General features: G+C 38.6%; 1 protein-coding gene and 2 long non-coding RNA genes across 3 annotated transcripts in view; 2 read left to right on the top strand and 1 right to left on the bottom strand.

The window, feature by feature from the left end:
- Positions 1 to 28,305: 28,305 nt before the first annotated feature.
- On the bottom strand, positions 28,306 to 31,300 carry LOC108270273 (cytochrome P450 1B1). The gene has a single exon (XM_047157571.2). The coding sequence runs from the start codon at positions 30,967 to 30,969 to the stop codon at positions 29,389 to 29,391; it is 1,581 nt and encodes a 526-aa protein (XP_047013527.1). The 5' UTR covers positions 30,970 to 31,300; the 3' UTR covers positions 28,306 to 29,388.
- Positions 31,301 to 35,495: 4,195 nt separating this feature from the next.
- On the top strand, positions 35,496 to 36,570 carry LOC108269667 (uncharacterized). Its single transcript, XR_001813510.3, has 2 exons — positions 35,496 to 36,236; positions 36,324 to 36,570. It is a non-coding gene; the product is annotated as an uncharacterized LOC108269667 (long non-coding RNA).
- A 34,766-nt stretch (positions 36,571 to 71,336) lies between these two features.
- The window catches only part of LOC128633616 (uncharacterized), a 1,809-nt gene continuing 1,056 nt past the window's right edge, over positions 71,337 to 72,089 (top strand). The window contains exon 1 of the long non-coding RNA XR_008397059.1: positions 71,337 to 72,089. This exon is cut by the window's right edge and continues 104 nt beyond it. This is a non-coding gene — a long non-coding RNA (uncharacterized LOC128633616).

Raw genomic sequence — 72,089 nt, 5'->3', positions numbered from 1 at the left:
TAGTCATAGTCATAGTCATAGTTCATGTCATGTTTAGGTTCGTTTGTTAAGTTCACGCTGGTTTCTCCGCTACCAGTCCCTCGCTGTTTGTGTTTCATGTTTGGTATATCGACCCTGTTTTCCGTGACCACGATCTTGATTCCTGCCTCACCCCTTTATGTCTGTTTGCCGATCGCCTAACCTGCCTGTCTCTCTCCTAAATAAAACCTGTTCATACTGCATTTGCATCCTACCTTATCTCCATTATGTCACGAAACGTGACAGTTTGGTCTCACCATGGTTAAACTGTTGCTGTGATTCCTGAAAGAAATAAATTTTAATACCATTTTAGGCAATATACATGTTCATTTTCTTATATAGGGGAAAGCACACATTTATATTCTACTATTCTAACTATTAAATTTCCTGTGGAGAACAGACCTTACTAAGTTGGAAGACATAATATTATGGATCATAAAAAGTAGCTGATGTATCATTATTTTTGCTGTTGATGTTAGGTCAGTCTCAGGAGAAGGAGTAAGATGAGAATGTGTAAAATATGAGTCAGAGTTTGTCAGCTTGAGTGTTTTCACAGCTGCCTTCTGGGAAACCGATCCACACAATTCCACAAGATTGCATAAACTCCACTGAGTGATTTAGGAATAAAAATATTAATAAATAAAGTATAATAATAATAAAAAAATCTTATCTGTATTGGTTAGCTTCTGCAGCTAAGAAACTGAAAAAAGCTACAAAATGTACAGATGTTCGTTAGTTTAGATAATGATAACTGTGGTTGCTGCACTTATCACATTTAAAATAAATATCAAGATCCCTCATAAAGTATAATATGAATATATACACACACACACACGCACACGCACACACACACATATATGTATATATATATGCATACAATGTACATACCCCTTGTAGAATATGCAAAATGTTAATTAAAAAAAAGGATGATAGAAATTGCCTTTTGTTTTTTATTTAGCACCGCACTGAATAAGCTATTTCACATGATAAATTTTGTGTTTATATATATATATATATATATATATGTGTGTGTGTGTGTGTGTGTGTGTGTGTGTGTGTGTGTGTGTATATATATATATATATATATATATATATATATATATATATATAGTCCACAAAATATGAATTTAATATCAATATAAATGTTTATATATGTATAAATAAATGTTTATATATAGTTCACAAAACACAATAATAACAGAATTTTCACAAATGAACCAGTTCAAAATATGTTTACATATGCTTGAATCTTAATACTGTCACGAAACTGGGGTTAGGATGGATGCAAATGCAAATAAAAGCTTTATTGAAGGGAGGCAAGCAGACAAATCCAAAACGTGAAACACAGGTGTGGAAAAATAGGAAAGGGTCAGGCGATTGGCAAGTGGGCATAAACGAGACAGTTCTTCTGGAGAGTTTGACTATCACACTTACTTCTTATATTTTCAGTAAAATCCAGCAGCCTTCATTATGTTTTTTGTCTGAAAAGTGGTCTCTTATGTAATATGCTGCTGTCTTTACTGACATACAAACATTTTTGTGCTAGAAAACTAATGTTTGGGAAAACATTTCTATTTTGCGTTCTTTTATAATTTTCAATGCACATTATACTACTGACAACAACTTGAGTGAAAAGTAGAATCTTTGAAATATTTACATGAATTTCTGAATTTTTTTGTACTTTTTGCTTTAATGACACTCGGCACTTGAGCTGGCATGGACCCGACTAGGCAACCTTATGATCCATTTTAGGTCAAATCCATTGGCGTGTCATCTGAAAACATATTCAACAGAAGAGATTATGCAAGGGGACCTTTTGTAGCAGTTAACATGGTCAGTATATATAGGTGATTTTTTCAGTATGGGTGATCAAAGAGTAAAGAGCAGTGCACCAAAGACTGATGACCCAGCACTAGACAGCTACAAGTTCTACTATTCTCACCCCTTTCTAGACTCTGTACATTCATTTCCAACAATGACATGCAGTATGTTTATTGAACTGTATTGCTCTCTGTTTTACTGCACATAAATCTTCCTGTTAGCTTGGCATGCTACTTATGATTTCTTGAGTCTTTTCTGTACTAGGCAGTCACTTGAAGGAAATATAAAAAAGGTTCAACAAAGCTGACTGTTGCTTTTGGCAGCCTGCAGATCCTCTGTGATGCAGAGCAGCAGTGGAGTGTTACAGGAGACCAGAGCTATTTATTTTTACTGGCAATGTGGCTTAAAGCTACATTGGAGGTGGCGTGCTGTTCAGGACTATATATCTTACCCCCTAGCAGCCTGTAAGTGAGGAGAAGAAGGAGTTAGAGGGAAGAGATGGAAGAAGAGAGGGGGATTGAGAAGGGAAAAGGGACCTTCACTACTGAGGAGTCAGCCAAAGTGCAAAGCTGCTTTAATGGCTTCCCCTCTGCTGCATGTTTTTAGCTCAGAGAACTGCAGTAGACACTCTGTCTCCTGCCCTTGCAACGCTAAATTCGTGTGATGGTGTGTAAAATGTAAAAGGCAAACATGCATGCATTTGTGCATATTGTGCATATGCCTTTGCCCTAGTGCCCCATTGTGACCTGTGGTGTCATTAGCCAGACTGGGCCACCAGTAGTTATTTGCCACCACTGATGCTGGAATACAGCATTAATTAGTTTATTCTAATATAAACAAATTAGGACTGTATGGTGGTGCAGTGCGTAGCATTAATCCAGGGTCTGATTTGAGCCTCATCTTACGTAACCATCTATGCTGAGTTTTGCTTGTTCTCCCCATGATCATGTGTGTTTCTCCTAGGTGGTCCGTTTTCCTCCCACTGTCCAAATACATGCAGAAAAGCAAATAGGATTAATATATATATATACACACATGTATGTGTGTGTGTGTGTGTGTGTGTGTGTGTGTGGAATTTTTGTTAAATATTTCAAAATATACTTTAAATACATTTTAGGTCCATTACATTTCAGAAATGCCACAAGCCTCCTGATTATTTTTATTCATTTATTTATTTTTTAATGTAACCTACAGTGCCCTCTTCTAATATCGGCACCCTTGGTAAATATGAGCAAAGAAGGCTTGGAAAGATTGTCTTCATTGTTTAACCTTTTGATCTTTTGTTCAAGAAATCCACAAAAATACTCTGCTATCATGGAATTCACAAATTCAAACACAGCACAGGTTTATAAAAAAAAAGCTTTGGTAAATATAGGTGTGCAACAATTATTGGCAGCCTTTTTAGTCAATACTTTGTGCTACCTCCCTTTGTCAAGATTTGTGAACAGCTCTGATTCTTCTCCTATAATGCCTGATGAGTTTGGAGAATACATGGCAAGGGATCTGAGACCGTTCCTCCATACAGAATCTCTCCAGATCCTTCAGATATCGAGGTCCACGCTGGTAGACTCTCCTCTTAAATTCACCAAACAGGTTTTCTATGGGTTTCAAGTCATGGGACTGGGATGGCCATGGTAGGACCATGATTTTGCAGTCAGTATAAACCATTTTTGTGTTGATTTTAATATATGCTTTGGATCATTGTCCTGCTGGAATATCCAACCCATTTTAAGCTTTCTGGCAGGGGCAGTCAGGTTTTCAGCCCCAAAACATCATATTTAACTGTGGGCATGAGGTACTTTTCCTCTCTGTGTGCACCAAAAACACAGCAGGTGTTTACTGCCAAAAAGCTCTATTCCATAGAACCCGATCCCATTTGAAGTTCCAGTAGTGTCTGGCAAACTGAAGACGCTTGAGTTGTTTTTGGATGAAAGTGGAGGCTTTTTTCTTGAAACTCTTCCAAACAATTTGAGATGTAGATGAATTCGGATTGTAGTTTTGGAGACTTTCTGACCCCAAGACGCAACTAACTTCTGGAATTCTCCAGCTGTGATCCTTGGAGATTTTTGGGGCACTCAAACCATCCTCTTCACAGTGTGTTGAGACAATATAGACACATGTCCTCATCCAGTTTGATTCATAACATTTCCAGTTGACTGGAACTTCTTAATTATTGCCCTGATGGTGGAAATGGGCATTTTCAGTGCTTTTGCTATTTTGTTATTGCCACTTCCCATTTTATGAAGCTCAACAATCTTTTGCCACACATCACATCACATCCTTGGTCTTACCCATTGTTTTTTGATAAACCTGTTTGTGTTTGCAGTTGATTGATATCCATGAGAGCAGAGTATTTTTGTGATTTTTTTTAAACAAAAGGTCAAAAGGTTAAACAATAAAGACAATTTTTCACAGACCTCTTTACTCATAGTTACCAAAGGTGCCAATATTAGTGGAGGGCACTGTATATAGTCATTTGTATTCATTCTCTCACTAACATAGCTTAGCTTGCTCATTCTGGATTGCACTCAAATGATAATTCAGAGTGATAATCAAGTTAAGTTAAGTCATGTTAGCAATATAAGATTTTAACATTTTACTGTTCATCCATGGCTGCAAAAAATTATATTTCAAGTTTGACATTGATGGGTGAAATAAAATGTGCATATCAATGGGTAATGTGGAATGTTAATGATAGTGTACAAAAATTTCACTGTTAATGTTAAAACCAAGTAAATAACATTCAGTATGTAAAATCTAATACTGATCTGAAAATGTATTACATTTGACAATTAGTTCTACTTATATATTATTATACATTATATGCATTATAATTATAATTATATATGAATATATACATATGTTGATGGTCTACGAGGATCAATCAGAATATGCTAGGGGTCCACAGCTGAAAAAAGGTTCAGAACCACTGGGCTAGGTGTGAATGTGTACAGTATGTGCACAATGCCCTGAGATGGACTCTGGCGATTGTATTCAGGCTTCAAAATTCATAAAAGTTGTGTTCATTTGTGAAGATTATCTTAATGAATGAAACATGTAAGAATCATAAACTTTTGTTGGTCACAGAGGTTATTTTCTGCAATAATCCGAAAGCCAAAGTCCTATTGGCTTTTTGTCAAGGGAACCAGGTTGATGCTAACTTCTGGGGTGCCTTACAAAAATACCTCATCCCTACAGGATTGACGACTTCCACATTAGTGCTGGACACTTAAGAAGGGGGCACACACCCCTCTCTCTCTTAATGCGGAGATAAAGTCCATCGCTACAGCGGGCAATTATTACATTTATGATGGCAAAGATGCAAACATGCATGTAACACCAGTCCCATTCACAAAGTGCAAGATTTTCTCTGGATAAAATTATGTTGTGCGAAAACAGATTTTGGTTATGTCAAGATCACGAGAAAATTAAGTCGAGATCACGAGAAAACAACTTGTTGTTATGTCGAGATCACAAGAAAATTAAGTCGTGATCATGAGAAAACAACAAAGAAATAAATATATACATGACCGCTTAGGGCATCCGTAGTGTGATGATGGATCAGTAATGATCACTGGAGTTGTTTTGTAGCTGTTCCAAGAACCCTTGTGAAGTTTTATAGCATCAGAGATTCTGTTAAGTACCAGGATATTTTAACACAAAAAAGGTTGCCTCAGCCAGACAACATCAAAGGGCTATTGTAGGACAAAGTACTTGGCTGACCCTTTACTGTATGTCAAGGTAGGTCTTCGTTAAACACCAGTTATTATTGTATATGGAGCAGGCAGTTATTGGACTCAGTTTAAATGTGCAGGAAATTCACAGCAACAATGCTGCAACACTGAGTCAACAAATTGAATCACTCCCAAGTGCATGAGCACTATCTAAAACTTGTAGCATCCGCTGAGTGACCTCATGTAGCAACTGCTACCAGATGCTACTGAAAAGAAAAGAAAAGACTTATGAACCTGAATGTGAAGCTGGAGCAGCAATATGCACCTTTGGTTTGAAATCAGAAGAATACATTTATAATTACAGTATGAAGACGGGCACCAGATTCATAATATTTATTGTGAGATAGAGAAACAGAGTGGAGATGAGGCCCCAAAGATCTGAAAAACTGAAGAACTCACAGACAGATAACAAATTAAAGGGAAACAATGTGTGTTATTAGGGGGAGGCATTTTTCTGGCAAAGTTTGGGTTCACTTGTGCCCTTATGATGAAATATTTTTATCGTGATGTACGTGTTTTTTTCCAGGATGGCAATGTCACACATCCATAGGACAGGAAGGGCCACTGAATGATTTGATGAATAATAAAATGATTAAAATAATATACTGTGGCCTTCATAGTCACCAGATCTCAACCCAGCTGAACACCTATTAGAGATTTTATGGCATTCTTTACCATCATCATTAAAACAATTTAGGGGATATCTTTTGGAAGAATTGTATTCATCCCTCTAGGATAATTTCACAGACTTGTAGAATCTATGCCAAGGTGCATTGAACCTGTTCTGGTGGCTCATAATACTAAAACATTTTAGGAAAACAAGTTATGTTGGTTTTTGCGTAAATTTTTCACCTGCCTGTGTTTTAAAATAAATGATCTTATGGACGCTTCAGTTTTGGCAGACGGAGGTTTGATTGACCTATTATTATTACATTATAACCTATTGGGTTTCTGTCTGTTGCCAGATTCTTTACTTCACTAAATCTAAAATATATTTTCATTTGGAAAACTAAACATCTGTGTTCATGTACACATTCATTAGAGTAATGAAAGGAGTCTCATTAATTCCACATCACATTCCATAATTGTAGTGGGGTAATTTGTATTTTTCATTTCTCAGACTCTGACAATAAAAGTAATAGTCCTGCTTGTGGCACCATTATAGCTGGCAAGACCTTTTTCTGCTTTTGTTACTTGTCAGAACAGCCTGGTGGCTTTTTCCCCAGGCAGATGTACTATCCCAAATGGATGGATGAATTTTGCATCAGTGCCTGTGGTTTTGGCCCTTGGAATTAATTTGTAGAGTGTGACTTAGTAATCCAGGAAACACTCCCAAACACAGGAACCCATAGTACAAATAAGGCCTTTGGTGGAAGCTGTTCTACAATGGAATGCACCTCAATGACTAGATCCAGTGACATTGCACAATTCCAAAATTCTAACTTTTCTTCAGTGACAGAGACAGAGGGAAGTCTAGGTGGCCATTACAACTTGTTCTAGGAAATCTGTGCTGCTGCTATCTGAGCATCCCCTTTCTCCAGGTCCTAAAAGGATAACAATGCTCATACCAGTAGCATGAATCTGCCAATAATCTCCAAACACCTTTCAAGTTAGTCCTAATGTGTTTTGTTTCCTAATGACATTGTGGCATATGTTATTCAGGTGATTCTCACCACCCAGTTAGGAGGGATAAAATAGTACATTAGTAACATTTGGAAGTACTGTTTGGTTCTGTAAACCCTGGAAAACCAAAAGGGTTCCTTCTAATTCAGAACCAACGCTAATAAGAACTTGGTGAGATGGTTCCATGAAAGATGACTGTGTGATATGATGTATGAGGTAATTATTGCATATATGGTGTCATACTTCATTCATACTTTGTTGGAAAGACTTGGCAAGAAGATATTTGGGTGATTCTCACCAGCTCTGTCAGTTATCAGTTATATTGTAGTACCACAGTAAAATATCTAGTGTCTGGCAGCATGGGTTTTTGTGGCTATGAAAAGCTTATACAGCTTATAGCTAACAACCACTTACAGGTATTTATTTCTCAAAACATGCACATTTATCAGCTAATGCAATAATACTCTTAAACTTATGTCTAGAAATAGATTTAATGTTCTTATATTTATTTTGTAATAATAAGAAATATTACATAAATTAGTCTATTCAAGATGTTTTTACTTGATAGTTGTTCTTCAGTGTAGTTAAGATTGGACAGTAGTTTTGCTCTCACAGTCTCAGCAAGAAATGGAGATGCAGCTGCACTTTTATGTTTAGTTAGATGGTTCTTAGGGTCTGAATGAGATCTGCGATGTGCACTCCAAGAAAATTGGAACCTCTGTCTCTATAATAATGCTGTTGATGTGCAGTGGGGACTCTAAGTTCTTTTGAGCTTAAAAATCATCTTCTTTATACCCTCATAAAGCAACAAATGTTGTTTCTACACCAATTCACAATCTGACAATCTGCTCAGCCTTCTATCTGTATTATGACTCATCGTTGCTGCTAATTAAGACCAAACCTGTAACGTCATCAGCAAACTTTATCTGATTTGAGTTGTTTGGAGCATAGTCATAAGCAGTGGTGGCAACATGTGAGCGGTATTTCTGGTACATGTATTTGGAACAAAATTGCATATTATCATTTGTTTTTGATAAGTGTGGAAGAAATCATTATGTAATCTGCGTTATGCGGTTTGTGTTTTTGTTTAGTTGTCAGTAAGGAAACGAGGAGGTAACAGATTTGCTGACTGGTTAGATGCAAATATAATGTGTGGTTATGAGTGAGCAGAGTGAAGAGCAGCGGACTGACCACCCAGCTCTGGAGGTCTCCAGTGCTCAGTTTGATGTTGCTAACACTAACTAAGTGTATGATCCATTTGCAGAGGGATGTGTTCTGAATACTGTTCTGAATACTGTTCTGAATACTGTTCTGGGCGGCTGTGGCTCAGGTGGTAGAGCGGGTTGTCCACTAATCGTAGGGTTGGCAGTTCAATTCCCGACCCACATGACTCCACATGCCGAAGTGTCCTTGGGCAAGACACTGAACCCCAAGTTGCTCCCAATGGCGAGTTAGCGCCTTGCATGGCAGTTCTGCTACCATTGGTGTGTGAGTGTGTGTGTGTGTGTGTGAGTGGGTGAATATGACACAGTGTAAAGCGCTTTGGATAAAAGAGCTATATAAGTGCAGACCACACTGTTCATATCACAATCAATAAAGATACAAATTATACAAGGAATTTAATAAGCATCAGAGATGTATTAATATATTATAATATTCACAACTGAACTGCTTGTATGAGCTACTAGAACAGAAGGTGGAATTTCTCAGAATATGAGTGAGCAAAAAATAGTGCAGTAGAAGAGATCTTAGATGGTTCTGACTGCCATAGAAGTCCAATTCTTTCTTGCAGTAGAAGAGTATTTATTATGCAAATATGTGTTCAACTGTATGTACTCTTACATTTTGTCTCATCTCATAGGTTTCTGATGTTTTTGGTTTATCGTTGGTATCTAACCTGCTAGATAACAGCTATAGTGGTGACTCCAGAGGGTGGTATGATCAGCTGAGCACACCATCCAAACTGAGGTCACTGGCCTGCAATCTATCTACATTAAGCTGTGCTGAACCAAGGCCAGAAAGATAGCGAAGGATAACAGCCATCCTAACAATGGACTCTTCTCTCTGTGTAGTCTCCTTGAAGGCCAACACAGTGAGGCAGGCCATTCAGGCCCTCAACCAGAACAACATCTAGGATTATTTATACATTCACATATAAATGCATACCTTGGATTTTTTTGCACAACACCCACACAGCCAACATTTCTGCCAATACACATGGAATATCCTGTATTTAAAAATATTTATATCACATTGTTAGCTTTTACACTGCAACTACGTCGATTTTGCAACGCATTGTACTGCACATACAACTGCACATATCTGCACTTTGTACTACATACAGTTCATACATTTTTGCTGTCTATATTCTATATTGAATATGTATTCTGTATATTTCATATTTTTCGTTTTCTATTTCTATGCAAGTAAATTCTGTTTTTAAGTAAATTCTGTTTTATGTCACCGGACAGTCGTGAAAAGCATTTCACTGCAAGTCATACTGTGTATGGTTATGTGACCAATAAAATTTGATTTGATCCGTAGAGATCTGTTTCTTTTTAGGTAGATTGGTTGATAAATACGTATAGACTCTTTTAACTATAAAATTATTGCAGCAGTCATGTCTTTTATAGTCTGTCTGTTTGTGAGCTATCTAACATTATCTTATATATAAATAACAAGGTCTATTTTATTAACAAGGTCTTATTTAGTTTGATTGTCCCTGTCTTTACATGAATCTAATGACAAGATCAAAAGAAAAATGGGAAAGCATAGTAACAAAGTTACAAAAAAATGTCATGTAAAATGTCAATTTACTTATTAAGACAAGAGTGGGATGTTGTATAGTGTGTATATAGTGAGTACGTTGTAGTCTGGTTGTTACACATATTTTTTTTACACGTAATTTCTATATATTTTTGCGGATGTACAAGTCATTATTAACAGCTGTTGCTCCAGTCAGTATTAACAGCTGCTCTGTGTCAGGCCTGTCACACACATAGTGTGTGTTTGAGAACACACCTTCTGCCTGACTCTCGCCTGTGTCTGGTGCCCTTACTTCTTGTCACTCTTCCTACTTAAGTTCAATTCAGTTTGATTTGTATAGCACTTTTAACAATGGACATTGTCCCAAAGTAGCTTTATAGAAATATATATATATTCAGGATATAGATTTTATATAGGCGATATGGATATAGATGATATGAGGAAGAAACCTTGAGAGGAACCAGATTCAAAAGGAACCCGTCCTCATCTGGGTGACACTGGATAGTATGATTATAAATTAATGCCTTCTATAAATGTGCTAATACTACATTGTGAAATAGTGCAGTTGTGTAACTAGGAAAATTCATTACAGTTTTTGCATGAAGTCTGTTTTGTTGAACTTTTCCACTGTTCACTGATGGAGATTTGAGTGCAAAACTGTTTTCCTAAAGCTAACATAGCAATTTTAGTCCTAGCCATCATAGAATAACTGTTCATGAATTGAGGTCCATCTTTATGGTTTTTAAGTGGAACCATCCTTACATGCACCCATTTTTGTCAATCCGAATGAATTCAATCCGATTGCAGATCTGTTTATATGTACCGTAAACATTGCAATCCAATTCAAATATTCGTATATATGTGCATTACATGAATTCGAACAAAGCTTCTGCGCAAGCACACAGCATATAGAATCTGACAACATGCCAACAATACAATAGCAGAGAAAGAAAGCCATGGACATGACACCAAATGACCTAATATGATTGTTTTGCTTTGTTGACATAAATAAACATATGTCAGCGCCATTTTTTTTACCCAAATCTTACTCACTTTAATTTGTTCTACTGACCGACTGAATCCTCCAAACTGCATTTCCTCAACCAAACTTATGGTCTTTTAGTCTGTTCAACAAATATTTTGTCTCCTCCATCGACCAGTTCTTTACACCGGACAGCATATTTAAGATGTAAGATGTGAACATACGCACCACTGCACAAAAGGTATTTTTGAATCTGATTGAGAAAATAGTAGGATTCAAGTGTTTACATGGTAATTTTTCCCCTCTCGATTGGATTAGAAAAGGAATAAACCACCCCTTCCGATCCGATTTCATTTGGATCGAGCTCAATCGCATTGATAACGGTGTTTACATGAAGGTTTTTCAGCCCGATTGATGGCTCAATCGGATTACTATCAGATTATTATGTTGCATGTAAACCTAACCAATGTTCTTTAGGCTGCACTGTGTGGGGCCATCCACAGCAGCAGCATGTGACATCCAATTGATGAGAACTCCAACCACAAGTAGGGTATCAGTATGGATTAGGCAAGTCCGGAGAGCAGAAGGGGACAGGTTCACTGGTATTTCAGGAGTATCATGTGTAGCTCGACAGGAAGAGAGAGGGAGAGAGAGAGAGAGAGGTAGAGATTATTAGGCATGCTTACTTTCCTGTACTGGTTAAGGACATTGTACTTTGCATGACTGCAAGCAGGGACTCTGGCAAGACTAGCTATGACAGCATAACTAAAAGGGAGAGTCAGAAGGTAACACAAACAAGTTCTAGTAAGGACTCTTGCAGCTGCATTCTGGACTAACTGGAGCTTGTTTATGTACCTACTGGAACATCCAGACAGGAAGGCATTACAATAATCCAACCTAGAGTTCACGAAAGGATGAACTAATTTTTCTGCATTGTGTAGTGACCTTATATTTCTTATCTTAGCAATATTTCTGAGATGAAAGATAGCTATCCTAGTAATATTATTTACATGAGTGGAAAAATGAAAGACTGGGGTCAATAATCACACCAAGGGCTTTTACTGCTGCACATGATGAAACAGAAAGGCCATCCAGAGTTACTATGTAATCAGAAAGCTTCCTTCTACAGTGGGGGAAAAAAGTATTTGATCCCGTGCTGATTTTGTACGTTTGCCCACTGACAAAGAAATGATCAGTCTATAATTTTAATGGTAGGTTTATTTGAACAGTGAGAGACAGAATAACAACAAGAAAATCCAGAAAAACGCATGTCAAAAATGTTATCAATTGATTTGCATTTTAATGAGGGAAATAAGTATTTGACCCCATCTCAATCAGAAAGATTTCTGGCTCCCAGGTGTCTTTTATACAGGTAACGAGCTGAGATTAGGAGCACACTCTTAAAGGGAGTGCTCCTAATCTCAGCTTGTTACCTGTATAAAAGACACCTGTCCACAGAAGCAATCAATCAATCAGATTCCAAACTCTCCACCATGGCCAAGACCAAAGAGCTCTCCAAGGATGTCAGGGACAAGATTGTAGACCTACACAAGTCTGGAATGGGCTACAAGACCATTGCCAAGCAGCTTGGTGCTGATTTTGTACGTTTGCCCACTGACAAAGAAATGATCAGTCTATAATTTTAATGGTAGGTTTATTTGAACAGTGAGAGACAGAATAACAACAAGAAAATCCAGAAAAACGCATGTCAAAAATGTTATAAATTGATTTGCATTTTAATGAGGGAAATAAGTATTTGACCCCTCTGCAAAACATGACTTAGTACTTGGTGGAAAAACCCTTGTTGGCAATCACAGACGTTTCTTGTAGTTGGCCACCAGGTTTGCACACATCTCAGGAGGGATTTTGTCCCACTCCTCTTTGCAGATCTTCTCCAAGTCATTAAGGTTTCGAGGCTGACGTTTGGCAACTCGAACCTTCAGCTCCCTCCACAGATTTCCTATGGGATTAAGGTCTGGAGACTAGCTAGGCCACTCCAGGACCTTAATGTGCTTCTTCTTGAGCCAATCCTTTGTTGCCTTGGCCGTGTGTTTTGGGTCATTGTCATGCTGGAATACCCATCCACGATCCATTTTCAATGCCCTGGCTGAGGGAAGGAGGTTCTCACCCAAGATTTGACGGTACATGGCCCCGTCCATCGTCCCTTTGATGCGGTGAAGTTGTCCTGTCCCCTTAGCAGAAAAACACCCCCAAAGCATAATGTTTCCACCTCCATGTTTGACGGTGGGGATGGTGTTCTTGGGGTCATAGGCAGCATTCCTCCTCCTCCAAACACGGCGAGTTGAGTTGATGCCAAAGAGCTCCATTTTGGTCTCATCTGACCTCAACACTTTCACCCAGTTGTCCTTTGAATCATTCAGATGTTCATTGGCAAACTTCAGATGGGCATGTATATGTGTTTCTTGAGCAGGGGGACCTTGTGGGTGCTGCAGGATTTCAGTCCTTCACGGCGTAGTGTGTTACCAATTGTTTTCTTTGTGACTATGGTCCCAGCTGCCTTGAGATCATTGACAAGATCCTCCCGTGTAGTTCTGGGCTGATTCCTCACTGTTCTCATGATCATTGCAACTCCACGAGGTGAGATCTTGCATGGAGCCCCAGGCTGAGGGAGATTGACAGTTCTTTTGTGTTTCTTTCATTTGCGAATAATCGCACCAACTGTTGTCCCCTTCTCACCAAGCTGCTTGGCAATGGTCTTGTAGCCCATTCCAGACTTGTGTAGGTCTACAATCTTGTCCCTGACATCCTTGGAGAGCTCTTTGGTCTTGGCCATGGTGGAGAGTTTGGAATCTGATTGATTGATTGCTTCTGTGGACAGGTGTCTTTTATACAGGTAACAAGCTGAGATTAGGAGCACTCCCTTTAAGAGTGTGCTCCTAATCTCAGCTCGTTACCTGTATAAAAGACACCTGGGAGCCAGAAATCTTTCTGATTGAGATGGGGTCAAATACTTATTTCCCTCATTAAAATGCAAATCAATTGATAACATTTTTGACATGCGTTTTTCTGGATTTTCTTGTTGTTATTCTGTCTCTCACTGTTCAAATAAACCTACCATTAAAATTATAGACTGATCATTTCTTTGTCAGTGGGCAAACGTACAAAATCAGCAGGGGATCAAATACTTCTTTCCCTCACTGTAGCTGCATGTGGTCCTACTACAAGTACTTCTGTTTTGTCCGAATTAAGTAAAAGGAAGTTAATAAGCATCCAATGTCTAATCTCCTTTACACATTCCTCAACTTTATTAAGCTGGTGTCGGTCATCTGGCTTTGGTGAAACATACAACTGTGTGTCATCAACATAACAGTGGTAATTCTATGTTTACAAATAATTTGACCCAGAGATCGCATATATATAAAAAAACAACACCCAAACTTTACCTCAGTATGCATAGAGAAGTCACCATTTACATCCATGAACTGACAGCCATCGGTGAAAAAAGACCTGAGCCAGGAGAAGGATTAAGTAATGCCTCTACGTGGACTACTTAAGGTTGGTTTAAACTTATGCATTGAAGCATATTCGTATTTTTGCATCGTGAGGCAGAGAAAGGGTTAAAATCCCAACTGGTTTAGACAGCGTGTGTCTGGTCATGTACCTGGAAACATTATGATGAAACATTGTAACTTCTGTGCATTTGTGGTCCAAATAGATCTCAAGTGCAGTGTAAACAACAAATATTGTCCTTAATTGCATCTAGCATTTTCTGTCTTCCATAGGCTGGGGACGAGCATGATAGCTTGCTATAGAAACTGATGAAACACCTTTTAATATTAGTTTATTTCTAGCCTAATCATGCTGTTAGTTTCGTTGTGTGTTGTCTGTAATATAATGTCTCAACAAAGATAAAACTTTTGCATGGCCAATTTAGTCAGCCTGCAGGATTGCACACTTTATTTTCCTTTTTCTTTGTCCTCTTAATGAAGCCACAGTGTAGGTCCATCATCATTATGTGACTGTGATTTTAAACATGAGGTAAATTGAAAGGCTTTAAAAGTTGTCTTGACATAGATGAGTGAATTTTGGTGTGAATTTCTCTTTAGAATGAAGGACAGTGCAGTGAACATCAATGAATGAATAAAGCCAAAAACAAAGAAGACTTCCATACAAACAGTACATTAGTGCTGTGCAGTGTAAATATGGAGCCTTGCTTTTTGGCTTAAAAATTGTATTCATTCATTCATTCATCTTCAGTAACTGAATTATCCTGGTCAGGCTCACAGAGGACCCAGATCCTATCCTTGGAGCAAGACAGGAGAATCCATCCTAGATGGGACACCAGTCCATCACACACACACACACACACACACACACACACACACACACACACACACACACACACACACACACACACACACACACACACACACACACACACACACATTAATTTATTCATTTGGAAAAAATTGGATCCATGTAAACACAGGGAGAACAAGAATCTGAGGTGAGGCTCAAACCAGGGACCCTGGAGCTGTGAGTCAGCAACACTACCCGCTGTGCCACCCTGCTACAAGAGATGGAAACTTGAGTCTGCAAGTTGGACTCAAGTCGCACTTAAGTTGCAAAAAAAAATGACCTGCAACTTGACTTGGACTCGTGAACAAATGACTCAAGACTTGACTTGTACTTGAAGACAGAGACTTGTGAAAAACGCAAGTAATTTTGGTTTGGCATTGTCAATTACGTTCTCTCTTTACTACCCCACAGGACAGCATCAAACACCACAGTCTTGAATTTCATGTAAAATGTGAAATGTATTTCTTAATGTAATAAATATCATAAGCCCTGCTGATAGGGATTTATTTTAAATTTATTTTAGGAATTCAAATGAAAAAAAAAAAACCCTAAAAAACAAGAACAGAGCTGTGCTCAGAAATGAGTTCGTTGTCATTCATAGACAGATTAAAAGCAGTAATGAAGCATGAAGCTTGTTGTTATGACATGTAACTCTACTCTGTAGTCTCTCTCAGCTTATATAACTGCAGGGGACAGGCATCAAATAATTGAAATGTCAATTCAAACTAGAGGACACAATATAGTGTGATACAATAAAACAGGTTAATTTGTATTTTCATACACTTCTAATATAATAAAAATTCAACATATACCTTTATATCCCTTTTTTCTTTGAAACCATTTTTTGACAGGAAACTATTTGAGGTGCTGATGTAATAGTTGCATTTTTTGTTACATTTATGTTGCCATTGGTTTGTGAAGGTTAAAATATTAATTTAACAGCTCAGTGTTAAGTTTACAATTGCAATTTCAAATTAATTTTCAATTTAATTACTTTCTAGACTCAGCTGGACTCGACTCAGATTCAGACATTAAAGACTTGGACTTGAGTCAATTGACTCAAGACTCGATTGATTAAGGACTTGACTTGACTTGAACTCGACAAAGGTGGACTCGGACGCAACACTACAACAAATTATAATTTAACACTGACTGGTGGCAGATTGTGTATTCAATATCAACAATGCTAAAAGTGCATGACTGCAGCAAGACACTACTGGAGTTCTTTCCTACTTTTTTCAGTATATTGATGGATTGCTGATCTATGTTTTAAGTGCATAATGCCACCTAGTGAATAGATGTCACTATCTAATGCCATACGCTTACATTTTAATGTTGCAGTCATGGTGCCTTGTGAGTGGTTATTTGCAAGTTGTAATAATATAATTTTCCATGTAGGCAAATTTGACATGCAAAGTGGAAAAAAAAACATGGATGCCTCCACTCTCTGTCAGAGCAAGTAAAGCTCATAAAAAGCTAGTTTAACCATAATTTAACTGTACTTACAGTTACCGGCCTGAGTAGTTACTACCACTGATGCTTTCATATATATAATCTTAAAGTACATGTGTACTGTTGCATGTGTTATTCATTTTATATATAAATTTATAGCAAATGTGTAACACCAACACTACCTGCTGTGACACTGCAAATATAAATTAAGACTTCATAAAGCCAAATGCACCAATTGTGCTCTGAATTACATCTCAGTGCACATTTGTGGTCCTCATGTGAGTGATGGATGAATCTCTGCTTATTGGTGAAAATCTTGGTCAGGGTCAAGAAAGAATTTTCACACCTAGAGTGGGTTTACTATTCTCCACAACTGATGGCATAGTCACAAACATTTTGCAAAAGTTTGTCAGTATATTTGCGATTTCCTGATGCCTACGTTTCAATATGAATAAACTGGAGAGCTTGTTCTCTTTTAACAAGCTCTGCAACTGTCAGATACAATATTTATTTTTACTGTTTCCAAAAAACACTAACCAGGACTGCCCAGTGTCGCTGGACTCTGTTACAGTGTACTGAGCTAGCATGTTTTTCCAGCCCTTCAAGCATGCTTCCAGTATTGAAAAAGTTAGTGGAATTGAAGCAGAAGGCAGCACTGGCAATCACTGAATATTCCAATTTGTTTTCACTTTAAATGAGTTGCAAAAAATGACTGGATACTTTTCCAGAACGATGATTGGGTTTTTCAAATCCAAGGTCACCAAGGGCTCCTCTTTCCTCTGAAGGATGCTGTTGTTACATTGAATGTTAGTTGTGCTAGCAGGTGTGGGTGCACTGATTGCTGTCTAGTAGCACCCATCTAATTCCCTGATAAAAAATGTATCACAGGGGGCACTTAATGCGGTGTCTTCCCAGTCTAACCCAACAGGCCATGCTTTAACAGTGCACGGTCTTTATGTATTAAACTATCTGGCTCAATTCTGGAAGCTATCAAATTTGTGTGTCTTAGAAGAGCACTGATTTGTCTTCATAAATTAATGATCAGTTTGTTCCTTAAACCGCTAAAAGTTATTGCCCATTAATAGTGCTTATACATTAAGGTAATGCATGTTATGTACATATAGTGGTGCTTCAAAGTTTGTGAGCCCTTTAGAATTTTCTATAAACTGTATCTGCATAAATATGACCTAAAACATCATCAGATTTTCACACAAGTCATAAAAGTAGACAAAAAGAAACCAATTAAACAAATGAGACAAAAATTGAGGAAAATGATCCAATATTACATACTTGAGTGGCAAAAGTATGTAAACCTCTAGGATTAGCAGTTAATTTGAAGGTGTAAGAGTCAGGTGTTCTCCATCATTGGGATGACAATCAGATATGAGTGAGCACACCTGTTTTATTTAAAGAACAGGGATATATCAAAGTCTGATCTTCATAACATGTTTGTAGATGTATATCATGGCATAAAAGGAGATTTCTGAGGACATCAGAATAACAGTTGTTGATGTTCATCAGGGTGGAAAAGGTTACAACACCATCTCTAAAGAATTTTGATTCCACCATTCCACAGTCAGACAGATTGTGTACAAATGGAGGAAATTCAAGACCACTGTTACCCTCCCCAGGAGTGCTCGACCAACAAAGATCATTCCAAGAGCAAGACCACGAGGTGTAAAAATACACAAGGTCACAAAGAAACCCAGGGTGACTAAGCAATTAAAGACCTCTCTCACATTGGCCAATGTTAATGTTCATGAGTCCACTTTCAGGAGAACACTGATCAACAATGGTGTCCATGGCAGAGTTGCAAGGAGAAAGCCAGTGCTCTCCAAAAAGAACATTGCTGCCCTTCTACAATATGCTAATTATCACATGGACAAGCCATAAGGCGATTGGAAAAGTTTTGAGACCAAAACAGAAATTTTTGGTATAAAACAGAAGCTTTATGTTTGGAGAAAGGAAAACACTGTATTCCAGCATAAGAACCTAATCCCATCTGTGAAAAATGGTGTTGGTAGTACCATGGTTTGAGCCTGTTTTGCTGCATCTGGGCCAGGGCAGGCCATGATTAATGGAACAATGAGTTCTGAAGTATGCCAGCAAATTCTAAAGGAAAATGTCATTTGATATCTGTCCAGGAACTGATACTCAAGAGAAAGTGGTTCATGCAGCAAGACAACAACCCTAAACACACAAATCGTTCAACCAGCAATGGTTAAAGGAGAATAAAGTTAATGTTTTGGAATGGCCAAGTCAAAGTTCTGACCTTCAGTAGGATCTGAAGCAAGCAGTTTATGTGAGGAAACCCACCAATATACCAGAGTTGAAGCTGCTCTGTACTGAGTAATGGGCTAAAATTCCTCCAAGGACTGATCGAAAGTTACCGGAAATGTTTAGTTCCAGTTATTGCTGCACAAGGGTGTCGCACCAGATACTTTAAGCAAAGGCTCACATACTTTAGCCACTCACAGATATGTATATTGGATAATTTTCCTCAATAAATAAATGACCAAGTACCATATTTCTGTCTCATTTGTTTAGATGGGTTCTCTTTATCTACAGTACTTTTAGGACTTGTGTGAAAATCTGATGATGTTTTAGGTCATATTTTTGCAGAAATATAGAACATTCTAAAGGGTTCACAAACTTTCAAGCACCACTGTATGTAGATGTAGGTCTACAACAAGAGTTAGGGGTAACATGTGGTCATGTTTTTCAGTTCCTGTGTCGACTACATTTGTCTTTCATTTATTTATGGTCATTTTGAAAAATGTCACAGCATTGTTCTCTGCACAGTGTACAGAACTTTTTAACATAAGCAATCATAATGAAAACATTTCTGTACAATGTGGTGACTGAGACTGTAATGACTTTTGGAAGAATATGGTTAGCCTTCTGCAATGTTTATAATCATGACATAATTCCTCAAGGATTTCTAAGAAAGAGAAAAAAACATAATTGCGGTTAAATGAGGAATCCTCATAAAACTATTTTGAGAATAAATATATTTAAATTAGGACTCAAGGAAGTTGCATGTTCAGACTAAACTGTTCACAGTCAAGTTAATTTTGAAATAGTTACTATTTGAAACAGCTGATAGACCTGATTAATAGTTTTTAAATGTATGTTTAATTGACATATCATAATACTCATTTTTATGCACATTATCTAATTACTCATTATTTGAATAAGGTCCTAGAGGCTGCATATCAAACTATCAAACTAGACCCAGCATTAAAGTCAGTCCAATACTTTAAAATGCACATTTTACTGTTTGTTTGTTTAGCAATTAATTTAGTCAGATTTTACTATATAATGTACATCTGCTCATAATATTACCATATCAATAACAACCAATCAAAACATTTTAGGCACTTTTGTTTGTGTTTACTGGAGTGTGTTTACTTTACTCTTTATTTATCCCTAGCTTAGCCAACATGCCTTCAATGTTCTTGAAACTTGCTTTGGCTTGTAAACAGAAACCCCTTTGTGCACCATTGGCAAGCCCCTTGTTCCTAATAGCTGCCATTGTGACCTTCAAATTACAGCTGTAAACAACAGATTCTTGTTAAGTTAACAACGGTTCCAAATGTAAAGTGAAAATGAGGTGTGTGATTAGTAATAGGTTAATTTAGAGATTAATTTGTATGCCCACCCATGGCTACAGTCCAGAGCAGATGTCAGAAGGAAATGTTTAGAAGCCCAGTGGCCAGTTTCCTCCATATTTTGTGTTTCAGGACAGAAGAATGTCTTCAATTAATTTTTACCATTTGGTTTCAGTTTTCTCCCGGTGAGGACCAAATAGACAACTCTATCAGTTTGCTTTTGTTTATTCACAGCTTGGAGACATTTTTTGTTCTATAGTCCACAGTGAACATTAAAGGATAAATGTGATGGGTACTGGATTTGGGTAATAGTGCTGAAATCAGACCCAGGTTGAAGAAGCCAGGTGCAGACACTAAGAGTTACATTAGTGGTTTGCGTGTGAGGAATGAGATGGGGGGGGAGAAGGAGATCTTTCTCGGTGGATGGTTATTGTCAGAAATAAATGTTTTTGAGGGTGAGAGATCTATTACAATTTTAGACCTTAATTTTAGTCACTCTTTTTTTTGCATAACTTAATGCATGATATTTTGTGTGCTTTCCTTACTAATACTATGCATTTAGCCACTGGAAAAAAATGTTATAAATATGTTGCATTTAAAAATAAGTGTGGTGGAACTTTTTTTTTTTTTTTTTTTTTTTAACATTTTTGGTCAGAGTGAAAACTGAGTTGGTCTGGGGCTTAGATGGAAGGGGCATACAGGAGACCATCTTTTAGATGAAGGCCTGTATATGAACTTTGTAGATGTGTGCACTTGGGAATGTACTTGGGAAGTGACTTTCAGTATGAACTGTATCATCTCCTCCCTTAGGGCTCTGTACTGTCCAGTAAGGAAGAAGGAGTGAAGGAATAACAACATGTTGCCTGTTCTGAATTAGCTGGTGTGAAAACAAGCCTCTCTTTTAGAGTCTCCCTTCTGTATGTGAGCTGTTTGTGTGTGTTTGTGTGTGTTTGTGTGTGTGTGTGTGTGTGTGTGTGTGTGTGTGTGTGTGTGTGTGTGTGTGTGTTTGTTTAGAGAGGGGGTTCATGTTCAGATTCAGATTCATGTTCATATGAACACAGCATTTTGACAGTTTGTTTATTTTTATAGAATAAACTGTAAATTTCAATAGGGTTTTAATTAAAAAAAAAAAAAAAAACAAAAAAAAAAACAAGTTGAGTATAAAAAGGATCCATAATAATTGTACTGGGCTTGCATGTGAATATAGTTTCAAACAAGGCCGTAACCACATCCTGAACATTGGAGGGGACCAAACCATTTGGTGGACGTGGGGTCACAAATGTAATGGTCCTTTTTAGTTCTCTGTGTAATTAAGGCCCAAATATTTCTATATACATAATTTATGTATACAATGCAAGACCTTTATATTTAGGACCAAAATAACTACAGTAAGGCGCATGGTGGCTTAGTGGTAAGCACATTCACCTCACACCTCCAGGGTCAGGGGTTTGATTCCCATGGTGGCCCTGTGTGTGCGGAGTTTGCATGTTCTCCCCGTGCTGCAGGGGTTTCCTCCGGGTAGTCCGGTTTCCTCCCTCAGTCCAAGGACATGCATGGTAGGCTGATTGGCATGTCCAAAGTGTCTGTAGTGGGTGTGTGAATGTGTATGTGATTGTGCCCTGCGATGGATTGGCACCCTCTCCAGGGGATATATGCTCCCTGGGATAGGCTCCAGGTTTCCCCGTGACCCTGAAAAGCATTAAGCGGTATAAAAGATGGATGGATGGATAATTACAGTAAGGCCAGTGTGTATTACAATACAAAAACAAGTTAGATTAGATGGTTTATTATATTTCAAATGTACTCATTCTCTAAGCAGGCCTTTCATCTTATTATGTACAGATATAGTGAATAATATGTTCCAAACAGTAGAGTAGACAAATATGAATTACAAAACTTCCACCGTGTATAAACTGCTAACTTTTTTCTTGTTCCTGTCAGCGTACCCTTTTTCTGCTGTCACAAAGAAAAAAATTATATAATTTGATTGACTTTTCATTATTGTCATAATGTCTCTGTAAAACATAACTAGACATGACTGTGTCAGCTAGTATGTTGTTGTCAGTGTAACACAAAAGGAGAATTTTGAAGAATGTTAAACACAGCTATACAGAAACGTTTACACAGCTGACACAAAGCTCTCATATGGCCACTTGGAGTATTGTTTTTATGTCGCCTTTATAGTGCACCTTTAAAGCCCATGATCATCTTCTGCCATGTTATATAATAGAGCTGTAATAGAGTGGAAAAGAGTGGGAAAATATGTTCTTTTATTTTATGAAATGGCATAAGGGTAAGTAAATAACAGAATAACAGATAACAGATTTTCATTTTTAGGTGAACTATCCCTTTAACTTTTTGAGCAAAGACCTGACCAGGACATAAAGACTAGTCATTGTTTGTAGGACTACCAGATCGATCAAATATAAAACTTTCTAACTAGGCTAGTTTGGTGTTCCTAGCCAAGGGGATGCACAATTAAGCTATCATTGTATGGGTTTAGCTGCTACAGTGCCATGTAAAGTATATTATCTTTCATTATGCTCTGCTAATGTCATTTTCATGTAAACTGGAACTCATACAGACATTTACACACCTTGTTTTCCTGCTCATCACCAGAGGATATTAGTGTTTCAGTTTCCCCTTTACTGGTTTAAAAAAAAAAATCGGCGAATATTCATTTTTCCTCACACTGCCTGTATGAGCTAGTGTTTGGCAGAATTGAGAGACTGTCAGCCAAAAAGACACGAGTATTTCCACGTATTTTCCTGTAAACCCTGTCTGATTGGTCTCGCCTCTGTTCACTGAAGATATAAAATTACAACACTGCTGTCTTCTTTTACTGACCTTCAGTTACGTAGTGACAAACTGTTCCAAGTGGGGAATTATTCAGGGCTAAAGAAAAAATCTTCAGGGTAAAAGGTGATGCATTTTACTTAATATTGCTTTCTTAACTATAAATTTGTAATGCATTATGGTGATTTTATTGACATCAGTAACTGTAATCAAAATACATAAATTTAAAATGTAATGCGTTACATTACTGCGTTATCAGAAAACATTATTAGATTACAGTAATGTGTTACACCCAACGGTGATTGGTTCTTATAATTAATTATTATGCATTTATTTGTTATATACCTTCAGGAAAGAGTAGCTACAATGGTATGCATGTATTTGTCAGAAAATGTGTTAGGCATGGTGAGGGAGTGATACCCTCTGATCAGTTGCCTCCATGTCTTCAGTGACGGCCAGAAACTTTTACCTACTCTCAAAAGAACCTTTCAAGAAAGGCTTCAAAGACATTAGCTGGAACTTCTTTGAGGCCAACCATGGAAAGGGGGCTCAAGATGGTGTTGGAGGTACCTTTAAAAGATCAGCTGACAAAATTGTCTGCCATGGAGGAGATGTCCCTAATGCAGAAGCCATGTTCCACCAGTTGAGGAACATCTGCACCTCTGTGAAACCCTTTTTGTGGGAGAAGAAGATGTTGAGAGGAAAGAGCATGAAATGATGGATGTGCCCCTGCTTGTACCTGTCAAAGGAACAGTGAAAATTCACCAAGTTATTAGTTTCTCTCCCGGGACAATTAAATACCAGGATATAACTTGCTTTTGTCAGACCGACAAAGGTGTACTCGACTGTGCATGATATGGGCCATTACGAAGAACCATTACTGCCTGAGGTCATCATGAAAGAAAACTTTGGGCACTGGTGCATTGTCAACTACGATGGTGAAACCTACCCAGGAATGATCCTGGAGGTTGAAGAAGATGTGAGGGTGAAATGCATGTATTAGAATGGAACCAACAAGTTCGTCTGTCCAAGTCCACGAGAGGACATTAGCTGGTACAGGGATTAGTAGCTTGTGTGCCTGATGAAAGAGGCACAACCTTTAAATAAGAGGTCCATCCAGCTAGAGAAGACAGTGTGGAATTTCTTAGAAAAACACCTGGGATGCTGGTTTGTTCAATAGTTTACTATTGCTGAAATATCTCTTAGGTGTTAGACTGAAAAATGTTTAAGTTTGAATAGTTGAAGTTTGTTGTGGACATGTGTTCTTCTTCAGGGGGTGGCAGGGTAAATGAGTTGATTTTCTTTCATGAAATATATTGTTGTTCAGTGCTTTGATGTCCACCCAGTTTTGTCCTGCCCACCCCATTTCCCCTCTGTACACCCGTTACGTTTGTGTTTTTTGATGTTAATAAAATAAAATCAACAAATGTTATGCATATATTTGTGGTTACTTGCAGGGAATGAAATGGCAAAACGAAATAAAAGAAAAGTGTTGAAATTACACTGTGCCTTAAAATACAACTTTTTCAAGTTAATGCTTGTTTATGAAAACTTTGTTAAAGTGCATTTGCAGGGTAAAGTGTGGGACATTTTAGATCTTAGAAAATGTAAATATTACAAAATGTAAACTGTGTATTCAAAACACTTGTAGTGTAACAAGCCCTTTGGATAAAATTATTAAATCATGGAATGTTTTTGATAGAAAAACTTTGACAGAATTTTTTTTTTTGATAGAAAGTTACCAAGATGAAATGTCACTGAATAGGAAGAATGACCCTAATACTATGTATATATTTTCTCCTCTTTTGACACCTCTGATCATAAGATCATTGAATTTAGTCTCAGTCTACCTGCTCAAAAGAAATGCAGTAACACAATGATGTCCTATGGGGACGTTAAATCTGTTGATGCCACATTACTCTCTGCTTCCATTGCTTCCTTTACAAATTCTGATGTCTTTGCTATCTCCTGGCCTTCAGCGATACTCTCAAAGTACTAACTCTGTTATTTCTGATATTTTGCATGAGCACACTCCTATTAAGACTAGGCCTGTCCCCTCCTCCCACATTTCCCCCGGTATACCCCTCAGCTCCAGGCCTTAAAAGTCATTGGTAGACTGCTCGAGCGCCTTTATAGGAAAACTGGTCTTACTGTTCTGATCTCTGCTTGGCCTAACAATGTTTCCCCAATGATCAATAAAGCAAGCAATAGGCCTAAGGTTTGTTTGACAGAATAAATAAGCTCACCCAACCTCCAGCTCATGATGTTCGCACATCTTAAGAGCTCTGTTGCTCTTTCCTGAATTATTACCAGGAAAAGTGGAATGCTGTGTGTCACTGCTTTATAGGCAAGGCCTCAGATTTTAGTTTTCTGCCTGACCACTCTTGCCAACAATTGTCTAGCTTAACTCCTACGTACCCCTCTTCTATCAGTGACTAAATACTTTAAATCCAGTTTTTCATCTTGCCACCTTGATCCTGCTCCTACATTTCTCCTCAAGTGCTGTCATTCTGTCCTTTCTGCACCTATTTCTCACTTCATAAACAGATCTTTAGCTTCTGCTTCTCTCCCTTTACCACTTAAAACTGCGGCAGTGACTTCAGTTCTTAAAGAAAAACCCTAACTTGGACCCTACTGTTCTTTCAAATTTTTGCCCTATCTCAAACTTAGCATTAATTTCCAAAATACTGGAAAGTACTGTTGCTTCTTAGCTCCAGTCTTTCCTTGCTCAAAATAATCTCTTTGACACCATTCAATCTGGCTTTCGTCCTCTCCATAGCACTGAAACTGCCCTCATAAGTGTTGTCAATGACCTATTACTCTCTAGTGACTCTGGTTCTCTTTCTATTCTTCTATTACTTGATCTTAGTTCCACTTTTGATACTGTCTGTCATGATGTACTTCTCTCCCGCCTCTCAGATATTGGTGTCACGGGTGCTGCTCTTTCTTGCTTACTTCACATATATATATATATATATGTATATATATATATATATATATATATATATATATATATAAAAACACACATTATATATATATATATATATATATATATATATATATATATATATATACATACACACATTATATATATATATATATATATATATATATATATATATATATATATATATATATACTGCCTCTGGGTCAACTTATTCACTGCCAGGGTTTCGGTTACCACTGTTATGCTGCTGACATTCAAATCTATACAGCTTGTAGATCCCTCATTAAAATGCAAATCAATTTATAACATTTTTGACATGTGTTTTTCTGGATTTTCTTGTTGTTATTCTGTCTCTCACTGTTCAAATAAATCTACCATTAAAATTATAGACTGATCATTTCTTTGTCAGTGGGCAAACGTACAAAATCAGCACGGGATCAAATACTTTTTTCCCTCACTGTACATCCATCCCAGAGTTCAAATCCCAACTTAAAACGTATCTGTTTTCTCAGTGTTATTTGTCCTAATGTGTTTCTAACCATTTTGCTCTCAATGACTGTACTATCTGTACTGTGTTTTCACTTTTCGTGTTTGTCCATGATTGTTGATTGTTTATGTATTATTACATTATTATTATAAAGCATCCTTGAGCTCTGGAAAAGGCGCTATATAAATTAAACATATTATTATTATTATTATTATTATTATTATTATTATTATTATTATTGTTGTTGTTGTTGTTGTTGTTGTTATTATTGACATTTCAAACACACATGTTTAAGGGCCTAATGTTTAGGGCCTAACACTTATTGTCCTGCCTGTTTTATCCTGCCTGTTTTGTCTGGCATGGCTCACTAACCATTTTATCAATCTGTTCCTGAAACTTGTTTAGCAAGACTGGATATTTAGCAGAAAGAGTAACTTTTGGTGTAGAGCAGTAGAGACTGTGTAAGCCTGAATGAAACTCTGGCAAGCCCAGTTTCCTCCTCTGCATATTCTTTCACAATGATGATGATCTCTAAATCAAATCTTTATCTGTGCTCTGACACTGTATATTTCTTAAAGTTGAAGAAGTCTTTGTAGCTTTGAAAAATGATAAGCATTTTCAGTAGGATTCAGGAAAAACTGAATTTGGAATCAAGGACTACCTCTCAACTTCCGATCTCCCCAACGTTATTCATCCTACCCAGAAATGCTTTATCATTTTTCAAAGCAGTGAGTGCAAATTATGTTAGTGGCAGCAACTGTCAACTAATGTGAGGGACTGAGTTACTGCCCTCCTAAGCTTATTCTTACCAATGATTAATTTAGATCCAGGGCCTCTGTCATTCATTCGTTCATTCATTCATTCACTTTCAGTAGCAGCTTTATCCTGGTTAAAGTTGCAGTGGATCTGGAGTGTATCCTGGGAAAACTGTTGTAAAAGAGGAAAGCACACTAGATGTCCTAGCCAGTCCATCACAGGGACTACACACACACACTAATACATTGTTAAAATTGTATTTCCACATAACTACTGGAAATTTAAAATAGACAATTTACATTGGGTGGTGGGAGGAAATTGAAGCACCTAGAAGAAATACACACTGACACAGGCTGAACAACCACAATTGAACTCCACATAGACAGTAAGTCAGTTTCTGGAGTTGTGAGTAAAAATGCCAGTTTATGTGCCATCATGTCACCTCATATCATTTGTACATGCATCAAAACATGACAAACTGCAAAATGCATGCATATCAGGTAGAATTTTTTTTTTTTTTTACCATGTGCATATTATCATTAGAAAGCAGTCTACTGTGGATTCTTTTAAATACAAATTACTCCAATCTTTTCACTCTTTGTATTTGACACGGCGTGACATATCAAGATATGTGAAGGTATCATTAGCTGAATAATAGTCACTCAAGGCAATAATGTTTGTATATGGTGTCTAATTTATCTGAGAAGGCATTCCATTTATACTGTATGATGATGAGAACATTTTGTGTTTTATTGTTTTAGTGCATTATATGACATATAACTGAGTCATTTTTATAAGTGTTTGTTTCCTTATAGACTATGCAATGTCAGCATTACTAATACAGAAATATAGAAAATACAGTTTCATGGCATAACTGCTTGCTCATGTTTAGCCCTGGAAATCTTATGAATCTGTAGCTGAAGTAACCTAATGATAGATGTGACAGGTATCCTGCGATATGAGTTGAGACAAAACAGAGGAACACTGTTAAATATTGCTTTAAATTGTTACTTTTATTTAATTACTGTATCTTCAAAATTAGCTTATTTTCAATTAATATAATGAAAAAAACATCAATGCATAATTTAAATGCTTGCTTTCTTGGATATTCAAAATAGTTTTATTCCTTCGAATTCAAAACATCAAATGATTTTCTTAATATATGCAATTCATAATTAATAGCATAGGTTGCAGCAACACTTTAAAAAGTGTTATTACAAAATTTTTCATCATGAGTAATTTCCTGGAAACCAGTGTGAGCTGGGTTGTAATGACAGGTGAAATATAAAAACAGGATTTGGAAAAAAAAAGAGTAAGTCCGCTTGGCCAAGATCTCTTATGGACACTTTCCATAAGAGCAACAAAACAAAATTCACTTTAATTTATCCCAGTGACGCAATGTCTCACATACTGCATGGTAACTACTAGATTATGATCATTACTTTCTTATTACCTACATACTGTCAAGCTGTGTATTCTTTTCATCTGGATACAGTAGATGGCTTTACATATAAGGTAGATGATTAATATTTAAAATACCTGAAATACATCAGTTATGAGTACTCATAATCCACAATTTATACAAGTCTTTATACAGATCTGAGTAAATCATATACATATACAGTATTTTCTTCCATTCATATGAACCAAAAGAAGAACATAAAGCTATCAAAGCAGTTTTCTGTAAATGAACAATTGTTAAGTACATATTTTAATGACTTTGATCATATAGACAGTTATGCACTGCTCGCTGAAACACTTTTTTATATAGCTTATATTTTTCAGACACAGGATGATGAATACACAATGTAAAATATTATACAGATTTTAACTATATAGTCAAAAAGAGATGAAGACTGTCTCAGTTCCTTTTAACTACCAGACAATATGATGACCATTTTTTCCATTAATAAAAGATACACCTTGCCAACAAATGTGTGAATAATCTTTAAATATTAAATATAGAACAGCATTCAGTGCTAGTTTATTAATACTCACTGTTATATATCATATATTGGAAAATGTATCAGTCTTTGCTCACTTTGAGTCATATAATCAGTCATAAAATCTTTAATTTATGCTGGTGACACAAGGCCAAGGAGTCTCCCTCTTAGTTTGGCTGTAACTGTAAATTTGACAGGTTTCAGTACTAACCCGTATGAGCAGTCCATAGTGAGAGTCTGAGAGGGGTTACTCTTGAATGTGCACTGATGCAGCAGAATAGCTAAAAACAAGAATATCTCTGTCTTGGCAATCTGGTCACCAATGCATCTCCTCTTACCTGTAGAGAAGATCATTACACTGCTGGTCAAGTCCTTGTTAAGGGCTCCATTCTCATCCAGGAACCTTGAGGGATTGAAGGTTTGGGGGTCCTGCCACTTCTGTGGGTCATGGTTCACAGACCACTGGTTGATGAACACCACTGTGTCTTTGGGGATGTGGAAGCCCTCGATGGTGACGTCTGTGGTGGTGGAGTGGGGGATGGTGACAGGCACAAAGCTGGTGTAGCGCATAGTCTCATAGATGAAGGCATCCAGATAGGTCAGGTTGACCTTGTCCTCCATTGAGGGCAGTCTGTCACGGCCAACCACTTTATCAATCTGCTCCTGGAGCTTGGTCTGCATGGCTGGGTACTTCACTAAGAGCAGCAACATCCACTGCATAACAGTAGATACAGTGTCCTGTCCTGCTCCAATGAGATCTGTCACGGTTCCCTCCACAAAGTCTTTAGTCAACATGTTATTTTTTCCATGTTCAATCACACTAATGATTGCATCACTCATGTCTCGAGTTACATCAGGGTCATATGTGTCTCTGTGCTGCACAACTTTGTCTTTCACATAAGCAAAGAACTCCTTATTGATAGTCTTGAAGTTCTGGTAAACACTTCTCACTGGGTTTGGGAAAGACTGAAGCCAAGGCATGACATCTACTAAGCTCCCAGCACCCACTGTCTCTCCAAACTTATCTACCCTACCCAGAAGTGCCCTGAACTCTGGGTCATCATGTCCGTAACGTTTTCCAAAGCAGAGAGCACAAATGACGTTAGCAGCAGCAACTGTAAATTCATGTGAAGGATTGAAATAACATCTATCTGCACTCAGCCTGAGAAAACTCCGAACCATATCCATGGCCTCTGCCACAATATGCTGTTCAAAGGCCTTCTTGGTCTGACTGTTTGCAGATGAGAACGCCCTCAAGGTAGATTGAGCTACTCTCCGGTGTGCCTTCCACTGTTCACTGTAATTGCTGAATGTCATACTTTTCCCCCCAGATATAATTTGAAAGGAGATGAAATTTGGTCTTCCTGCAAACTCTTTGCTATGTTGTACGAGAGCTTGTCGTATGGCTGTGTATCCATTCAGCACCACTATGTCATTGCAGCCCAGTCGGATCTGGTAGACATTGCCATATTTCTTTGCAAGCCTGGAGAAGGTAATGTGGGGCATTTGGCCTAGTTGCATGGCATTGCCCACTAGCGGCCATGCAAAAGGCCCTGGCAGCCTTTTCTTGAGAGCAAGGTTGCGGATCCACAGACAAGCCTCCAGGCAGAAGAGAAAAATGAAGGAAATGATGAGGGCTGGTTGGACTTGTCCACTCCATTCCTTTATGATGCTGCTTCCCTTCATGCCAAAGTCACTCTCTGATAATGCCATCTCTTGATTCTGCTGTAAAGTTCCAATTCTGATTTGGACAACCAAAAATCTAATTTATGTTTAAAAACATGATTTCTCAGTAGGTTGTTTAGGAAAGCAATAATACAAAGACAGGTAAAACAAACAAACAAACAAACAAAACTCACAATGGATGAAATATTTCTCCTTTTTCCTTTTCTCAGTGAAAAAAAAAAAAGTTCACGTGAACTGAGCTTCTGTATGTTCAGATGGTTCAGGCTAAGATCTCTCACCAATATTCAAGACAATATTATGAATATGGCGTGTGTTCTGATTTCTGGTCACAGAAAGTTAGTCTGTTCGATCTGGAAACCCGGCGCGTGTTATATATGTTTCCAGCACAGGGGCCGGGCTCCATGCGGTTCTCTTCACTCCTCCCACACGCCTGGAGAGCTGCTTGTGTTACCTTTGCGCACAAGTAACTCGCAGCACAAGAAAAGAGGAGGCGAAACCGAGCAGTTAAGTGATGCTCCTCGTGGACCGTGAAGGAATATTTTAAATAGTAATTTCCATGCTTGTGTCCGTTTGGAAACTTTTAGGTATTTTGCGCAAAACCAGACTGGAACTTGTGGAAGTTCTCCGTACGAAATGCGCACACGGTTTGTTTCAGTTCTTCGCATCTTTGAAATGTTCATATCATAGACACACAGATGTATAATAAAGATCTCCTTGTATTGTACAATAAATGTTCTACACCATCGTTCATTTTTATGCCTGCTATTGTTAAGGTCTCTACCCTAAACGTTTTCCTCATAAAGAGAGAAACATATGAGTGGTGCGTTACTTTTTATGGCTGTTTTATATATATATTTATTTTATATATATATATATATATATATATATATATATATATATATATATATATATATATATATATATATATATTCACGCGTTATGAACCCCCACTACATATTAAAACGCGACATTGTCATAATTTTTATGATTTTTGTCTGAGCAAATTGAATTACAGATCTCCCAACATGCTTAGTTTATAATTGGCCAAAAAAAGAGAACAAGATAAAAGATCTGTTGTGGTAATAACCTAATTTAAATGTGTCCCAAGGGCAATAAATTGGCCGGAGCTGGGTGCGCATTTGTAATAAACACACAAGAAGTATTTACTCTCAGTAGCTTCTAATAAGTTGAGAATTTTAATAGTTGTAAAAAAGAAAAAAGAAAAAAAACCCCGCATGCGTTAAAAGTCATATGTTTACAATTTTACAAATAATAATACATGTAGGCCTAATTTTATTTATTTATATTTTACTCTAATATTTATTATTGGCTTAGAATAATTTCTCACGGTTGTTGCACGTGCAACATATGTCATAACTATTAAAATGCACAATTTTTTTTTGTAGCTATCGAGACAAAATACTATCTATCTATATCATATATGCAGTATATACTCCATATGCGGCATTAGTTCATGGCTTCGCGTTTGTCAAGGTTGCTCTAGATATTTTAACTGCTGGTACAGTACTGTAAATATTACCTCTTGGCTGAAAAAGTTTTTTGCCCTATGTTTATGCCTTTGTGGTTGGTAAGACATTGGCACAATATACAAAGTAGAATTTATTTCTCATACAAATCACTCTAGCTCTGGTGATTATATTAACCTAATTGAGAACTCAGATCCTGAGGTGAAACATTTCTTGCCTGATAGCCAGACACAAAAATTTGTGTTTCTTGTTCCTCACCAGCTGTGGAGTTTATTTTTGTAGGAAGTTAATGGCTGTAATTAACAGAGTGAGCCAGTGAGTTTAGAGGAGCAGAGCCATCTAATAATCTTAAAAAGTCACTCTCTTTTACAAAAGTGTGTGTGTGTGTGTGTGTGTATGTGTGTGTGTGTGTGTGTGTGTGTGAGAGAGAGAGAGAGAGAGAGAGAGAGTTTGTTTCATTCGTAAATCTTACAAGTATTACGCGTGTAGGTATTTAAACTGATCTGTTTCTGAGAGCTATGACAAACAGAGCACCAAATTGTTCATAATTTAAAGTTCACATTATGACCATACACCAGAAGTACGGCATGCCTGTTTCCTAAAACACGATTGTGTTAAGATCAGCATAAATTTGTGAATGTTGTATATACTTAATTGTATCTCAGTGTTGTGACATTATGAGATAGTTGAGAAGCTCATGAAACTTCTTATAGTCATGTTACTGCATGAACATTTTTTGCATGAGTATAGGGGGACCTATACAATATTAAGCAGGTGGTTTTAGTGTTATGAGTGATGGCTTACACACGCGCACACACACACACACACACACACACACACACACACACACACACACACACACAACCATCAGCCATAACATTAAAACCACTTGCCTAATATTATGACGGTCCCCCTTTTGCACCAAAACAGCTCTGACCCACTGATGCATGGACTCCACAAGACCTGTGAAGATGTGCCGTGGTGTCTGGCAACCAGACATTAGCAGCAGAACCTTTAAGTCCTGTAAGTTGCGAGGTGGGGCCTCCTTAGAGCAGACTTGTTTGTCCAGCACATCCCACAGATGCTTGAACAGATTGAGATCTGGGGAATTTGGAGGTCAAGTCAACACCTTGAACTCTCTGTCATGTTCCTCAAACCATTCATGAACAATTTTTGCAGTGTGGCAGGACACAATATCCTGCTGAAAGAGGCCACTGCCATTAGGGAATACCATTGCTATGAAGGGGTGTACTTGGTCTGCAAACAATGTTTAGGTAGGTGGTACGTGTCCAAGTAACATTCACATTAATGCCAGGACCCAAGGTTTCCCAGCAAAACATTGCCCAAAGCATCACACTGCATGTGCCGGCTTGCCTTCTTCCACATACTGGTACCACTTCTTTCACGTGATGCAAAAGAAAATGTGATTAATCAGACCAGGCCACGTTCCATGGTCCAGTTCAGATGCTCACATGTTCACACATTGTAGGCGGTGGACAGGGGTCAGCACTGTCAGGTTATTATTATTATTATTATTATTATTATTATTATTATTATTATATAAAATATCACGCTCAGTCCAGAATGCCTAAAAACAATTGTTGCTTCCCATGGCTCATCCAGACATGAATTTAGAATTTAGTGATATATGAAATCTTAGGATGGGGAAATAATATTTCCTTTATCAAGAAGATAAACAGATGTTGCTTCATACAGTGTTTCCTGCTGGCACAAGTCCCTATCTTTTCTGGGGAATCCTCCAATGTAGCATAATACTCTTCTGCTCCATTCTCACTCTGTGAACACATGGCCTCATGTTGCCATTGAGACTAATGAGAGCCAGATGAGCCATGCGTGAATATGTGCATAGGCATGCATATGTCTGCCATGTGGTTGCCATGTTTGCCTGTGATTATCCCCTGTAGCCTGGCTGTGAAAAATGGGTTCTAACCCCAGGCTGACTCTCCTGAGGTAGCGTGAAAGAGGTTTAAAACCTTGATGTGTTCAGACAGGTCGCATGGTGGACACAGCCGGTCCAGCTCTGGAGCTAATTATGGTTTACTAGTCTCATTTCCACTTCTCATTGAGCTACCGTTAAAAAAAGCTGTTTTAGTTACTCAAACCTCTGAGTGAGTTCAATCTTTATGTTGCACAGATAGTCTTCCTTGATGCAATCCCTAGCACAAAATATATAAAGTTACAACATTAGTGACACTCTGGATATATGTGCATTGCAATTAATTTGATAACAGTCTACTATATTAAAATGAGTAAATATACACAAATTAAGACCAGTTTAAAGCAAGAACTTTTCAACTTTTGTAATATTTTTATATAGTATTATAGTATAGTAAATATTTTTAAATGGTAAAAGAAAATAAGGTAGGGAATTTCCTACCTTACAGCTCCAAGAGTCTCATTTATGAGACAGCTGTGCATACACATAGAATGAAATTTATTTAAGGTTTTCACAGTACTGACCATATGTATGCAGGAACCCCTAGTGGTATAAAAATGTTGGGTGGGTAAATTGATTATGAGTCGCTCCCATCACACTTGTGACCAAACAGATCATATTGGTGTTTAGCCATGGGCATATTTCAATGAGCAACTGAAGACAGGTCTGACATTTTCCAGTCATGTGCTGAATAATCACACGTCATGCATTCATATCACACATGACATTTCCAAATATGGAAGGTGAAAAGACAACAATAATAATGCAACTGGGCCAATAGAATAATAATAAAAAAAAAGCAAGTGGGGCAATAGAATGCATGTATGTAGCCATAAAATCATAACCATAAAATTCATATTTATTTCTTAGACAAACCACTTATAAAACTGCCAAATAAATCATTATATTTCTACTCTACATCATGCAACAATATCTCTAATTCATTGTTGGCGAAGTTCATCTCCTTATACTCCATGCTGTAAAAGTATTGCAAGCAGGCTACTGGGCTTTTAAAGGGAAGTTGTTTACCATATATGGCGATTTGGGGTGTTTCATTATGCACTTGAGTTTAGCCGTGTACAAGCAGAGCAGTGGGATTTATCAACGTCCATTGAGTTCACATGCATGTCATGGCCCCAGGGACAATTCCATCTTTGACCACTAGAGGGCACCCTGATTGTCTTCTTCTTCTTCTGTTGTCTTCCACCGTTTCGTGTTTTAATCATTCCCATGTGTGTTTCATTTCCCTGATTGATTAGTGCTCCTATTTAAGTTCCCTGGTTTTTCTTCTCAGTGGCTGGAACGTTGCATGAAGTTAGGTTATGGGCTGAGTGCTCACAGTTTGTTATTGTTCAGTTTATGCACTGTTTGGTTTTATTTAGTGTTTTCTTAGGGTTTCTTTCCTAGTTGTACTAAGTTTCTGATAGCCCTAGTACCTAGTGTGTTTATTCCTCAGGTTTATTTTCCTGAGCCTGTACCCTGTGTTCTGTCTTCAATAAAAGAAATTGTGCATTTGTATCCACCTCCTGGACTCCCTCATGACTGAATGCTCCAGCCACTCATGTATACAGCAGAACTTCAGTGCTGGTTGGGAGTGGATTTTGGCTTGTGAGGTGGGGACACCTTAAGAGGTGGTTCACCAACAGGAGGGACTTTTTGGTGCAGTGGGATAGACTGGACTAGGAGAGGGGTTGAGCTCTAAATTGGAGGCTCTCTGCTAAACCCCACCCCTGGGGCAGCTGAGGTCATTGTGTGGCTTTGGTGTTCCCCTGTCGCGTGGCTTCGGCGTTCCTGTTAAGGCCATTGTTCCCCCTGGCCCCAGGGACAACTCTGTCTTTGGCCACTAGAGGGTACCCTGATTGTTTTCATGCAACAATTTCTGTTGTCTTTATCCATTTTGTGTTCTAACCATTCCCATGTTTCATTTTCCTGTTTAGTGGTACTAAAGTTCCCTGGTTTTTCTCCTCAGTTGCTGGAGCACTGCATCAAGTTGGGTTATGTTTTTGGTCTGAGTTCCTACCTTTTTGTTATTGTTCAGATTATGCAATGTTTTTATTTAGTGTTTTCTTAGGGTTTCTTTCCTGGTTGTACTAAGTTTCTGATAACCCTGGTACCTTGTGTTTCTTTGTTTTTGTTTTCCTGAGCCTGTGTTCTGTCTTCAGTAAAGTTCTGCATTTGTATCCATCTCCTGGACTCCCTCATAATGAATACCAATTTCCTTTTGTGTACTGGCAGTGCTTGTGTACAAATTTAGAAGTTTATGCACAATTTGATAAGTGAGACCCCAGGTTCCTGGTTTGATCCTGAACTTGGGTTAGGTTTGGTTTCCACCTCTCAGCAAGTCAGAGCATGCTGCATGGACATGCTGACTTCATACTTGCATGTAAGTTGTGGGGACACTAGGGGGCAGTGTCACATGTACAAATCCATAATTACAGGAAATGGACAGCAAACAAAAAACAACAAAAAAAAAAAACATTTGGAATGGAAAACAAAGAGTTCCATGTTTCACCATAGGAATAATGGATGGAAGATGGTGCTGAGAAAAGTTAAGGAAAAAAAAATGATGGTACAAAAAAAGTCTTGCTTGAACCATTCTAGACAAAATCCATTCTCACTGAAAATTTCTGAAGGATTTTTCTGTAATGAGTAGTACCAAGAGTTCAAGAATTAAAGCACTTCAGTTTATTAATGCTTAAATGATGTAAACCATTTGAGTTATGTTTTACATTACCTACATTATATCTTATGCTGGGAGTCTGTTAGAAAGTAAAAATAAATTGGATGTTATAATAGCAGCTACAGCCAGTAGCACATTGTATACACATTACAATAGCATAGTTTTCTATAAATCCTTGATATAATGTACCACTGAGATATATAGTATGTTTGACACTGTGTTCTCTTCAGGTTAACAGGCATTTTTGCTTGGCTTTACATGCTTCTGGTGTAACTGCAGCTTTACTATCTTTGCAGAGTTTTGCATGTTCTTGCCCATGTCTGCATTGGTTTAGCAGTTACAGAAGATCAAATAATTAATGTAATCTATCAGTGTTCGTGATGATCAAAGCCTTCGGTGAAACCTTTAACGTTCACCCTGCAGTCTGGCCCGGAGTAATACTCAGTGGCACAACCATTTTCTCTTCAGTAACAATCATGTAGTATGTGCTGCTTAGGATCATTGGCTGATAGTTATTAAAAGATAACCTCTTGTGTAGGGATTTTGCACTTCCACCTAATACTCAGTGATGATGACAGTCACATTAATGTACAAAATACCATTATTTTAAACTTGGACCATGACCCCAAACTGCATACTCCCATACTAAATATGTCACTACATCATTGGTTTTCTTAATATTTAGGCAGTTAGTATGCATTATGTTTGGTAAACAACCTATAATTCCTTCTCTCTGTTACTTGTCACAAGTATTCTCAGCTAAGATTTGTATGATGGAGAACAGTGCAGCACATGCCATGTTACAAAATGTAGCTCTCAATAGCATTTTTCTAGAGGGCAATTCCAAATTGTTAGGAGGCTCCTAAAGAAAACTGCATGGTGCATGTCTTGATATTAAATTTTACTTCATAATCAAGTCCAATCTCAGTGTGTTGGATAAAAAGAAATTTTTTAAATATATTGTTTCCTTTTCCAAATGATTGGATTACCATACCAACCAAATATAGCAATGTACAATGATACGGTGCCTACAGCCATGTAGAAAATCATGGTAAACCTTTTTTTAATTACAGAAGAAAAAAAAACAGGTGAGGTTTCTCAATTTCTCTATATAGCCTATTTTCTTCTTCCCTGCCTATATGACATTTAAATGAGGTATGATACAGTGCAGAAGCATTATGCATCAATATCTATACAGGCTCTGCTGTTGCTGCTGAGAGCTGTTCTCGCGTGCAGGGATGAGTTCGCGTGCCATGGAGGCCTATAGCGTGTGCAGCTCCCAGTCACCGGGCTCCAACCTCCCTGGGGAGCTGGGGGAGGAGATTCTGCCAAGAGATTAAAATGGGATGGAGAAAGAAGGAAGAGGGGAGGCAGAGAACACACACTACTCAGAGAAATGGCTTCCAGATGACCCTGATTTCAGTCAGTTTAACCCACTGTAGAAGCTGCCCAAGGACCAATCAGAGAGTACGTAACCTAATTAAGTGTTCAGCATTGAGGAGGACACAAAATAACAAGTGTTCTCAATTTTCTTGGTGGACTTACATAGGCTCTGGTGTTATTTCACAGGTTCTTATGAATTTGTATCAGGTTGGTTTTTTTTTTTAGGTAAAACATTTTTCTTTCTGAAACTGAAATTAAGTGTGTGATATGCTCCCATATATGGGTTTTAGACCATACATCTACACCTACACAGACATATACACTTAGATGTTGATTAGCATATGGACCCTGGAAATAGAAGCTCCTGAGGACTGCAACAGAAAAGTTTTCACTCTGTCGTCCAGAGATTGTGACTCTGAATCCCGATGAACCCATAGCCATGTGGCTGGGAGTCCAAGAGAGCAAAAAAAAAAAAAAAGCTCTCTGGGTGAGAGGGATGGCATACTCTTTCTCCCCTGTCAATCACAGGGTGTCTGTGAGCTCATGTACAGTATGTGTAGGTTACGCCACCCCATGATGCAGCATGAGCAGCAGTTTGAAAAGATTCATGTGTCTCAGAGGAAGCTGTCGCATGATATCTTGTATCTTGTGTCACGTGCATCGTCAATATTAGTTTATTAATTAACCTTAATTAAGTATGTGGACACCTGTCCATCCCATCCATATGTGGGTCTTCCCCAAACTGTTGCCACAAAGTTGAAAGCACACAGTTGTATAGGATGCTTTTGTATGCTGCAGAATTACTGGGTTCTCTTCACTGGAACTAAAGAACCCCCAAACCTGTTCCAGCATGACAGTGCCCCTGGGCACAAAGCTAGATCTCTAAAGACATGATTAGCAAATTTTGGTGTGGAAATATTTGAGTCTTGCCCTCAGCCCCACTAAACACTTTTGGGATGAATTGGAACATGTACTGTGCCACGGGCCTTCTCCCTTGACATAAGTGCCTGACCTCACTAAAGCTCTTATGGCTGAATGAACACAAATCCCCACAACTATGTTCCAAAATCTGGTGGAAAGGCCTTCCCAAAAGAGTAGAGGTCATTATAACAGCAAACAGTGGAACCAGCTCCATGTTAATGTCAATGGTTTTGGAATGAGCGCACACAGGTGTGATGGTCAGGTGTCCGCATAATTTTGATCCATCCATCCATTTTCTGTACCACTTATCCTACACAGGGTCGCCTGGAGCCTATCCCCAGGGAACTCAAGGCACAAGGTGGGGGACACCCTGGACAGGGTGCCAATCCATAACAGTGCACAATCACACACACACACACACACATTCACAGACACACTATGGACAATTTGGAAATGCCAATCAGCCTACAACGCATGTCTTTGGACTGGGGGAGACGACTGGAGTATCTTGAGGAAGCCCCTGAAGCATGGGGAGAAAGTGCAAACTCTGCACATTCAAAGGGGAGGCAAAATTCGCCACCCAACCCTGGAGGTGTGAGGCAAACATATTAACCACTAAACCACCATGCCCCCCGACTTTTCTAATTTTAATAATAATCCATCCATTTTCTGTTCTGCTTATCCTTACTGGGTCGTGGGGAACCTGAAGCCTATCCCAGGGGGCATGGGGCACAAGGCGGGGAACAGCCTGGATGGGGTCTAATAATAATAATAATAATAATAATAATAATAATAATAATAATAATAACTTGATCCTCGATTATCCTGACTCATACTGTATAGGAAGCCTTGGGGGGTACATGGGGTGGTTGTATTTCATATGCATAATTAATTAGCTTTACTACTTCTCTAGCTTACTAGCTTTACTCCTTTTTTCTTACCTCAGCTTGACCATAGACATGAGAAAGAGATCAACACCTCATTAACTTGCAATAGATAGTAAAGCAGTTTTATTGATCTGTGCTTTTTTTTGTGCTGTCAAACAGAACCCTTTGTGCTATTTTTGTCAAGTCATTAAAAGTGTAGAGACTGATGTAGTGCTGAGTGACCACATGGGTCATTAAATATAGGCAAAATATTTTAGCAGAAAAAATATGACACAAAGAAAGCACAAATGAAAAGAAATGCTTCTGTTCATTTTCTCCTCATATAGGACGCCAACTTCACAGAGTTCAACAGAGTTATTTGTTGGCTGCCATGGTCTCCCTCTGTCAACTTAGCATGCACGTGCTGTGAGAACAAAAATGAAATAAATTTAGAATGAATCTTCTAATCCATTTTCCATTGAGTCAGTGCAGTGGTGAGAATATGTACAGTATACTGCAAAGAGAGGAGGTGTTGTTTGCTTCTTTACATTTGAATCCTGTCATTTTCTAGTATGGCTATTTCTGATAATGAAATTTCATTTCATTGGAGGGTGTAAATGAGATAAATGCCATTTCATTTTGCCACCATTGTTACATAATCACATAAAACATACCCTCACAATTTGCACATTCATGTCTGTGAAGCTATGTATACCTTTGATCCAGATAATTTGATGAAATGTCAGTATTAGTACCCCAAATGGCAAAGGGAAGTCATGGAATTAAAATTCCAAAAAAGTTGGGACACGGTGTAAAATGTAAATAAAAACAGAATGCAATTATTTGTAGATGTCATAAACCCATATGTTATTCACAATAGAACATAGAAAACATATCAAATGTTTAAACTGAGGAAATGTACCATTTTAAGAAAAAAATAAGGTAATTTTGAATTTGATGGCAACAACACGTCTCAAAAAAGTTGGGATGGGGCAACAAAAGGCTGTAAAAGTAAGTGTTACTAAACAGAAACAGCTGTAGGAAGATTTTGCAACTAATTAGGCTAATTGGCAATAAGTCAGTAACATGATTGGGTATAAATTTTTTTGGAACTGGGGTTGTAAAAGCATGATTATCCTTTCTTGTTTCATTGAAGAGAGGTTGACTTTCACATTTTTTAGATATTTCTGAATTGATTGCTTAGTGCCTATTAAGCAAATACCCCAAAGGGCCAACACAGTGCCAAGACTGGGTTGGTTTCTGTAAACAGTAGTTCCATGTAGTGTGGGCACTGCAATACATGGCATGTTGCATTGTGCCAAAGAGCATAACAAATTTTTAGCGATTTAATTACTTAACATTTAAGTAGACATGAAAGAGAGACAAATGTGGGTGGCCTTTGCTGAAGTACAATCAATTTCTGCACAGCCTTGTGGCATACCACAGGCATCTTTTCGTATAAGAAACACAATTATCACAGTCAAAGATTTGGTTTGCATTTTGGGTGAATGCTCAACTCATGTCATGAAACTGTGAAACTTTGTCAAAGAATCAGAGGAAGAAGCTGCAATTCTGTTCCCTCTCACTATGAGCATTAATCATCTTCTACTGTCCACCCACCCCATTCCACCAAAACATGTGTTCCTAGAAGAGCCTGCCAATATTTTACATGGTCTGCTAACTCTGTTCTACATATGTTGAATGTATCACTTGTAATATTTACTACCCCCTTCTTTGTAGATTATGCTATGGTAAACCTCCAGGGCCTGCATTCACAAAGAATAATAAGGTCAAAGTGGCTCCTAACTGACGGATTTAGTAGAAACTCTTAATTGTAATAGAAGAATAGAGAATCCTAACTTTTTTCAGTAAGAGAGTAATTGACAAAGGATTTAACAGCTAAATGTATGCTCTAAATATTTGAAAACTTACTTCTAAGTCACTAAGACCAAAACAAGAACCTTCCTAAACAGCCACTGGAAGCACTTTAGCAATGCAGTCAAGTTAATATGTTTGATGTACAGTATTTAATGGCAACACGTTTTAAAGGGGTATTGTGTCGATGTCAGGAGTATTTCAGTTTTTGTGTAAGGGATGCAATAACATGATTTGTTAAGTAATGCAGTATATTTCATACACAACCCTCTGCTATAGTACTTGGCCACATGAAAATTGCACTGATTTTGTACTGTTATAACAAGGAACAGAAATGGACTTAATCTGTGGGATGTCATAAAACTGCACAAAATAACCCATAATATGGAAGCAGTAGGGGAAATCTATATTGTTTGCAAAATGAGTTACAAATAATAAACATAAAATGCATAAGATTGCAGAGGTATCCCCCCTGTTGCGGTTGCTTCTGGTTATGCTAACTAATTTAAAAGTTTCACAGCAACTGGACACTGACCTGTGTACATTCTCATCTGCAAGACCGATAATGCATGGTATACACAAAGTATTAATATCTTGGGGTTATAATAAAAGATTATATTTAACATTATCCTTATAAGACAAATGCTTTGATTTTCTAAGATCCCAAATAGCACTTTTGCAATCAGATAATTGGCACAGCTAGTGCATGTGTCGTTAGTGATTTACAAAGAATACTTGAATGAATTCTGTCACAAGCAAAATATTAGGAGGAAACAGCTCAAAGAGACAGTTGGAAGAGTAAATGGAACAATTTTTGTGTATATACAGCCAAAAACATACATTTTAGTGTGACATATTGTGGTTAAATCAAACTTTCAGACAGTGCTGCTGGACTTGTTGCTCTTGGCTTAAGCTGATAACACACAAGAAAATTGGGTTAAAGTCCAAGGTGCAACTCCCACTCAGCTGTCTGAGTAGTGCTTAAGTCCTTGGTTATGTCTGAGGTCTGAATTACAATGTGTGAAATTTTGCTATTAACTCTTCAATCTGAATATGGCAGAGTATTTTTATATGTATATTTATGAACTTTTTGACTCTGTGATGCAGAATCTGAAACATTCTTTCTCTTTCAGTTTTACTTTATTTATATTCAAGTTGTACACTAAATAGATCGTTACACTTCTACAACCTGTTGGAGGGAGTTGTCTATCTGTCTAGCATAACGAGGAGAGCTCTAAGTACTGTAAGTGCAGAATAACGACATTCAGATAACCATATCCAATATGAGATATATAATGACCCATTAAATAGAACACAATGTCTTAGTTGTAAAGCTGCTATTAAGCCTAGAAAGAGGTCAGTTTCATGTAGATTTTGGTTGTACTTCAGTTCTTTCCAAGTGAGCAAACTACTGTTTAATAGGCTTATTAGGAGAATAAAGTAGGCGAGTCATTGTAAAAGTGAGTAGAATCGTCTAGTTATCACTTAAATTGTAATAATAATGGGCTTTGTTGGAGTGGCTGTGGCTTGAAAAAACAACAAAAAATGTCTGGACTTCTGCGTGACAAGGCTGGAGTCCGTTGGGGCAGCTGATGCGTTTGCGTGACTGAATCCCTTCCTTCTATCACCTCCTGGTCTCCTCCTGCTGAGCTCCCCTCTGACCTCGTACATGCCCTTGTTAAGCAGCATGCTTCTGGTTTATTTGTTTTGGCTCACTGCCCATGTGTGGGCTGCATTGAACCAAAGGTTAACTTGGGGCAGCAGGCAGTTTAAGAGAGACAAGGAAATAGTAAGGTAAGAAGTGAAATAGAAGCTGGAGGGGGACACAGTAGTTCAACACTGTGTATATCCACATCCCTAAGACCTTCCCTCTCTATTCTGATAATGTAGCCATGTGAAGGTGGGCGCATGGTTAAGTACATTTCTGTGTGACTTAAATGATGGGAACCCGAAGACATAGAAAAGTTTTGAATAATTCCACGGTGATACAGAAAACCTGGACTATTTTTCCACAAATACTTTTTTTTAATTACAAATATTTTTAATTTTGCATAATTGACCAACATGCTTGCTGGATCTTTTGTCCACTCTTCCATGCAATATTCTTTCAGTTGCAAGATGTTGGAGGGTTTTCTTGAATGTACTGCCCATTTCAAATCCCCCCCACAACATTTCAATGGGATTCAAATTTGGATTTTGACTAGGCCATTTCATAACCCTCCATTTTTTTACTTTTTGAGCCATTCCTTGGTGGATTTGCTAGAGTGCTTTGGATTATTATGCTGTTGAAAGTAGAGATCGAACGATATTGATTTTTTTTAATAACTGATACCAATATGATTATTTGCATCTTTATGTGCCCGATAACCGATATGCAGAACTGCTATTTATTTATTGTTTTACTTCTGTTTTTGACACAATAATAACAACTGACCACTGAACTGAACAAACCGTTTTATTTATTACAATTTTGTCAATTTCACTTCCTCCTTGCATAAAAAACAAAACCTTTATTTATACACCAATAAACAGCGGGGTCTGAAAGAGTGCAAAAAAAAATGTAAATAAATAAATAAAGTGCACCGTTAGTGTCTTTTTTTTTTTTTTTTTAAATAAAAGCTTCAATGGGTTAAGCAGATTATGCGACTCAGTGAGTTTGTCTCTATTTCTTAGCAACAAACTGCTTAAACTTCATGTGAAGCATTTATGTAACAAATCTAATTTGTACATTAATGGCTGTTAAGGCGGTTCTGCGCGCAATTCGCCCACAAGATATCGCCATTTATCGGTTGATAAGATATTACAAAACCGATAACCGATGATGGAAAAATGCTTAAATATCAGGAAAAATAACAGTAAAACACTTTTGATTCAACTTCAACTTTCAGACAGATGGATTCTGGTCTTTGCCTATATGATCATTGGAGAAGCTGTAGTCTTGTAAATGCTATTTCCTGGCATGCCTCCCATGCAGGTCAAATTTGTGCAATCTCTTTTTGATTGTAGAAGCATGCACTTTGACACCAAAAGTTGCAAGAATTACTAGCAGTTAAAAAAGGGGTATAAGTGCAGAACATTTACCATTTTCCTTACAGTGGAATGATGTATTTCCAATAATTTGGAAATCTTTTTAAATCCCTTGCCAGATTCAGGCATCCACAACCTTTTCTCTGAAGGCCTTACAGAACTCTTTAGATCTTGGCATGATTACACTACACACCTCAATAACAACAGGGAAGACCAGTTACTAGATATGAGAGAGGGATAACTAAGGTGTGATAAATGTAGGGGTATACTTACTTATTCCATGTGACTTATCGGTTTTTTGTTCATTTAAATTGTGAAATTGACTATAAAGTATACATTTTATGTCATTTGATAGAGTATATCAACTTTATTAATAGGCACTGTTTCAAAGAAGATAACATGTTTGCTTGTCCAAATATCTCAAAAAAGCCAACAAAAAATTCATGGGGTGTTCTTATTTTTTCACATGACTGTATGTGCAAACTACTTTACCAAGTTTAGCAGTGCCAAGCCTTAACCGCTAAGCCACCAGTGGTGGCCAGTATGTGTATTTTCTGACTCTGAAACTAGGAGCAATGAATTTCCCCTAATAAACTTGCTATTAGTACATACTTGCTTCCTGACTAACTTACACACTCTCTTATTACACCTTGCTTGCATCTAAACTAGATATTCCTTCTGAGTCAAATGTTGAACTACTACTACTACTCCTCCTACTACTACTACTAATAATAATACATGATTTACTATAGTCATTGTATTATCACTTCAGTCATTATTTTACAATTAAGAAAAGTATTGCTAGCCACCTTGCAGTACCATGGCAGTCCACTGAGTGGCTATGGATTGCCAGTTAAAAGCCAGTGGTCTTTGCAACAGCCATGATATTTTCTTGCTGACACTACTATATCGTAAATATAAGTCACACACAAACACAAGATGAGTAGTGGAAATACTTGTTGAAAATTGTGATTTAGGGTTAAAAGAAGAATTAAGCCTAAAATAATTTTTGGACATTCTTTTTTGTCTATTTTTTCTGTGCCTCAATATCTAGGTTGTTAAAAAACATTTCACTGAGGACAGCTTTAGCAGTTTTAACATAACATGATGCCCTTCGGTGAAAGGTTAATTCTCAAGCCTCATGCAATAAGCTGAAACCAGATGAAAAATTTTGAGTCAAAAATGTCTTGATCAGAAGCCAAAACATTCAGATGTACCATTGAACACATTAAGAAACCAAAACATTAAGATGTACCATGGAACACCATAAAGGCCATCATCAACAAATGGAGAAAATGGGGCATCACACTGACATTACCAAGAACAGGATGTCTCTCTTAAAAAAGACCAGAAGAAATCTTGTAAGGGATGCTGCCAAGAGACGTGCAACAATATTACAGGAGCTGTAGGAATATCTGACATGTACTGGTCACTCCCAGCATGTGACAACAATCTTCCTTCTTCTTCACATTTATAGAGTAGGATGACTAAACAGAAGCATTTTCTCTCACACACACAATAAATAAAACATCCAATTCCACCTAATTCGCCCCAAACTATGTGGCAAAATGTGCTATGGACTGATGAGGCCAAGGTAGATCTATTTAGGCATGATTCTAAATGATATGTTTGATGTGAAAGCAAGACAGCTTATGACCCAAAGAACACCATACCCACTGTGAAGCATGCTAGTGGCAGCATCAAACTACCTGCAGGGCACTGTTAGACAGCTGCCAGTGATGAACATTTTCACCTTCTAGCACAATGACGACCCAAAGCTCCAAGTCAACAAAAGACTGCCTTAAGAAGAAGAAGAAGAAGAAGATCAACATTTTGGAAAGGCCCAGTCAGAGCCCAGATCTAAATCCTATGGAAAACCTGTGGAATGCCCTGACGAGGGCTGCGCACAAGAGATCCCCTAACATCTTGAAAGATCTGGAGCATTTTTGCAAGCAAAAATGGAATAAAATTGCCAAACTAAGATATGCTAAATTAGTATAGTTGAAAAGTTGTATAACAGGCAATAGCTGTGTTACCAAAGTATAAGTTAAAGGGTGTGCACAGTTGTAAAGCCAGATTATTACATGTTTTTTCTATTTAATGTTTTTCTTTTCATTTAGTGACAGGTTCATTCGCTTTTTAAAGTGGTCAAATATGAAGCGGGAGGGGTAAATGGGTGATGGTGCCTTGTGGTGGACAGGAGGGGAAATTTATGGGCTGGATGTTACAACAGTCATATGAGAAACATGCACATAAGTTTGTGGCTACACTCCATTTTATTCATTATCCTCACCCAAAGGTCTCGCACAATGTCATCCCTGAAATTGATGACCCTGGAGTGTGAAACACAGATCAAATTGGGAAATCTCAGTCAGATGGACCAAAGCTTCATATCAATGAAACCATTAGCAATGGACCACTATCTAAAAACGTAGATGCCAAAGAAAACACAGAAAAACACATAAAGCTGTCAGATATTACAAACAATGGCAGATAAATGTAGCGATGTGATTGAATGTTTGTGAAGATGTCTGAAAGGACAGCCAGTGAGAAATGTTTAGTTAGCAAAAAACACCCTCCATATCCAGTCTGCTGGACAGAGCAGTGCCAGTGTATGGATTAAGGCAGACTTGTTTAATGGCACATTCCACTGATTTACTCACTTTTGTTTTGGATACATTTGATACCCAACACATTGGACAGTGGGCTAAGGGTCATTTTGTCCCAAGTGGTTGAAGAAAAAGACTGTGCGCCTGTGTATAAAATTTCCATGAGGGACTTGAAATACTATCCATAGTTTTACTATATCATTAGTCCTCGATTACTTGTAAAAGGTGATTAATAAACAATACATGAGCAAACCACCTAGAGGTGAAGACTGATCAAACATAGCCACTTTATCACAGTAGTGTCTCTCAGTAGTACTGTGAATGGACTTCTATCTTATTGAAATGTATACCCCTGATCATCCTACGGTTTACTTTTGAACAGAAACAGATTTGTACACTGGAACACACAATGAAAATGAATAAATTGCATTTTACCAACTTCCAAATTTTTTTTATTGTCTTCAAACAGGTACAGTATATGTGATGTTGCACACATACTGTACATTTCCATGATACATTCCATAATCAGCCTCAGGGCTTCAGCAGTGCAGGCAAAATAATCTGTCAGCAACCACAAATAGCATGGATTACCCAAAACTGCTTCCAACCAGCATGATTGCATGCTTCATGACAATGCATTGCAACTTCTCTTAGCCACATCTGAATGGCACTGTTAAATTGACAAATGAGAGACTTTATAGAATAGGGCCACTATTAGTATATCCCCCCAATTCCTCCTCCTTCCTTCCCTTAACAAATCATCTCTAATCACTAACTTCACTGGTGGTCTTTCAAACTAGCTTTTAGCTCTCAACCCAAACAAACCACTGCAAACAGAGTCTGAAAAAAGGATAGCTTGTTTCTAAAAATAAAGAACATAGGAGATTTGCTCATGTTACCCTTCTGCAAATTAAGAAAACAAACAATCAAAAAAAAGTTTGTTGAATTTCAAATAAATGTAAAAACAAAAAACAAAAAACAAAACAACAACAAAAAAACCCTCTGTCGAATCCCTATGAAAAAGAGTTTGCACTGCAAGCGATAGGTAGCTATTGATCTGAATAAATCAGGTAATTAAGGTAAGAAAATGCATAAGCAGATCCAGGGCAATAACAAAAATGTTTCAAGTCTAGAATAGTTGAAAACTATTAGTAACTATTTTCTGAAGCCCTGATCCTCTGGCACTCAGATATTCCTCTATGTATAAGTATGAGTTTGTGCTCTGCTACCACCCAAACATGTTCTTCATGGCCACTCCACCAGGTCAAACAGGTGTTGCCCTTGTTGTCAAGAGTCCAGAAGGCTTTTGATGGTTTAAGCTGGCTGCCCATCCATAGATGGGAGAAATGATTTAAGGAAAAATACCTGGAAGCTGTGTGAGATTCAGTAATTAGGCAGTCACTGTAATCAATATGATATGAGACTGATAGATATGCTGAGACTCTTGACTCGTTAAGCATGCTTTGAGCTCTGCTGAATCCATGAGAGGTTTCTGTAACACTCTACACAAAGCTCAATTGTAGGATCCAAGTGCAGAGTTTATTAAATCAGATGGGAAAGAAAACAATCGTTTTTCAAAAAGCCAGGCAAAGAGGTCAAAGCCAAAAAATCAGTAAGACCAGTAAACAAATCTAAAGGACTAAGCAAAGGGTGAAAAAGCAGAGTAGGTGAACCGGTATTGAGTAGGATTCAAGCAACGGGGGCCTCTGTTGGTATGGTGTGGAATTGTCTGGTGAGCATCAGATAAGACCACAATAAAACTCTTTCCTTAATATTTCGTTAATATCTAATAGTTAATATTCATATCAAACATCAGAATGGAAAAAATGTGTGATTTCTGACTTTAACTGTGGCATAGTTTGAGTATTTCAGACACTGTAGGTGTTGTGTGAGTAGGTGAAAAGTGGAAAGTGGTTAGGATTCAGGCAATGGGGGCCTCTGGTGGTGTGGCATGGAATTGTCATACAATCATGCAGCTACATGTCAAGAGCGGTTGTGAAGAGGGATTATAATATCTTTTTATAATTTATATTAGTTACAATAATTTATAATAATTTATGAGTTATAATATCCTTTCTGGCAAAGCAAACCAATCTGACCATTTTCTTTTAACCTCTCTTATCAAGAAGGCATTTCCACCCACAGAACTGTTGCTCACTCAGTGTTTATGAATTACTCAAACCAGACCACCTGGCACCAACAGTCATGCCACGGTTAAAGTCAAAGAGATCACTTAAATTTTTCCCCATTCTGATGTTTAATTATTTACTGAAGCTCTTGACCTGCATGATTTTATGCACTGTGCTGTTGCTACATGATTGGCTGATCAGATAACTGCATAAATGAGCAAGTGTTTTCCTATTAAAGTAGATGGTGAGTGTACATATATATGTTAGTTGAATTACGGGAGGCTGCATTCTATTTAAAGTCCCCATACCCACTATAAAATATGGTGGTTGATGAGTGACATTTTGAGACTACTTTTGAACTCGTGGCCTAGATTCTATAAAACAATACAACCCCAATCCCAAAGAAGTTGGGACGCTGTGTAAAATGTAAATAAAAACAGAATGCAATGATTTACAAATCTCATAAACCCATATGTTATTGAGAATAGAACATATAAAACATATCAAATGTTTAAACTAAAGAAATGTACAATTTTAAGGAAAAAAATAAGGTAGTTGATGACCGCAGCACGTAGGAACAAAATTCCCCACTTAACTCCTTTGGGATGAATTGGAACACCAACTTCATGCCAGGCCTTCATTGCCCAACATCAGTGCCCATCCTATTGTGCTTTTGTAGTTGAATTGGCAAATCCCCACTTTTAGTGGTAAGCCTTCCCAGAATAGTGGACGATGTTATAGAAGTCAAGTGGGAACAACTTAATATTAATGCCCGGGGTTTTGAAATAGGATGTTTAATACTGAGTTGTCCACATACCTTTGGCTATATACTGTATATTATGCAATGGTTTTTGATCAGTTGGTGGGCACTTTTTTGCTGGAGAACTTGTATTGCTGTCAGTTCCTATAATGACTGGGTACTTAGATTGTATTCTGTCATTTGTAAGTTATTTGGATATAAACATCTGTCATATGAATAAATCTAACACTAAATGTTAATGTGTGTACATTTGTATTTGTAATGTGGGCCAAGTAGTTCTGCTTGTCTCTATCTGACTTGAAGCCTCCGATTTCATGACAGGCGAAGAGGGGCAGAAACCTCCAAAGCTCAGCCTCTGATGTGAGAAGAATTGAAGGGATACAGCCAGACAGCATAGGGTCATACTTAACATTTCAACACTTTTACAGGTTGTTAAATGCCCACACCTGTACCCACACATGAATCACTTGCACACATCTGACAGCCTTCACTGATGATGACACTAATTGATACATAAATGAAAGCAAAGGCTTGACAAATCACCCTCCGGCAAATCTTCTAATGTTTCTCAGTCTATAAGTCCAATCTCTGCATTCTGCATTTTATTAGCTCTTCACCAAGTTTCAGCCCACAGAACAGCCATTTTTAGTTACGTTTTGACTTTTTGCCCCATAACACATCTTTTTTTTTCTCTCTCCTGTGTTTCCTGATTGGATTGATGATGGAGACTGTACTGTGCAAGTGTGTGTGTGTGTGTGTGTGTGTGTGTGTGTGTGTGTGTGTGTGTGTGTGTTTGTGTGTGTATGTGTGATGTTGAGGGGGCAATATAAATTTAAATTAATGGTTCTTCTGTCTACTGTTTTAAGCTTTAAGGTTATGTACAGTAAAAAATCAATTCAGCGCTTTTTAATTTATCTGAACCTTTCTGTTGCTTCTTGCACTGTCCAAATGACAGTTGACTGTTTTATGTCGCATATTGTAGAGGTGCTCTAACTTCTCACCCACTGCACACACACACACACACACACACACACACACACACACACACACACACACACACACACACACACACACACACACACACACACACACACACACACACACACACACACACACACACACATCCCCAGAACTCCCTCACCACTTTCAGTCACGCACAGACTGCCCTGTCTGTAGACCTCAGCTGGCTGTTTTATTGCAAAAGGCAGGAATACCATATGCTACAAAGGGTCCAAGAGCTACATCAATTTCACGAGTATAGTTACAAGGGAATAAATCTCTTAGGACATAAGAGAAGGCAGCAGTGGGGAATGGGATGTATGTCCTGAAAAAGATGGAGAACATAAAACCCAGTCTGCCTGGTTCTGCTTCAAATGATCATATTTCAGTTATTGATAGAGAAGAGATAAAATAATTCATGAGATGTTTTGTCTCATATGTCTCTAATTTGATCCTCATAGAGATACAGCATGTGACTCAGATTAGATTAAAACATTGTGCTGATTTATATGTGTCCCCTGAAATGATAATTATGGAGATTTATCCTATTAAATAATCTTATTTTAGTCCAAACAAACACTAGTTTAAAAGGTTTTACAGATTTGGAAGGTATATTAAAGACTTGATTGCAGTTAATTTGTTTAATCATTTCCCATTATTGGAACCCCATGGACAAGGCCGATGCTACCTATAGGCAGAGTACGCAATTGCCTATGACCTTATGCTTGGTGGCATGGCCTCCATAACTGTAACGTCACTTTACACTAGTCCACCAATCAAAACCGGCAGCAAAAGACTAAGCCATTGGAGTCCATCTAAGTCCATTGGATATAAATGAACTGTCAGTCACCTGTACTGAAACCAATTAATATTACTGTTTCAAAGTGGGTCCCACCCTCTGAATGTATGAAGAGATAAGGTACAATGAAAAAATGCAAAAATGCAACCTTTCTGCCACTTTAAGTCAGTGACTTATGATGGCACAGAAACGATCACCTCCTTCAGGGGCTGCTGAGCGAAAGGCTAAACAGGCACGCAAAGAAAGTGCAGCTCCTGATGCAGGTCATCTATTTTAGAGTGATTGTAATGTATTCTAAAAATAAACTGGGCTTGTTCTGTTGATCAGAGTCATCGGTATAGATCATTTGCCGGTTTATTCTGATTTCAAAAGAGCGTGAGCGCCATTGACACGTCGAGACTGTCAAGACACTTTGAATTTGCTTGTACAATGACATTATGTCGGGAGCTGACTAGCAATACACTAAAGTAAAAGTAAAGAAGTTTGCATTCAAAGTGAAAGAGCAAACCCACTAGAGCATTTTTTAATGTTTCAAAAAAGTACCTCAACTGCCTGTGTATCTTCTAAATCCCTCTGATGTTTACATTACTGCTCTAAAATAATACTTCATTTTAGGTTTCAAATCATAAATAGTGTTGTTATATTTATTGAAAAATAAGCATACAATTTTATGAAGAAATGAACTATTCTTTCTGATTAGTAGTTTGCCTCTTTCACTTCCATTAGCAGTTGATTTGTGTATATAGTGCATATTTAAGGTACTGAACTACAACACATAATATGACTATATCTATAGTCTGTAGGTGTCATGTCGCTGCAAACTCGTGACTACAGTTCCCAGAGTGCAGCGCAAACTACAGAGATGGCCGACGAGGACTACACTTCCCATGCACGCAAGCGTTCACATTCTCCGGAGTTCTGAGCACGGACACCTGAACTCAATTACACCCACACAGTATTTAGAGCATGCCTAGAACATCGGTTACTCGTGAAGTAAACGCTCAGCAGTCCTGTCGCTGTACTTCACTAAGCCGTCATCTTTGTTTTTGGATTTTCCTGGTTTACGGATTTACCGCCTCGTGTTTTGACTACGATTCCCTGCTTTAGCAGTATTGTCTGTTCGCCTGATCGACTGACTACTGCCTGCATTACAACATTCAGCCTGACCCTCGCCCCCCTGCTTCTGTATTGCCTGCGCTTGCTTCCACCTCATGTATCATAACAGATTACTTCGCCTAACTATGGAAGCAGCGGGTGCCCCGGAAAGGCAACAGTTTATTTATGAACAGAATTGAGCGATAAATGCACAACAAGAGCAGATATCTCGCTTAACAGAGCAAGTGTCACGCTTGTGTCAATCCACACTCCCGGCCACATCACCTCCACCGCCGCCTGTGCACATTCTGCCACCAGCGCTGGTGCATATTCCGCCAAAGCCGGCTGCACACATTCCACCACCACTGCCTGCGCACTTTCCACCACTGCCCATGCCAGAGAGATATGCCAGGGAGCTGGAGCGATGTAAGGGTTTCTCTGTTTTTCGCCAGCTACCCTGACATGCCGGAGACCCGTAAGATCACGCACTTCTTGGAGCTCTTAACCAGATGTGCCTTGTTATGGGCTACGGCAGAGTGGGAACGAGAGGGCGGCGCCATCCCCTCACCACTTCCAGCGTGCCTTCAACCTGATGGATGGGAGACCGGCCAGGAGCTCATGAAGATCACGCAGGGCTCACATGATGCGGTGGAGTATGCCCTGGAGTTCCGTACCATCATGGCATGGAGTGGGTAGAACGAGCTAGCCCTCAAGACAGTGTTCCGTCAGGGGCTGAGTCCAGAGCTGGTGAAGGAGTTGGCCTGTCTGGATGAACAATTCACCCTCGACGCGCTTATCGACTTTGCGATTTGGCTGGACTGATTACGCCGGACCAACCGCCCCATGCTGTGGGGGCCCCAGCTACCCGTGCCAGGAACCGTAGCAGAACCCATGCAGCTTGAACAGGCTCGGCTTCGCGAGGAGAAGAGGGAGCGATGACGGTGCGAGTCCCGCTGCTTTTTACTGTGGGGAGGACAGCCACCTCGTCTGCTAATGCCCTCACATGAAGCTGCGACAAGCCAGGGAGAGCGGCGACAGCCGACCCCGTCATCAAACGGTGAGTCCCGACCAAGCACGCACAGCCCATGTATTCATGTTGTCGGTTAAGATTGAGTGTTCAGGGGTGTGTACTGTGCTCATAGCGCTGATCGACTCAGGAGCTGCCGGCAACTTCACTGACCTTCATTGACTGCACAGGACCTAGACCTTCCCGTTCGTCCCCTACTCCAGCCACGCCACATCCAGTCCATCGATGGGTCCCCCATTGGCGAGGGGGTCATCTCCCACTGTACAGCACCCCTTGAAATCCAGGTTAGTGTGAAACCATCATCCTGTATGTAACTGTCTCTGCCCGGCACCCGGGCCTTAGGCCTGCCCTGGTTGGCGCTCCACAACCCCCAGGTCTCTTGGGCGGACAAGCAGATTACCCAGTGGTCCCCATACTGCCTCAGTAACTGCCTGACGCTCCCCGTAGTCCCAGTGGCAGCCATGTCAGTGGAGAGCCCCACGACACCCGTCCCAGTCGCAGTTCCTCCTGAATATTGGGACCTCAGTGAGGTATTCAGCAAGGAGAGGGCAAGCGGATTACCACCACACCACTCCTACAATTGCGCAATCGAGCTCCCAGAGCCACACCACCGCGAGGTCGTGTGTACGTTCTCTCGTACCATTCCTAAACAATTATTGCAGTGTGGCAGGGTGCATTATCCTGCTGAAAGAGGCCAGTGCCATTAGGCAATACCGTTTCCATGAAGGGAAACATGTTCTGCAACAATGTTTAGGTAGGTGGTACATGTGAAAGTAACATCCACATGAATGCCAGAACCAAAGGTTTACCAGCAGAACATTTCCCACAGCATTACACTGCTTCCACTGGCCCACCATTCTATCATATAGCCAGCAAATTTTTCAGCATTTTCTGCTACAGTAGCTCTTCCGTGGTTTTTGAGCAGACAGGCTAGCTTTCACTCTCCATGTGCATCAGTGAGACTTGGGTGCCCATGAGCCTGTTGGCAGTTTACCTGTTGTCCTTCCTTGGAGCACTTTTGGTGGGTACTATTCACTGCATACCAGGAACACCCTAGAAGACTTGTCGTTTTGGAGATGCTCTGACCCAGTCGTCTAGCCATCACAATTTGGCCCTTGTCAAAGTCGCTCTTATCCTTATGCTTGCCCATTTGGTCCTGCTTCCAACACATCAACTTGCTGTCTAATATTTCCTATCCCTTGACAGGTGGTATTGTAATAATTGATAATCAATGTTATTCACTTCATCTATCAGTGGTTTTAATATTATGGTTGATCGGTGTACGTATAATATAATCCACCAAATACTGTTCTGTTATATAAACAGAATACACACATACATACATACATACATACATACATACATACAAAAAGACTAGTAGGAAGATGAAAGTAAAAAGTGTGGGAGAAAATGTATGTTCAAAATGGGAGAAGGAAGTGCATTCACAAATGTCTTGGGAAATAATATTCCAAGGTCTGGGAGATATGGTACTAAAATGCTTCAGTGAGGTCTTTGGCACTTCCAGTATCCCAATGTTGTTGGATCTGAGAGTAAGAGTAGCGTAAAGCTGTAGGAGTTCAGAGAGATTTGATGGGGCAAGATCTTGTAGTGCTTAGTAACTGAGAAGTAGGAGATAATATTCAATTGTTTGTGAATTGCGTAGCTAATGTATCCATTGAAATATGGGTGTAATCTGTGCTAATCTTTGGGTATGAGTAAGGAGCACAGTAGTATAAATGTGAGGTTATGAAAGCATTTTTCAAACTAAATGTAAGGGTTGAAGATGAGCTTTGTTGTAGAGCCATCAAAAGTGATCAGAGAGAAATAGTTTGTATATAGTGTACCCTTAGTTTTGACAGGTATAGGTCAAAGGTCAAAAAGATACACATTCTATCTCTATATCTAGATCAAAGGTCATGATCATAAAAATATTTATAGTTATGTTAAATCTGGATCACATCCATTTGTGACAGAAACGTTACCATACATGGTATGGCCATGTGTTTTCCACCCCAAGCACGTTGCACACATGTTCTTTCTAACACTCTGTGGTATTTCATAAAAATATGTATAGTTATGTTAAATCTGGATCACATCCATTCGTGACAGAAACGTTACCATACCTGGTACGGCCATATGTTTTCCACCCCACACACATTGCACACATGGTCTTTCTAACACTCTGTGGTAGGTCATAAAAATATATATAATGTTAAATCTGGATCACATCCATTCGTGACAGAAACGTTACCATACCTGGTACGGCCATATGTTTTCCACCCCACACATGTTGCACACATGGTCTTTCTAACACTCTGTGGTAGGTCATAAAAATATATATAGTTATGTTAAAACTGGATCACATCCATTCGTGACACAAACGTTACCATACCTGGTACGGCCATATCTTTTCCACCCCACACACGTTGCACACATGTTCTTTCTAACACTCTGTGGTAGGTCATAAAAATATATATAGTTATGTTAAATCTGGATCACATACATTCGTGACACAAACGTTACCATACCTGGTACGGCCATATCTTTTCCACCCCACACACGTTGCACACATGGTCTTTCTAACACTCTGAGGTAGGTCATAAAAATATATACAGTTATGGTAAATCGGGTTCCCATCTATTCCTGACACAAACGTTACTAGTTATGTTAAATCGGGCTCCCATCCATTCCTGACACAAATGTTACTATACATGGAATGGCCATGTGTATTACACACAGACATCCAAACAAAAATATGACACACACAAACACACTTTATTTTCACATTATTTAAAAGGAATTTAAGTGTTATGTACTAAATTACCATAATTATGAACACAAGTTGTCAAGTTGACAATCATTTTTAAAATTACGTTTCTCCATATAGATTGTCTGCAGTAGAATGTAGTCTTTTAAACCAGAAAAAATGACTGCCTTTAAGTTTTATAACAATAGTAAGTAAAATCCAGTGTGATTTACATTACAAATCTCATACGTAACATCTCTGCAGGATTTATAGACGTTAAAGCACTGAATGAAATGAGCAATATAGACAAAAAATAAACACTCTGTGTCTACTACTTTGATCTCTCTCATAGAACTATCCACAGTCCAAAGGCTGTGGAGCTAAAAGGCTACGTGTGCGAATGACAAAAGATTTTAAAAACTAAAATAAAAAAATGTATCAATACATGAAATTAGATTACACAATGTAGTTGAGGTTTACATGAATAAGCAGAAATGTAATCATGCTTATCTTTCCTATAGCACAAATGAAAAGCCCTCTCTAGATGAGCAGATTTGTCAAATGAAACTTTTTCCTTGTTATCCACCGCTACGGTAAACTAAAGAGTAGATATTCAAATTACACTGCTAAATATGACTAGCATTAGCTACGTGTAGTAGTGCAAAATAGTCCATCAAATGTATTAGAAGGTGTAGCCTATACACGAGTCCACTACTGGTCATATCACTATTGAGAACATGCCCCAAATTCATTGCTTTAGTAGAATTTAATTGTAAGTGAAATGATAATCACATTGTAATGTCCTTAGTATTTGTTCAGTCTACAGGTCCTCTAACACTCTGTTAAATGAATAAATGTAAATGTACTACAATGTAAATTTTGTTTTAAATCAATTCATTCAGAAATTACACACAATATTAAGTTGATGTAATTATCAACATTATTATGTCAACACAACTCATCAAAATAATGTGTACAACTTTAAATATTTAATTAATTCAGTAAATTAGAATTTTTATCTTGCAACCACACATTAAATTTAGATTGTGGGGTTTAGGTGTTTCTGAGCCCATGCAGTGATTTCCATTACAGAATCATGCCTGTTTTTAATGCAGTGCCACCTGAGGGCCCTAAGATCCTGTATGCAATATGCAATACCGATTTTCACCCTTGTCCCTTGCGCACAGAGATTTCTCCAGATTCTCTGAATCTTTTGATGATATTTTGTACTGTAGATGATAAGATATTCATACTATTCGCAATTGTACGTTGAGGAACATTATTCTGAAATTGTTCCACAAATTGTAGACGCAGTTTTTCGCAGATTGGTGAATCTCTGCCCATGTTTACTTCTGAAAGACTCTGCCTCTCTAAGATACTCTTTTTTATACCCAATCGTGTTACTGACCTGTTGCCAGTTAACCTCCAGCTGTTTCTTTTTAGTAACATTTACTTTTCCAGTCTTTTGTTGCCCCACCCCAACTTTTTTGAGATGTGTTGAGGCCATCAAATTCAAAATTACCTTATTTTTTTCTTAAGATCTTACATTTCCTTAGTTTAAACAATTGATATGTTTTCTATGTTTCATTGTGAATAACAGATGGATTTATGAGATTTGCAAATCATTGCATTCTGTTTTTATTTACATTTTTACACAGCTACCCAACTTTTTTGGAATTGGGCTTATAAAAATGTAGCATTTTTAGAGAGAAGAGTTTTAAAGGCAACAAATGAAATTTCAGGATTTTATCTTGTCAGGATTTAATTGAAGAAAGTTGGATAATAGAAGGTGACTAATGTTAATGTGTGTTGTTCTATTGTGGAACAGTAACTTTTTGTATTGTGCAGTGCAGGCTATTATAGAAATATGATGCATTGAATCGACACATTAATGAGCAGTGATACCATTTTAATTGGATCAGTTTTGATGAAGTAGTGATGCTTTTTCTGACCTGTCAAACAATCACCTCTGCTAGAGTTGTGCCAGAATAACTTGAGATGCCTGTCATTACTGAATGGACAACTCTTTCAGCCAGCCAGCAATGTATTTGGGCCTAAGACCCACAGTGGTGAGTCCACCCACCCACCACAGGACTGAAAATGAACTACGTGTTTTGCATGCCCAGCTCGCACAGCCAGACAAATCTGCATTTATGTTTCAGTGAGGAAAAATTAACCACTGACTACAGAAGCCAAAATGGAAAGGCACAAATCAATGAAAAAGAAATAGCTAATGAGAAGCAGCAATACAAGAGTGGGCAGTTTATTCTGTCCACATTCTATAATAACAAAGACCATAAGGGTGACTGGTCTGATATACACAAGCAAAGCCTAGTGTAGCAGTTTAGATATAGTGAAATAAAGGTCTTACAAAAGGATTTATTTATTTATTTTTTAATAAACACACCTGGTCAATTTAGGGGGCAACTTGAGTCCAAGACAGCATAGGTAGGCCTACTAAATTGGTGAAAAGTATTGGTGAGACAATTGGTAGCTGTCGTGTGATAGAGAAGCACTAGCTCTGTCAGTAATTTGGGAGAAAATGGGGTTAAAAACTGCTAAAATAAGTAACCATTTAAAGCTTGTAAAAATATTTTATTGCTCTTTTGTGAAAGCTTTGCTATTTCTTTTGGGGATTTTCAATGTTCACTTGAGCGAACAGAATGCCTGCTCAAGATTGACTGTTTACTTTTATCCACATGATAAACTCAGTAGTGTTGTGTTCCTTTGTGTCATTGTGGTGCTGGAAAATAAATGTCATTTTATATTTGTTTGTATAACACTAAGGTCATTATGTTGGCAGAAACAACATAGTAAGTTTCAGATGTGGCCTTTTATTGGAAGCAATTTTGTTTTCATCAAATGTGGCACCTTCTCTTCAATTCCAAAAGATGATAACACTCTTCAATTGCCTCATTTTATAAATAATATATTTTATCCCTCTTGTATAAAATAATAATTTTGGAGGTTTTTTTTGTTGTTGTTTTTCTTTTTTTTAAATGTGTGTCTCTAAGTGATTGCTCGTTGGTTCCTACACTTAAAGCTCATTCTACAAATTTGAGTAGGGATAAACAACTGTAAAGTTAGTACACTGGATATCATATAGATATTTTGAAATCTGTGATTATACCTGTAAAACATATAGAAGAATATTTACTACATTTTTGCAGTTTTCATGAGTTGATAGGAAATTAGAACCCTATATCCCTCTGTAATTCTATTTCTTTTCTCAGTTGAACATATGAGGTAAGAATCCCTCACTATTCATAGCATATCACTGTATTTAGACACAGCAAGTTCAAGGCAGGAGTCAAAAACCACAGCATGCTAGTCATAATGAAACCAGTGCCAAGGATTCTTCCCAAATTAATACTGACTCCAGCTCTGACTAAGTCTTTATTTGGCTACAGGAAGTATTATACTATCTCTTCTCCATCTGTAGAACTATCTTTCACAAGCTAAGCATAATAGTTCATTGTTTTCATTATGAGGACTTTCGATCTGTAAAGTATACCATAAATAAGATAAATGTCTTCTTCAGTGTTACAGATCCTTGTTTATTTGCAAGTATTCCTATGTCAATATTTTAAAAACATACACTCACTGCCAACTTTATTAGGAACACCATACTAACACTGGGTAGCCCCCTTTGAGATTCTGGTGTGAAAAGGTCAGCTATTGTGTGTGCATAAAAATCACAGGAGGTCAGCCACTTCTGAAATACTCAAACCAGACTGTCTGGCACCACCAACCATGCCACAGTCAAAGTCATTGAGATCATATTTTTTGCCATCCTGATTAACAAGCTCTTGAGTCAAATCTACTTAATTTCTCCCCAGGCATCTCAGCACCACAGGTGACGATGAGATCATATACTAGAAGCTTGTTAACACACACTGGCCACATTATTTGTGGACACGCAAGCACTCTAGGCTCTCTCTCTCTCTCTCGCTCTGTGTGTGTGTACATGTTTAGTGGTGCATATCTTGTACAAGTATCATCCATGAGGAAATTACAATAAACCGACTCACTGCAGGTTAAACCACACAATGTGTAAACAATAATGCATTACTCATTTAACATGGTTGAGATGGAGGCTTGTTTGTCATTATGAATCAATACATGTACAATGTAGTCACAATGTAGACTAGCTGCTTGAAATTACACTGATGAAAGTAATTAACACGCACGCACACACACACACACACACACACACACACACACACACACACACACACACACACACACAAATAGTACTCACATGATTTTTGTGATTTTCAATTCTCAGCTAATGTAGCTCTTTTTCTTGATCAGGTCATTTCTTTCTTCTATAGAAAACCCACACTGCCCTCTTGTGGTCATTTTAAACTTAGACCTGAAAACAATTGACTGTATTGTGTATTAAATAAATAAATAAATAAATAAATAAATAAATAAATAAACAAACAAATAAATAAATAAATACGAAGTTAACAAAGTTAAACGGATAAACTTGCAGTTTTTAAATTTTAAATATTGACACACAGAATTCTCAGATTATATAGAATCAACAAAAGGGAGTGTATTTTATTTGTTAAATGACTTTTTTTTTAAAATCAATTTTATAATGTGCTTGCTGTGTATGTACCAGGTAATGCTGGTAAGGGCAGATGAGGCGAGCTCCAGGGAATTTACACCAAAGAATTTTACCAAGGTTTGTGCAGTTTCTCATACAATACATTCCAGCTGTGAGTAATGTCATCGTATATGCAGAGAAAATGCATGGCACCTTTTATCACTATGGACTGTAAATATATGTCAAATTTTATTTTTATTTCTGAGTAACTCGTACATATTTTGTAGTAGATTCTATTGTAAAGGAATAGTTCACCTAAAAACAATACTATTGAGCAATAAAAAATTGTTGATTGTAATGTTGTTACATTTAGCCTGCTTCACTGAGTGCAGTTATGTCTCGCTTTAAGTTTGTTTCCATCTTGATACTGTTGAATTTTAAAATTAATATTTAGACAATTGTTATATTAACTTCAATCTTCACATAGGATGCCATTGGACATGCATATAATAATGACAAAGCTGTAAGAAATTAAAACTACAAGAAAAAGTGTTATTTAGTTTTAAATCTGTGTTTTTCACTAGTGTCGCTACTTCCAGTCATCAAATCAAAAGTTCTGTGTGTCATGTCATATCGCAACATTAAAAAGGTCAAGCCAGAGGAGTTTACAGCTCTAACTAACTTCTATCCCTGCCCTGCTCCTAATGCTTCATTAGTGGATCTACTGAGCCATTACAACTACTGCTTGTCTTCTGCACTTAACAGTCTTGCTCCACTAAAGACTCAGACTGTGTCATTTGTTCACACTGCACCTTTGTATACATCTAAACTCCACCAGATGAAGTCCATGGGTCAGCGTCCGGAGCGGTTATCAAAAAGGACTAGTCTTGTGGTACATAATAGAGATGATTCTGATCACATACTTCAGTACGAAAACGCCCTTTCTGTTGCAAAAACATCATATTATGCAAATATCATCAGGAAACAAGGAAACACCAGAGCTTTTTTTCCCACTGTGAATGAACTACTTAAACCACCTGATAACACCATTCTTCTGAATCTCTCTGACGTTGCCAAAGATGGCACCATAGATGGCGGCGCACACAGTTGCTGCGGCTCACGGCTCTCCTTTCCAGTGCTCTTTTTTGTTGTTTTTGTATTATTTCTTTATTACTTGTTTGAGCATTAACGGTTCCACGAACATCCGCTATACAAGTCAGAACCTTATGGATATTGGGGACCAACACCGAATACCTATTTTGAGAATGTTTCATCACATGCACAACATCCCGACGACATAGCGAGATTGCCGGGCTCTCCGTGGATTGTTGTCGGGTCGAGAAGGCAGCGCAGACGGAGGAGGGTGAGGAAGCAAAAGTGGGGATACAGGTCCGGTATTATGCTAAGGCTAAGAAAACAACCACAGAAGCCACCTTTACCGAGCCTGTTTCTCTCCAATGCCAGATCCCTAGTGAATAAAATCGACAACTTGGAATTACAACTAGCTGGAAATCGCTACGTTCATAACTGCTGTGTTTTGATTATTACTGAAACCTCTTTTCATCCGAGAATATCCGATGCTAGCATGCAGCTAGCAGGTCGTACTATGCTTCGCTGGGACAGGACTGAGGACTCCGGTAAGAGCAGTGGGCGGGGGGCCTCTGTATGTATGTGCATGAGAATTGGTGTAATAACGGAACAATGATAGATAAACATTGTTCCTCTGACCTCGAGTACATGTCTTTAAGATGTCGGCCATTTTTTCTACCGAGAGAGCTAACAGTAGTGATTATCACGGCTGTGTATATTCCACCCAACGCCAATGTGAACACGGCACTCTCTCTCCTGTTGAACACCATAAACGAAAAGCAGCAGGCTTGCCCCGACGGTGTTCACATAATTGCAGGAGACTTTAATAAGGCGAACTTGAAGACTATACTCACAGACGGTGTACCTGGTAAGGTGCTCAGATCATGTGCCCACCAGCTTGCCCACATCTTTACCAGAATTTTCAATCTCTCCTTGGCCCAAGCAGTCATCCCGGCCTGCCTAAAATCAGCCATAATCATCCCAGTGCCAAAGAAGTCGCCCACCACTAGCCTGAATAATTATTGTCCTGTGGCCCTCACTCCAGTTATCATGAAGTGCTTTGAGGGATTGGTTCTTCAGCACATCAAGGACTACCTCCCCCCAGATTTCGATCCTTTTCAATTTGCTTATCGCGCAAACAGATCCACAGAGGATGCTATCGCCGTAGCTGTCCACTACATGTTGAGACATCTAGAGCAGCAACAGAGCTACGTCCGGATGCTTTTTGTGGATTACAGTTCGGCTTTTAATACAATAATTGCGGACATTCTCATCACCAAATTGGTCACCCTTGGCCTCCCCCGCCTCACGTGTGCCTGGATAAAGGACTTTCTCACCAACCGGTCTCAGACAGTGAGACTCGGACCCCACCTCTCCTCCACTCGCACGTTGAGCACAGGTTCTCCACAGGGCTGTGTGTTGAGCCCCCTCCTGTACTGTCTCTACACATACGACTGTAGTCCAGTCCACAACAATAATCTTATCATCAAGTTTGCTGACGACACCACAGTGGTCGGACTCATCTCAAAAGGAGATGAAGCAGCCTACAGAGAGGAGGTCCTAAACTTGGCAGCCTGGTGTTCAAAGAACAATCTGACTCTAAACACCAGGAAAACCAAGGAACTCATTGTAGACTTCAGGAAGCACAACACTGAGCTGGCCCCCCTTTTCATTAATGGTGAGTGTGTGGAGAGAGTCCACACCATCTGGTTTCTTGGCGTCCTTATCTCTGCAAACATCTTATGGACGGACAACATCACAGCGGTTATCAAGAAGGCTCAAACGTGGCTACACTTCCTGAGGGTTCTCAGGAAGTACAATCTGGACTCCAATCTGCTGCTGATCTTCTACCGCTCGTCCGTCGAGAGCCTGCTGACATACTGTATCACGGTGTGGTACAGTAGCTGCACCGCAGCAGACAGGGAGAGGCTTCAGAGAGTAGTAAGAGCAGCACAGAAGATCATTGGCTGCCCTCTCCCTTCCCTGATGGATATTTACACCTCCCGTTGCCTCAGCAGAGGAAAAACCATCATTAAGGACAGTTCTCACCCTGGCTTTGATCTGTTCAATCTGTTGCCCTCAGGGAGACGTTACAGGTGCATCAAAACAAAGACTAGTAGATTTAAGAATAGTTTCTTCCCGAAAGCTATTACCATTATAAATACATACATGTACTGAGTTCACAGCATATGTATATAGTGTCTCAAAACTGTGCATTTCATAGTACCTCCCCCATCCACCCCAATATCTTGTTTATTTATCTTGTTCATTTATCTTGTTTATTTATCTTGTTTATTTATCTGTTTATTTATCTGTTTATTCTTCTTGTTTATTGAATGTACATGTTTGCACGGAACAAAAAAGGAGTGGCTCTTAATTTCATTGTACATGTGTATAGTGACAATAAAAGGCATTCATTCATTCATTCATTCATTCATTCAAACGCTGTTTGGCCTTCCTGAAAATGTTCCACTCTAAAATTGCGACCATTCATCTACAATGGACTCGTTCAATTAATGAGCAAAAGGACCCATGCTCCCTGAATACTACGGGCCCCCACATACCAGTGCATTTAGTCATTTCAGTCTCCCAGTGGAAAGTCACGTCTTGAATCTTATCATGAAGTGCAATTCCTCCACCTCCACTTAGGATAAGAAACAGATGAAACTGGAGATGAGGTTGCCATGTTGACCTCTCGCTGGAGCTGTACAGGAGAGACTGCCTCGTGGGTCTCTGGCTGGAGCTCTGGAGTTGAGGTCACCATGTTGACCTCTGGCTGGAGCTCCACAGGGGAGACTGCTTTGTGGGTCTCTGGTGGAGGTCTGGAGATGAGGTCACCAAGTTGACCTTTGTCTGGGGCTCGGCAGAAGAGACCACATAGTGGGTCTTAGGCAGGAGCTTTGGGGTGGAGGTCACCCAGTTTGCCTGCTAATAATAGGTGGTGAATTGCAAGGCAGGTTTATCTGTGAGGCTGGCCTCCCCCAAAAGATCCCCCAGGACGGCCCTGGATTCTGCACTGCCGAACACCATCACAAATATTCCCACAAACTGAGTTACATTCTCAAGTCCCCTGGACCCCATGGCCACTAGACGCTGAGCCCACTGGTGGGCTGGGCCAAAAAAACGGGACAACATGAACCTTAGCCATTGCTTCTCGCTGGGCTTGGGGTCCGCTAGGCTTGCAAAATAGAGCTGGAGGTCAACAAGAAAATATTCAGGAAAGCCAAAAAACCCATCATACAGATCTGGGAGAGCTATGACAGTGCACTGAGGAAACTGGATTGAATCCAACGCTGGGACGGTTTGTTTGGTTTCCTTAGTGTGACGTCTCGTCCGTCTTCCTGCTGCATCCATTGTCAGGTGAACTATTCCGTCCCGTTCTTAATGTCATGAATGTTAGAACGGATGCAAGTGCAGATAAGAGCTTTTAATAAAGTGAGGCAGGCAGACAAATCCAAATCATGAGACAATAACATGGTGAAAAACAGGCAATTGCTCAGGCTATCAGCAAACAGGCATAAATGAGGCAAGGCAAGAATTGAGAATGAGAAACCAGAAAGAAGATCAAAGAACATGAATCAAAATGAGGAACAGAGTACAAACTCTTGGTATGGTGATAACACTCAATACTTCGCAAAGAATTAAAGCCTCGAAAGTCCTTTTAAACTGTGGTGTGATTGTGCATGAGATTGGATGACAGGTGTGTGTGATTAGAATAAATGAGTGTTCTGGGAATTGCAGAATGGCCGAAATGTTTGTAGGCCGCAGTTGTAGGGAATTTAGCCAGCGGGGGGAAGAGCACAGACTCTGAATGGTGAAAATTTGCCACGCTGCCTATCATCCATCAGCTGCGTGTGTGTCCGCGGCCCCACCCTGCAGCCACACGTTCTACGGCTGTCCAAAACATTGGTGGTGCTGAAGCGGAGCTGTCTCTTAAGCACCACAACGGCAGTCTCGGGAGGAGCAATCTTTGCTTCTTGTGCGCCTTTGTTTGTGTGCCTCCAGTCAGGTTCCCCATCATGGACATAGCAGAAGAGATAAAAAAGTTTTTAGCATAGTGGAGTGGCATGACTTTTGTAAAAAAAATTCAAGCGCATTACCTTTCGATTTCTTTGTAATTTAGCAGAATGACTAACTTTTAGTTTTTTGGTTGGTTTTGCCTTAGAGTTTACAACCGAAGTAGAGACCTGAACTTCTACTGGAGCTTCTGCGCCTCAAGACAGGGACACTGTGATTGAAGTAGCAAGAGAGGTAAGACAAGACAAAATCATTTAACACAGTGGAAAGACATGACATTTTTGTTAAAAGTTCAAGAGACTAGCCTTTAGATTTCCTTGATCTTGAACATTGAGACTAACCTTTAGTTGTGCTGCTGGTTTTGCTGTAGTCTTTACTGCTGAGGTAGACTCCTGAACTTGTACAGGAGCTTGTGTGCCACCAGTCAGGTTCCCCATCATGGAGATAGCAGAAGAGATAAGAAAAGTTTTTAGCATAGTGGAGTGGAATAATCTTTGTAAAAAAAAAAAAAAAAAAAAAAAAAAAATTTCAAGTGCATTGCCTTTCGATTTCATTCTAATATAGCAGAATGACTAAACTTTAGTTTTGCCGTAGTGTTTACAGACAAGGTCTTGTCCTGAACTTCTACAGGAGCTTCTGTGTCTCATGTCAGGTTCACAGTGATTAAGGTAGCAAGAGAGGTAAGACAAGACAAAACTGTTTAGCCGAGTGGAACGACATGGCATTTGAATTAAAGGTTCAAGTGACTAGCCTTTAGATTTCAGTGAACAGTGTTTACCTCAAGACAGGTATAACCTCATTGAGGTAGCAAGAGAGGTAAGACAAGACACAGTCATTTAACACAGTGGAATGACATGACATTTTTATTAAAAGTTCAAGTGACTAGTTTTTAGATTTCCTTTATCTTGACCGACAAGACTAACCTTTAATTTTGCCAGTGGTTTTGCTGTAGTCTTCATCACCAAGTTCTGAACTTGTTCAGAACAAGACCTTGTCTGTAAACAGTACGGCAAAACTAAAGGTCAGTCACTTTGGTAAACACTCCCCTGTGCAGTCAGGTCACTTTTACAGTCTCTTCTATCCTCTATACACCCCAAGCAGTAATGAGCAAAATAGAGATGATGCAGGCCAGGGACGTCGCTAAGCCTATTTGGGGGTGTGGGGGGGGGGGATTTATATATCATATATTGTTTTATAAATCAATATATCAACCAATATATTTTCTTTTTGATTTCGTTTTTTTCCATTGCATCTTAAACCTGTTCCATGGGGGGACAGGGGGGAGTGATCCACACAAGACACAGTTTACTGTTTAAACATTTTATGTTGGCTTTATTAATTATGCTGACCTTTATCACACACACACACACACACACACACACACACACACACACACACACACACACACACACACACACACACACACACACTTGCTGCAGACTCACACACAGGCAGTGAGAGTGCAGAATGACGAGGTCACACTGTATGACTTTCCCTGATGAGAAACAGCCGTTAATCTTTTTTTTTTCCTTAAAAGAACTTTAAGAAGAATAATTAAGTGATGATGCATAAAGTGTGCTTATTCATTTAGTAGATACCAGGCCAATTATCAAACACAACCTTAAGCAAAATATAATAACACAAATTGAGTGTTTCCACATTGTTGGCAGTCATGAAATCCCAATTTAACACAGTATGTCTAGGATACAGACAGCTTATGATATAGATCATTTAAAAGTCATTGTTTATAACAGGTGTATTATTGCCTGTATTATAGCAGGAGCACTGTAATGAATTTTACAGCTTTCCCTCTCCTGAAATGTCTCCCCCTTGAAGGAAGAAAATGGAGTCACGAGAGTGTGTGGTATCATGGCCACTGAACTAAAAGACAAAAATATGGAAATCTAGTCTCTCATAACCTGCAATCTTCAGATGTGTGTGTATTAGGCCAATGACTCCTTACTGCTTCCTTATACCTGTGCTTTTAATAATCTCAGGAGATTATTAAAATACTAAATCCTTCCAGGTGAAAATGAAACTTGTCCTATATCTATTTAAAATGTAATGTATTGTATTTTTTCACTTTGTTATGCACTTGTTCATGTTATTATTAATTTTTTTTTATGTGCTAAGACACAATTATAGACTATACAGCAACCATGTACCCAAATTATAGACTGAAAGTAAATTATGAATTTAAAATTAATATTTTAAGTATAGCTTTAACGTGTCCTTAATGTCTTTATGCCATTATCATGGATGCATTATCATTGTGCATTTGATAATTCTATAGAGTTACCTGAGATGGTTAAATATGTTTTCTTTGATTCAGTGTCCATATTTACATGGACAGCAATGATCTAATTATTGACCTTATTCTAAATAAGACAATATTGTGATTAAGGTGTGTTAGATTTCCATTTATCTAAGGAATCTCAGATTATGCCTTTCAGATCTTCCGTCATGCCTTTCAGTCTGTTCTACAATTACTTCTATTAACTTTTATTTCTGTGCTTAGAAAGTGTGGTTCTCAGAGCGTTTTAAATCGATCTGGGGAGCCTAAATGAACACACACTAACTAATATATATATATATATATATATAAACCAAGAGTATTTATACACATTGATAACAGCAGTGTGTGGACAGTTACTACTGGTGCAGGGGCCAGACGGATAGACAAAGCACACAGCACCCAGGGTCATACTAAAAATTAAGTCTACTATAATAAAGATGGCAGGTGATCAGCTTATTCAAAGAAGTAATTAAATGTATACATTCATCATAGGTATTTGATAGCAGTTCATAATATAAGAGAGTACATGATATAAGAGATTTTCCTTTCATTCCTCTCATTTATTCTAGCGTAACATAGAATCAACCAAAAGGAATTCTCTAAAGTCATAGGTTAACATCACCCTTCCACAGAAAAACATGGTAATGGTTTTGTGATGAGAGCTAATACAGAAAAAAACTATATGTATATATGTAAAATGTGAATCAGGTCAGCCAGCAGGACAGGACTTCCTTCTTTTGTAGACACATTCACTGATGCTCAGACCTCGTCAGGGGTACAGGTACGTTCGTTCCCGAATGGGCAACCTGTCATAGAGAATAGGTGGAGGAAAAATAGAATGGACAGAGCTTATTTGTTAACAGCTTTTAACCAACTTGCATGTCTCCAGATCGGTCCTTCTGATGTCATAACACCTGGTCTCCTGGAACAAAAGGATGTGTGGGTTTCTGTGAGGGGTAAAGGTCATTTTAATTTAGCACGTACACAACACGTCAAGCAATTTAGACACATAGTCATCTGGATGAATATCAACACCACTTCCGGTGGACTGAGAAAGGTTAGTAGACATTTTACAAGCCATGGGGAAAGGTCAACCGAATAACACCTCAAAGGGTGAAAGGCCTGTGGTTTTAGATTGCGTCATTCGAATTTCAGTAAGAACGGCAGGTAAAAGGTCAGACCAGGCAGTACTCCTTTGCCAAAATCCTGATGACAGTTTTAGCATTTTTCCTCATGCATAGAAAAGACTCAGCCCATTTAGAGAAATGGTCTACAATGACCAACAACATTCTATGCGGTCTAACAGTTGGCATATGGGTAAAATTGATCTGCAGACATTCAAAAGGCATCAAATGGCCTCTGCTTTACAGCAGAACTAGTGGCGTTGTTTTGTAGACATATCAAACATTGTCATATCAGACAACACTCCTGATAGAGAACGATCTGAGCTGCCATCTTTGTTTTGATGATCGCGAAAGCTGTTGGTTTAGCACAGGAAGAGATTAGATTGTCAAATAGAGTGGAGTGTGAGATTGGCAGGCTTAAAATACGATCCATCTACAAAAACATACTTACTGTTAAACAAAGGAGTATCAGACAGATCAGATCAGATGCTACATGAAGAAACAATTTCTTTTAAACAATCATGATTTTCAGGTAAACGAATGGTGTCATCTTGTGAATTTAGCAGACAAATTTAATGGTCAAATTTGTGGTAGCACAGAGAATAGTTTCATAACCACTTCTGCGCTGAGCCATCATGTGTTGTGTTTCAATGTTGGATAATACCAGTTTCAACTGAAGGGCCATGTGCAACACCAAAGGGTGAAAAAAAACAATGATTCTGCATCTATTACCTACAGAGCGCTACTCCCAGTCACTGCCCACAGACAGCCGGGTAGTCCAGCATGTTCCTGTGCCACCCCCAGAGTGTTCATGAGTGGGCAGATGGTAAGGTTCCGTGTAGTCTCCAGGACAAGAGAGGAACATAAAGCATTTTTGCATAAACAGTCTCAGGAGTATGTGTCCCAGGAGTGAAAAGTGGATGGAATGTTCTCCGATGGCCCTATCTGTTTTGTAGCAGGCAGCTGAGAAGTCATCACAACTGCCATCCAGCCGTCCGACAGCCTTCTCTGTCCTTTTGATAAGAGAAAACCCAAACATTTGACTTCTGTTTTAAATAGGTGCAATTTTGTACGTGAAACCTGTTGTTGGCTCAAATTTAGCCTATTACCCAAAAACATTTAAAATTCAACTTAGAAGCCAATACTCACATCTACCTCTGAGCCCAGTTGGAGATAGAAAAAATACACCAGCCGTGAGTGAGAAGAAGCAAGGGTCCAGCTTTATTGTTCCGTTCCACCACACGAGATCCACACCGATGAGAATTCTCAGAGGTGATCCCAATCCCCTGAGCTTAAGCTCCAGTATTTATACTGTATTTACACACTAAATAACCCATATGTTTCAAGAAGACTATGATCTCACTACCAATAGGGTTAAAAAAGAGCTCATTTACCTTACTCTTATGTTCCAGAAAAGTGCTATTTCACTTACACATAGAATTGAAACCAGGGGTTTTAATTTACACATAAAATCAGAACCCAGGCATTTCCAATAACCCAGAAAATAAAAACCCAGAGTTTCCAGTTACTCAGAGGATCAGAAACCAGAGTTTTCAGTTACCCAGGGCATCAGAAACTTCAGTTTTCAGTTACCCAGGGCATCAGAAACTTCAGTTTTCAGTTACCCAGAGAATAGAAAGTGGAGGAGACTAAACAATCTAATGGGACCTTGGTCTTATTGTTATCTCGAGGGGGGGCAGTTTGAC

This window comes from Ictalurus punctatus, chromosome 9, assembly GCF_001660625.3.
Source record: "Ictalurus punctatus breed USDA103 chromosome 9, Coco_2.0, whole genome shotgun sequence".
Lineage (NCBI taxonomy): Eukaryota > Metazoa > Chordata > Actinopteri > Siluriformes > Ictaluridae > Ictalurus > Ictalurus punctatus.
Note: the sequence above shows the minus strand (reverse complement) of the source record. Positions and strands in the feature narration are given on the sequence as shown.

Excerpts from the sequence above, each read along its gene's own strand:
- LOC108270273 (XM_047157571.2), bottom strand. The coding sequence starts at position 30,969 with ATGGCATTATCAGAGAGTGACTTTGGCATGAAGGGAAGCAGCATCATA.